Source organism: Vidua chalybeata, chromosome 10 (assembly GCF_026979565.1).
Source record: "Vidua chalybeata isolate OUT-0048 chromosome 10, bVidCha1 merged haplotype, whole genome shotgun sequence".
NCBI classification, from domain to species: Eukaryota; Metazoa; Chordata; class Aves; order Passeriformes; family Viduidae; genus Vidua; species Vidua chalybeata.
The window spans coordinates 4,993,984-5,065,198 of NC_071539.1; the positions used below are offsets into that span (position 1 = coordinate 4,993,984).

The 71,215-nt window shown below is 41.2% G+C and overlaps 2 protein-coding genes and 1 long non-coding RNA gene across 8 annotated transcripts in view; 1 reads left to right on the forward strand and 2 right to left on the reverse strand.

Moving 5' to 3' along the window:
* The window catches only part of NCEH1 (neutral cholesterol ester hydrolase 1), a 19,007-nt gene extending 15,644 nt beyond the window's left edge, over positions 1-3,363 (reverse strand). The window contains exon 1 of the mRNA XM_053951956.1: positions 3,168-3,363. Coding sequence (XP_053807931.1) covers positions 3,168-3,305 — 138 coding nt within the window. The 5' untranslated portion in view covers positions 3,306-3,363. The remainder of the gene's footprint in view (positions 1-3,167) is intronic.
* A 3,836-nt stretch (positions 3,364-7,199) lies between these two features.
* On the forward strand, positions 7,200-34,449 carry ECT2 (epithelial cell transforming 2). Of its 4 annotated transcripts, none has more exons than XM_053952099.1 (25): positions 7,200-7,895; positions 10,235-10,392; positions 11,392-11,474; positions 11,576-11,668; positions 12,585-12,767; positions 13,306-13,395; positions 14,318-14,425; positions 15,524-15,597; positions 15,721-15,851; positions 15,989-16,104; positions 16,263-16,325; positions 16,707-16,929; positions 18,439-18,575; positions 19,324-19,443; positions 20,450-20,518; positions 21,453-21,563; positions 22,508-22,604; positions 23,305-23,386; positions 24,306-24,384; positions 24,571-24,690; positions 25,953-26,091; positions 27,042-27,196; positions 29,087-29,194; positions 29,801-29,944; positions 33,098-34,449. In XM_053952099.1, exons 2-25 carry the CDS (start codon positions 10,263-10,265, stop codon positions 33,185-33,187), a joined length of 2,745 nt encoding a protein of 914 aa, XP_053808074.1. In that variant the 5' UTR covers positions 7,200-7,895; positions 10,235-10,262; the 3' UTR covers positions 33,188-34,449. The 4 variants fall into 4 exon arrangements, with proteins under 4 accessions (XP_053808074.1, XP_053808075.1, XP_053808076.1 ...); XM_053952100.1 differs by having other exon boundaries at positions 11,395-11,474; XM_053952101.1 differs by lacking the exon at positions 11,576-11,668.
* Positions 34,450-69,185: 34,736 nt separating this feature from the next.
* Positions 69,186-71,215, reverse strand: part of LOC128793108 (uncharacterized) — an 18,724-nt gene continuing 16,694 nt past the window's right edge. Inside the window, exons 3-4 of one of the 3 annotated variants that reach the window (XR_008432661.1) lie at positions 70,872-71,005; positions 69,186-69,305 (exon numbers count right to left, since the gene is read on the reverse strand). This is a non-coding gene — a long non-coding RNA (uncharacterized LOC128793108). Of the gene's footprint in view, positions 69,311-70,871; positions 71,006-71,215 lie in introns of all 3 variants that reach the window. The other 2 variants (XR_008432660.1, XR_008432659.1) reach the window with 2 other exon arrangements.

Genomic DNA, 71,215 nt, shown 5'->3' on the forward strand with positions numbered 1-71,215 from the left:
AATTATGAAACGTTGCTCTAGACACTTCAAAATAGACATCAACTGAAAAAGTTACTATGGTTAAATCTATGGCTCAATCCCGTAATTAACTTTATGTGGCTTCCCAAATTTCATTGAAGCTGAGTTCCAATGTACCTATATATATATATATATATGTATATGTATGTATACAAGTTTTTAATTGCTAATCTCAAATTGTGTTGTATTAGTTTTATGTAAAAATGTTACCATGCCCCATTTTGAGACATGTGATGGGCAAATTACCCTTTCTTAGGTAAGTATTTTCACATCAATTCATTAATATCATTAAAGTCTCAGTTTCTCTGTTTTCTTTCCAGAGCAGCACAGGGCATTAGAGAGGGCACAGGAACAAGGCTCTGAAAAGTCATCTCAGTTTTCAGCTCCTTCAGTGGAATTTTTGTGACCTCAGAGAAGCACTCCAGCTCTTCCTACCTCTGTTCCCCCCAGTTTAAGACTTAAACTGATATTTTAGCAGTATCAGTTCCCTTTTGTAGTATGTTTTGAAACCTACTTAAAGAAACTGCCCTATAAACATTACACACCACCTGATTATACTTGGAACGTTTGTTGGAGTCTCACACTGAGCCAGGACACTGACTCAGTCCCAAGCTTGTAAAAAAATTTATAGCTACCTGGGACAAAACTCTACATGCAAATGTAAAAACCTTATCATTACTACACTGGAAGCCAGTGACAGCCCTACTGTGTTGTATTCACAGCGATTATTAATGCACTGAGCAAACAAACACATTATCCCTAACAAGAAATGGTCACAATCATCAGAGTCTTGACAAATCAATTTCAAAATAAGCAAAAGACAATTAATTTATTTGAAGCATGTGAAGTTTGTGGGGAAAAAATACATTTCAGAGATTTTAAAATTAGAAAGGTATTTCTGTTGGCTATCAGACCTATAAAGCAAAGTAATAAACAGCAAGTTAAAATACATTCAGAAGTGGGTGAAAGTTCAACAGTCTCACTGAGAGAAATGTTAAACCATTTGGCCTTGAAATAGCTGATAGACAAAGAAAGAGGAAGCTAACCTCTAGAAAAGGACATACACTTTATTTTATATATATATTTATATATACACACACAAAAGCTGCCTAACAAAGTAAATGCACAAGCTTAACTTTTACAATCCTACCTTTGATTCACAAGAGTTCCTTCCTAATGACAGCCATTTATTCCCAACTGTGCTGCCTCAGTGTTAAAAAGACTTCTGAACACTTGGAAAGCACCTTCTCTTTCTCTCCAGAAACCAATGACCCAAGGCTCACCTGTTGTGTGACTGGGGTACCTCTAACAACTCACCTCCTTCATGCTTCTGGGTAAAACTCACTTGTCCCTTTGGTTTGCAAGAGATGTTACAGAAACTGTTACTTGCTTAGTAGTTTTTCTCACTATTGAAGTTTTTATTTCTAAGGCCAGAGATGTAAACAACTAAGAAATGACCACTCTCCCCCAACAAAGTCTTCCCTGTCCCAGAGAGTGGGGCAGATGTGGGCACCTCAGCCCTGCCACCAGCCTGCTCCAGCTGGCACCCACCAGGCTTTGTCCTGCCAGCTCCTCCTGGGATTATGACCTCTAGAATATCACAAAAGAGATATTCCTCAGCCTCCAAGCTAGAGGCACCAGAATCCATCTACAACCCAACATATCACATAAACAAACTGGCTGTGTAGCTGAGGCAGCAGCAATGTACATATATATAGCCACAGTCATACCATTTTCTAAAGTTAGGTCTCCTTGAGCCAGGGGTTCTGGCCTTGATTCAGGTGTTCCTGGACAAACCATGACACTGTGTTTTGCAGGCAGCATGCTGTGTAGGCACCATGGCCCTTCTGTCCCTACTTACCAATGAATTTGGGCAAGCTGAGCACCTGCAGTTCAGTCACTTGAGTTAAAAACATGAAGCAAGTGAACGTCAGGCCATAGATTTTACTGCAGAATTTAAGCCATTGTATTGCATAATTTTCCTACCATACAGGAGGACATACAAGTGACCAGGTTTTATCTGTACAGTGAACAGGTTTTATCATTTCATCCTAGAGGCATGCTTTGATTCAGCTATACAACTGGACCTTAAGATGTCCCAGGGGATCGGATAAGCGATCCATTTAGTCCCGGCCTCTGCCTCCAAAGGTGACAACCAGAGAAGCTATTCAGGCAGAATATACAAGTTTGGTCACTGTGTGTGATCCACTGTCCTCTACCCACTACCCACCATTACTGCATTAAGAACGTAGCAGGTAATTCCCACCTAGTCAATGTATGAGCCCTCTGTCCACTAACTCATTTAATCCCTTTTTGAAGGGGTCATCATCTGCTCAAAGTACAAGCTTTTGCACATTCCAAAACAATTCAGTAAACTGAAATTAAAATCAAAACAACTTTCAATTTTCACATACGCCGGTGCCTTACATCAGTCCTATCCGTGACTGATCAGTCCTTGTGAAAGACTGGATACGGTGAGAAGAAAACAAACTTCACAGCTAAAGCCATTATCAGAAATTTTGCCATCTCTGTTCTCTTTCATGTCAGCATAAAAACACTGGCAGAAAATAAGGGAGAAATCATCAAGTGACAACTGCTTTGTGGCAAAAAGCTAGCAGAGAGTTCTATTTAGTAATAAGACTCCAAATCAAGACAGTTTAATATTTGAAAAAGCTTTATATGTCTTCTTTCCCTAAGGCACAGGGATCAGATTAAAACCCACTAATTCTTTTTTCCTGACCAAGAGCCGGCAAGTCGCACACCAGACCGAGCCGCGCGCGGTGAGGCTGTGCCGGGAGCCCCGGGCAGCGCTGGCAGCCGGCGGTTCCGAGCGGACGGACGGACACGGGCGACACCCGGGGCTGTGGCCGCGGAGCCAGCGCCTTACGCAGGGACAAGAGCCCGCTTCTCCTCCTGCATGAGGGACCGGCCGCAGCTCCGGCCCGCCGCACACGCGATGTCACCGAGCCGGGCACTCCCCGCTCGGCTCCAGCCACAAGGCAGCTCCGGGGGGCCGGGCTGTGCGGCGGCCGCTCCCGCTGCGCGGATGCCCCGGGCCGGCACCGTTATCGCGCTTCCGACCGCCTCCGGTACCGGTGCGGGGGTTGTCCGCCCGCCTCCCCAGAGCCGGGGTGCCGGGGCCGCCTTACCGTCTGCTGCACCGCCCGGAAGGTGGCATCCAGCAGCATCAGCTTCCAGGGGTCGGACACGGCGCCGGGCAGCGGCAGGTACACATAGTAGGCGGACAGGGCGGCCAGCGCCGGCAGCAGCACCCAGGCGGCCCGCATCGCCTCCTCCGCGCCGTGTGCGGCCGCCTCGCCGCGCTCCCCGCGGGGCGCGCACCGCCCCCGGGCCGGCCTCCCCCGGAGGAAGTCCCGGCGCTTCCTCCAGGGCCGCCGGCCGTGTGCCCGGCCCGAGCCGAGCCCAGAGCCCGCCCGGCGCCGCCCCACCCGGGCCCGCCCGCCCCGCGGCCGGGCGTGCTCGGCGACCGCCGCCCCGGGGTCTGCCCGGGCCGGGCGCGGGCCCCCGGGGGAAGGGGCTGTGCAGGCACACGAGGCGTGGGAAGACGGAGCTGCTCCATCGCGCTCTCGGCCAACAAAGGCATTCACATCTGCAGTGCTGCCTGCTGGCACCCCGTACCCACTGCTGACACCCCGTACCCACTGCTAACACCCCGTACCCACTCTTGACTCCCTGTACCCACTGCTAACACCCCGTGTACCCACTCCTGACACCCCGTACCCACTCTTGACTCCCTGTACCCACTGCTGACACCCCGTACCCACTCTTGACTCCCTGTACCCACTGCTGGCACCTTGTACCCATTGCTGGCACCCCATACCCACTGCTGGCATCTTGTACCCGCTGCTGGCACCCCGTACCCACTGCTGGCACCCTGTACCCATTGCTGGCACCCTGTGCCTACACCTGACCCCTGTACCCACACCCAAATGCTTTGCCCACCTCTGAGTGGTTCTGTGGGGGCTGACCTGGCAGCAGCCAGCCCGACCCACAAGCAAACCCCACCAGTTTCACGGTCATAGAATGGTTTGTGTTGCAAGGACCTTAAAGACCATCTCATTCCAAACTCCCTGCCATGGACAGGGACACCTTCCACTAGACCAAGTTACTCCAAGCCCTGTCAGAGCTGGCCTTGATTTTCATATTTAGGGTTTTAGCAGCAGCACACCTGCGTGGTGGCAGCTCTGCCAGCAGAAAGATTATTTGTTTAAGCTACGTAAAGATTGTTTGTTTAAGGTAAGGTAAGTGTAATTTTGTTTTGGACTGGGAGTTTATTGTGGTTTTCATTTTTTTCCCATGGGTCAGTAACAAATTTTGGTTTAACACAGGAATATTTCTTGTACCTAAGACAAGAAAAGGAATTTAAATACATTTTTTAAATCAAACACTAAAGAGTCCAGCCTTTACACAAGTCATTACTTAGTCACAGTCCTATCGTCAGCAAATTAAAATATTTATTTAAATAGCCAGATTCACGTACATTATTAATCCAGTGCAGGAAAAAAAAAAAAAAAGAATGAGCACCAAACTTAACACTGACAATAATTAAAAATTAATTCATAATACTAAAAATTCACATAGAAATATAAATAGAGTCCTGGAAAGCACAACTTTCCTTTAAAGGTTGACATGAAAACGTAATATAAGAAAAATATGTTTCTACAAACTAAAAGGTCATCTTTTAGTCAAGCTTTCCTGGAGCTGAAGTACCACCTCGCTGATTCTAAAGGTTACAGAAGAATGTTTCTGGAATGAGCGAGAAAGTCAGGCCCTCAAGCATCTCTAACCTTTTTTAGTAAGAACAGCAGATGGGTTTTCTGTGGTTTTCACAGTCCATTTGGGTAGACTACAGAAGGGAAGAAACAAGCTTTGCCAAGGAAGCAGCACAGGGTAAGTCCCCGAGGTCTCCAGATTTTTATGCGAAGTTGTGTCTTTCTGTATTATTTTGTGCTCACACCTTCTCCTTCACCTTGTGCCCTGCTCCTCTGCCTCCCTTGCTTTGCGTACCCCGTTCCTTTGCTTTCCCAAGCTCCTGCCCCTAAAACCCACACTCAGCATCCTGAGTGTAATAATTGGTGTAATAATCTCTTCCAACAAAACTCATTGTTCCCAAACCTTCAGCAAAACTGAGCCTCACTCTTCTCTCAGCTATTTATCTCCTCAAAGTAGGGATAAAAAGGTTGGATGGGATTTTTTCTGAGGTTTCTCATGCTCCCACTGACCCCCTACATACATCTGGTGCTTAATCTCTCCCCTTCCTCATATTTTGAAAACTGCTGCTCTGGCTAAATCGAATCAATGTCTCTTTGAGGAATCTGTTGTCTTCTAGGTGCTTAAAAATAAGTCAGTTGATTGAAAGAAAAAAAAAAAAACAAACCAAAAACAAACCCAAACCAACAACAAACCACTGTGGTTTAAAAAACCCTTTGTCTAAAAAAATGTAAAAGAGAGAAGTGAACCCCCAGGATGCTTGCAAGACATCATGGGGCTGGCAGTTTACCTATAAACTCACACCCTGAAGCCAAGGAAGAGGTGCTGGACCCCAAATTCCTGGGACAACACAGGGCACCAAGGTCTCCTTGGGCCTCCTGGGGTTCCATCAGCTTTTCCAGTGTGGCCTCCTTGTTTTTTTGCCACAGGTATGAGATCCCTGCTCTCAGGCAGACGGCGTGTCAGGATTTATTTAATGATTTAATCTCCTGAAACTTTCTCCCTGTGGGTGTCACTGCTTGAAGAAAGTATTTAACTATAAAATAAATGTTATTCTCTTGGGTTACTGATGCCTACTTAACTGGAAGGAAGGGCAGGTTTCAGCTGCATGTTACATTTTACAGAACACAAAATAATGGGTGTTTCTATTTCAGAGCCTTTTATAAGAAAAGCACTTTGATGTTTAAATGTCAGACATATGAAGAATAGTAATTATTTTGTCATCAGTCCTGTACTAATCTTTAGTGAGGATAAATGCACATGGTTAAAAAAGCCCAACAACTTAGCCATGTTTCTTAAGTGATTAATACCTAAAATTTGTCTATGTTCTGTTCCTGGGACCCCAGGTTCACCAGAATAACTAAACTGCTTTATTAGTTTGTAATTCTGGATTTTCAAGTATATTGTAAAAATGGCTAAACAAGTAACTCCCAATTGCACAGGGACTCTCTATTTATGTACTGTACCTCTATTTATTTATTTATGTATTTGGGTATTGATTATATTATTTTTTTAAACCTTTAACCAAGAAGTGATGGATCTTATTACCTCTTAATCCGCTGTGCAAATAAATATGGTTCTCCTGTCTTGGCAAGCACAACATTTTATACAGACTTTATTTATTCTTTTGAAGATCTTGACGTTAAATGAAAATTAATTTCCAGAAAAATTAATATTGACTTCTGTACTGCAGAACTTATCGCAAACCTAGGAGAAGCCTGGCCCCTGGTTCCAGGTGTGGGGGAAACTGGGCTGAAAAGAACTTTTTAAAGCGTGTGCAGTGGAAAATCCAGTGAAAGTTGGCCTGGCCTGGAACTGCAAAATGATGGCCCAAGTGGGTACTTGGAGGTGACAAAAGGACCTCAGCTAAGGGTGGATTTTGACTGTAAGTTGTGATTGAAATCAGTCAATGTAAAATAAAGACATTGTAGGGCTTGTGTAATTATTACACAATTACACAAGCCCTACAATGTGTAATAAGTGTCAACAATGAAATGACCTTCTTGTTTTCCAGGCTGTTATTCTGAAATCTTTTCCTCAGGAATATAGTCCTAATTTCTGTATACCTCATCAGCAAATCTATATCCACATAAACAACACCTGTTAGCATTTCCTATGTTTTTTCCTATTTTGTCTTTTCTTCCAAATCATAAAAAGTCAATGGGCTTTTACATTTGTTGGATCAGTCATGAAAAAGCCTGAACTGGAAAAAAATGTTGTATAAAAAAAAAAAAAGTGGACTATCTAAGAATTCAATTTGGCAGATAATAGAACATTCTAGAAATAGAAAATGTATCTCTCATCGTTTTTACATTGGGAGTTTACATTTGCAGTGAAACATTGTGCTAAATCACGTTCCAGGATGCTGAACTCCTAAGAATTCCTTTCTGTACCAGTAAGCTTTAGTACTGGGGAAAATTAAAAACAAAAGGACGGCTTAAGCATTTGGCATAATTAATTTATTTCGGGACTGCTGCCGTGGAGTCAGCTGGTTGATTTTCACCTTGACCAGTCGTATTTTCCCAGCAGCTCCTGTTTCCTACGAACTGATTATTCTGAAACTCAGTGCAGGAGAGGCACACCGATATCCTTTTTTCACTTATTAGCAGCATTAATGTTTTTGCGGTGACCACAGCGACTTTCTCCTGGTGCCCTGGGTTGGAGTGGAGGCCGGCTGGACACGGGGCCGTGAGGGGGCCGTGAGGGCAGCGCCCCTCCCGCCCCGCCCGCTCCATCCGGGTCTCTGGGCGCGGCCGTTGCGAGCGTTCAAACCCTGCGGCAGCCAATCAGCGCAGAGCGTGCCCTTCCCGGCAGCCAATCAGCGCAGAGTTCGTCCCCACCCCGGCCGCTCAGCAACCTGCGCTCCGTACCGCAACAAGCGCTGTGCGTCTGCCCAGGAAACAGCTCACAGCCAATGGGGGCTCGCTCCGCTTGAGTGGCAGGTGCAGCGACCAATCGGAGAGGGACAAGGGCGCAGGGCTGCCAAAAAGTAAGGGCAGGTGGGCGGGACATCTCGCGGCTGTGGCGAATGAGGGGGCGGCTTACAGAGGGGCGGCGGGGCCGGCAGCCAATGGGCGGCGGTGTGAGTGCGGCGGCTCGCTTTTTGAATTGGCGGCGGCCGCTGATGGCGGCGGGCGGCACCGGCGGTGAGGGGGCACCGGGCCGGGGGGGCACCGGGGGCGCGGAGCGGGGCCGGTGTGTCGGGCATCTGTGGGGCCTCCGGGCCCTGGCGCTGCCCCTGGGCTCCTCAGGCCGCCGGCCGTGTCATTGGGCAGGGCGGAGCCCCGGGCCCGGCCGCACCTGCTGGCTCGTGAGGCGACAGGCGGCGGCGGTCCCTCGCCCTGTCCTGTCCCGTCCCGTCCCCGGCCACCTCCCTGCAGAGGGCTCGGGGATCTTCCTGGGTGGTTCCTCGGGAGGGACATGGGAAGCGTGGGAGGTGTTTACTGTCCTTTCCTTGCTTTAACAAACATGTTTTGGTTTGTGGGTGGTTTGTGTCCTTCAGGCTTTCCACAAATTATTGGGAGGTAATTTCTGAGTGTGATGCTGTGGGGGCATTAGCTCTGCCTGTAGCGATGACGTTCTGATTTTTGCTCTTTATGTTCATGTCTGTGTGTGCTGTTTGTTCTCCTCTGTATCCTGCCACTTTCAGTCTGTAAGTTTAGTGGCAAATTTTGCTGTTATTAAAACAGGAAATATTTTTAAACACACCCAGGATGGCATCTCAGAAATAAATAAATTAGAAAAATCCATAAAGCAAATCAATACCCAGACCAAAGTCTGGGCTTCTTCAAAATGAAGTTCTTTGTGAGTTCATGTACATTTTACTTGGTATAATAATAACTGTACTGATGTCTCAGACTTCTAGGAAATAATCTCTAGGGTTTAAGTTTGGTTGTGCCTCTAACTGGAGGGCTTGTTTTCTTCTTAATTTACATTGTAATTGTCCTTGTGGTAATCATTATTAACAATGTGGTTTGAATCTGCCAAGATTATACTTTACTACTGTTACTATTGGTAACTGTAGAACCGTTCCTGGTGGTGACATTGTAACATTCTGTCCAGGTGATTCCCCAAAGACTCTTTTTGATTGAGGTCACTCTCTCCTCTTGCTCTGAGAAAAATGAGGTGGGTGACTGGGACTTAGGTCTAGGAAACTCAGCTTCATGGACATGCACAGCTGTGTGTGACCTGGAAATTGAAATTAAGTGGCAAGTCTGGTAGCTCAATACATCTAGAATTATGATAGATTTGTAGTGTTGATTTGTAAGGTGATTATTGCTCATCGCTGTATTAGGAACTTGTGTGTTATGAAGATTTGAATCCTTTCCACGAGTCCCTGATGTGATCTCTGGAAGATAAAGTCTTTTCTGTATTGCTGGTATGCCAAGGTGCCCATTGCTTTTTGTCTTGACTTTGCTGTGTAATGGGATGGTCATTACACAATTTGAAAAATAGTATGTGCTGTTCTCTAGGGGTTTTACTGCCTCAAGAGTCCTCTTTCAGACAATGCTGCACTGCAGTATTTAAGTAGCTGCTGTTTTAAGAGGGCACTTACAGTCACAAGAACAATTTCAGTTCAAGTGCTGCAAAGGGTTATTGTCGACAGCAGCTCAGCTGTAGTTGCTGCTCTGGGTAACTCCAGATCTCACTGTGCAAACATTGCAATCTGGGTGTGTGATGAATCACAGGAACTGCACCCTGCCTGCCTCGTGTGTGACAGACAATGGGCAGGTGTCTGAGAACCATCTTTGTGCTGCAGGATTTGGGTGGGTCGCTCCCAGAAAATGAGAGGGTTAAGGATTCTGCCTTTCCAGTAGGTGACAAGTCTGATGGGCAGGGAGAGCACAGATCCATTCTGTTTGAGAGGAGAGAGAAGGCCTCTTTATCTGATGATGAAAGGCTACTTCTACTCTATCATAGTTAATGCAGGACAGTAGACCAGACCATACAGCTAGACATATATGTGCATATCAACTTTGCAAAGACTCAATTTTTAAATTTTTCTAAGAGTAAATAGTCCTGGCTCTACTCTCTAGGTGCTTATTTCTAGCCAGTTCACCTGAAAAATCAGATTTTAGCAAGATGTTATGCTTAGCCTAATTCTTCTGCTAATGTTTCAGATCAACAATGCAAATTTTAGTCTCAATTGTAGCTTATAATAGTTTGTCACTGAAAGAAACAAGTGCTTTTAGTTTGGTGCTTTGTGGTTAAGGTTTTTAAAATGAGCACTTCAGTTCGTGCTTGCCTGTGCTCAGAGGTGAAGTTCCCTCTGTGCAGATGAATTACAGAACCATTTCTGTAACAGCTTTGTTGTCAGTCCTTTCTATCAGTTGTGTTCCTCTTGATGCTCTATCAGTGTGAGTGGGAGTTCAGTAAGAGCCTAAGTGTTTTGTTTTCTGAAGTCACTTCTGACAGCCTTGGTCATAGGACTCTTATGAATCAACTTTTTGCACCTGTAACTGAGCTTGGCCCCTCCACCTTCCAGCTGTTGAAGAAAGAAACAAAGCATAATCATGGCTGACAGCAGTACTCTGGTGTCTGAAACTGGGAGGAGCCTCTTGGCTGATTCTTCTGTTCTTGATTCAAAAATTATAGAAACTTCCAAAGAGAATGTATTCCGTGCAACTGTTCTGGATGTTGAAGGTAATGGGGGGAAGTTTATTTTAAGACTGCTTGGTTTTTGCAATGACTGATTACTTTGTTGGTATTTAGTAGTTTTGAAAAACCAAAAGTACTTTGAACTCCAGAATGAGCATAGAGTAGGGAAAAAGGTGTTCATCTGGGATCCTTTCATTAAGAAAGTTTGGTGTTACAGCCCAAATTGAATGACTATTCTGGCTGTTATACAGAAAGCTGTCAGTTCCATTTGATGTCTTTTCTGTGGAATAAATCACTCCAGGTGACATTTTGACACCAGTGTTTGGAAACAGCAGCTGCTCTGTGTGGACAGATAAATAGGTATAAGGTAGAGAGGTGAAGAGATTAATAGTCTTAAGCACAAAATTAATTCAAGAACAAATCTTGAAATTAAAGAACAATCACCAATGTTTTCCTCCAAGGTAGTAGCCAAAATCTGCTGGTGGTCTGTTGGTGTAAATGATGTGGAGGCAATGCTTGTTCTTCCTCCTAATATTTTGAAGGCTTATTAACACATGGAAAAAAAGAACAAGGCATCTAATTTCAGTTCTGATATTCCTGGTAACTGCTCAGTTACCAAGAAAGTAGTGAACCTTGTCAGCCAGGAACATTGAAACTAGAAAAGATACCAGCTGTCTATTTTCCAGCAGATCTTGGTATCTAATTTTGCTAGAAGCATTAAGCCTATATTTTTTTTGACTTTTCATTTGCTTGTTGTCTTTCCTCCTTCCTACCCCTTGATTTGTATTCTTGCTTTGACTGGTCATGAATTGCAGATTCTTGTTTCACTTCACACTTGAAAGTTTGGGCTCTAAGTCAATTTGATATGCCTTAAGTAAAGGACATTCTTCTTGAAGTAACATTTATTTTCAGGATTGCTCCTGATAAGGAATCTTGAAAGGCTACTTACTGTCTGCCTGTATTCTTCTATACATTATTGCTTGATTTAGACATGACATAGACTTTTCTGCTAAAATACAAATATTATCCTTGCTTCTCTCTAAGCAGAAGAAATGCCTCAAATAGAAACAAGAGTGGTTTTGGTTCAGGAAGCAGGGAAACGTGAGGAGCTTCTGGAAGCCTTGGAGGTATGTGGGCCTGAGATCAAACAGTCACTGGAAGGACATGTTACACCTTCAGACTTGTAGTAACCAATTTGCTTCTGTACTAAAGTTCTCCTCTTCCACAGACCATTAAGATAATGGAAGTACCTGTTATAAAGATAAAGGAAAGTAGCCCTGATAAATCAGAAGAAAAACTAATAAAAAGTATTATTCATATGGTATGTCATGCAATTCAGCACATGTAATTGCATGCAGCATGTTACACTTCTTCACTGGGACTGAAACGTGCACACACTTTAATTTGGATTAATTGGGCATAATGGTCGTAATATATGCTAATGATTCTGATGGTGTCACAGCTAATCAAAATTAGCACTTTTTACAAATATGGAGTAATACTTGTAGCTCTTATCTAGTGGTGTTTTCTAACAGGGGCATCACAGTATTGATGGGGACATCCAACTGCATGCTTGTGTTCAGTCACACATAAGTTTGTGCTATGAACTGGCTTTGTAATTGTCAATGGATTTCTCTTTCAACTGAAAGCTGCATTCAAACTTAAGTGCAAGAAATGCTTTTCCATTTCTTGATGTGAAAGACATAAGAGATAAAGTTTGGAACTAGTGTTTGAAAATGGAATGGACAAATTTTTTTAACCCCTTAAAAATACCAAGCAATGAACAAAACCTATTTCTGTTCTGTAGGTGTTGTGCAGCATGGAGCTTGCTGTTGCAAACTGGATGCTACTTTTTTAGTAGCATCCCACAGTACCCTAAGCTGTTCTGACAGTCTGAAATTTCATTTATTTTTTGAGCTTAGGGTGTTTTTTCTATCTAGCTCCTTCCAGTGCTACATTATCAGTGTGAACTGATATATAAACTGCTTAAGCAAACAGAATTCTGATTCTTCAAAAGCAGGAATTACTTTGACATTTAGTCTTAAAGCATCCAGCAGTTCATAGCTATTCTTATGCTAGAGAAGAGTGCATTGCATTCAGCTTTCACGAATCCTAACTCTGTTTCTGAAATATGAATCACGTTTTTCTAATGGTCCAAAATAAACATCAGTTGAATTTTACACTGGTGCAAGTGTGTTGCCTGAGTAATGCTTTCCCTTTCACCCCTGTGCCTCAAGGAAATTAAAATGCCCTACATAAAGACAGATTCGATAGAAGAGCTTGGAGATTCTGATTCCCCGGAATTTGAGACGATCTTTGTTGTGTCCGACTTCCAAGCTCCCATTTTTAGCAACCTCTGCAAGGCAGATTGCCGAGTCATCGGGCCGCCAGTCGTGCTGCGCTCTGCACAGAAAGGAGAGGTGTGTGCTTCCTGCTGCAGTCAGATGAGTAGTTCCCTGCTGTATGAGTTCTAGGAGTAAAATCTCTCTTGCTCTTCCAATCAGTTATAAACATTCCTAGCAAGAGAATTTTAAGAAAAGCAAGTTTCTAATGCTGTGGTAGAATATTGCACATAGTGAGAGGGTGCAGGCGGACAGTGGTAGGGCTACGACTGCTGCTGTAGTTGTGGGAGTTGTTGATCACCAATTGGGATTGTGCTGTTAGGAAAGGCAGCATAGAAATGATTCTGCAGTAATCACTTTATATTTCCAAAAGTTGTAATGTAGAGCAGATGGACTGGGGAGGAAATAAAAGGATGGAGTGCTACCTGTAGAACTCGGGGATGCTCTAGTTACTTTATCAGCAGGCCTGGAGCTGAGGTATAACTGAATACACAGACCTGGACTAGTGTCTGATGCATTTTTAATTCTAGAAATAACAGTAATGTATTAAAGGTAATGTGAAAACTTTAATGAGTGCAGTATGCTGTTGACTCATGAGCTTTCTTCTTGTCTTCAGCCTTTACCTTTCTCCTGCCGTCCACTGTATTGTGCAAGTATGTTGAACTTGGTACTGTGCTTTACAGGATTCAGAAAGAAAGATGAATTAGTAAGTAATTTATTCTTCTTTGGATTGGTAAAACCATGTTAAGTATATTTTCAAAATACTCTTCTGTTCCATCACCCATAGGGTTTAACCATGGCTCAGGCTTGTATGGGGAGAATAAATTGTTTGTTCTTTTGTTTTTTTGCAAGTCTAGAGGCAGTGATATTTGAGGATGGGAACAAAACTTAGTTAAAGTAATTTTATCTGTGTCATTTTTGGTCATTTTTTTGTTGAGTGACATTAAACTGCTCTAATTCAATAGGGCTTAAAGGTTTGTAAGTTGAGGCTTCAGATAATGTTTACCCAGTAGTGTCCTCTTTTTTTGTACAGGTGGTAGAATGGGCAAGTAAATCTTTGTAGCTTTGTTCAGAGCATTCACAGGCATGTTATCTTGTCATGATATTGTGCTATCAGGACTTTACTCTTTGTTTGATACTCTAGGACTTTGCTTTTTCATTTCAGTAGGCAGCTGCCATCTAATTTCCCTACTGGACACCTGGGAATCAACAATATGGCTCCATATCTTCATCTGAAAAACAAATCCAAACCAAAAGTCTTTGCCTGGTATTTGGGTTAGTTAGGTTTGATCTAGAATTGTCTATATCAGCAAGGAAAATGTCAAATCTAACATGTGGGAAAAGGAAGGCATTGTGTATGATGATCATGAGAGTACTGGTAGCTTGGATAATCTTCAGGCTACACAGCAAGGCGATACTAAATGTTGAAATAAAAATAAATCATAATAGCTCTTTTGATGTATAAGCTACATCTTCTGTCAATGTGAACAAGTTGTTTTAAGAATAGATCAGAGTATTTCTATTTCTAGACATTTAATGTAACCTTCTGTAACTTGCTTTGTAAACCACTTTTTGTACTGAACTCGCTCTTCAAAAGATACTGAAAACTTTTCATCTTCATTTTTCAGGTTAAGCTTGTGACCTTGGTTCATCATATGGGTGGAATTATTCGAAGGGACTTTAGCTCAAAAGTTACTCATCTGGTGGCAAACTCAACACATGGAGACAAATTCAGAGTATGTAAGCTTGAGTTGGTGTTTCATAGAAACCTTTGGAATTTGGCTTTTGTAGACTCTTTGTTCTTTATACTTCAGCTCAGAAGCTGCTTTTCTTTCCTGTACTAACAGCAATAACTTGTAATGGCTATTTCATCTCTGTCTGGCATGTTTTTGTCTCTGTGGGAGAGCTAAATAACATACATTTGAAATAGACAAGTATAGTAAATAACAAGATTCAAAATGGTTAAGTATTGATGCTATCAGTAGTAAAGACAGTGATGAAGAAATGCCTGCTTTTGTCTGTCCAAACAATAAACTTTGAGGTAACTTGTAAAAAACTTTAGTCCTTAATTGGTGCATATCATTTAAAAAATTATTTTAAACTTGTTGTGGGTGAGGATTCAAATATTCCTTTATGCATAAATAGACCTGAGTGTGCTTTTTTTTTTCTGATTCTAAAAGGGAATAATTTGGGACATTTGTGTTCAGTCTAGAAGAAAATAACAGATTATAGGTTTTTGTGCTGTTTAATATGACGTAGCAATGTCTATGCCCCTTGACTCTCCCTTGTTTGAATTGTTGGTAGGGTGTTGCATTTTTTTGCCCTGTTTGTCTTTATAATCTTGCAGTTGGAAGAGAAGTTCTACTTTCTGTTCAAACACTCCTTTCTACTGACTCAAAGGAGAAAATGTAGGAACACTGTACAATCTCTCAAGCAGTTATGGCAGTTACCTTTCAAATAGTTGCTTTCTCTTTGATAAAAGCAGGATGGGGTGTTTTTCTTCATACAAAGTATCAAAAGCAGAAAAAAGATCCCCTATTCCACTGGAACAGAGATGTGATTTTGTGTTTTTGTGAGTGATGAAGGGATGTCAGACTAACAAAATGGTGCACTTTTGAGGAAATGTCAAAATAGCTATTGATCTGATCTCCTAGTTACTGAATTCATACATTCTAACTCTGGGAAGCTGCAGTTGGATATGACTTTTGAAGGAATATATTCACTTTTTGCAGTATCTGTCTTGAAAAGTAAAAGGAAGGTTACGAATTTTTCTTGACGTGGGAAAGATTTAAATGGAAATATTTGGTACAACTTACACTTTTCCTGTTTTGTAGATTGCTGTAAGTCTTGGCATTCCTATTGTGAAAGCTGAGTGGATTTATAAGGCATGGGAGAAAAGGAATGAAATGTAGGTGTTTATTTTCATTCAGCCTTCATCTTGCATGCTGTTCACCTCAAATGTTGCGAGCTTCTGCTTAAATACTGACATAAGTCACTTAAGTGACTTTTTTGTGCATCTTCTTTCTTTCAGTGATTTCTGTGCAGCTGATGATGATTTTAGAAACCAGTTCAAGGTTCCTCCCTTTCAGGATTGCATGTTAAGTTTCCTGGGATTCTCTGATGATGAGAAAGCTAACATGGAAGAAATGACAGAAATGCAAGGTGATTGTTTATGAAAACCTGTGGGAAGAATGGGATGGAGTTTATAATGACAGGTGCCACAGATCTGTTAAGTGAGATACTGATTTCTAACAAGGATATTCTTTCCTGCTTATTTGCCTTTTATTTTTTTTATCTAGGAGGACACTTTTTACCAGTTGGTGATGAAAGGTGTACACACTTGGTGGTTGAAGAAAGTACAGTAAAAGATCTTCCATTTGAACCTTTGAAAAAACTTTATGTTGTAAAGCAAGAGGTTAGTGCTGAAAATTCTTTAGAGAATGCTGCTAATTTTATTCTGAAAAAAATCTTCCATGCCAACTATGTAACTATTATAGATTATTTTGAATATTTTTAACTTTGGGTGAATCTCTTTAATGTGTTTATAAAGTTTGTGTTCATTTTTTCCTTTAGTGGTTTTGGGGAAGCATTCAAATGGATGCCAGAGCTGGAGAGTCCATGTATTTATTTGAGAAGGTATGTTGAACACACACAATGCACAGCGTATTTTGGTGGTAACATTAGCATGCAACATACTGTATGTGGGGCCAGAGATCAGATATTTTAAAGCAACATTTAAGTTCCAGATAATCCATTATAAACTTTATGCATAGAATACTAATTTGGAATAGAAACTTTTTTTCTGCTTCCCAAAAGTTTTACTTTTAGTCAAACAAAACACCACTGTGGTTTCTATTTTAAAAAGAGGGGGTAAAAAGCTTCACCCGTTTTGCCTTGGCTTCTCTAAGAAGTTTCCTTCTGTCTTGTGTGTTGATCTCTGTGATTAACTAATCTCTGCACTGAGTTGAACTGGACACTGAGGATAAACCCCCTGAATGAAGTTTTCTTTCCCTGCAGTCGGAGAGTCCCGACTTCAAGAAGTCGGTGTCGCTGCTTTCCCTGAGCACTCCCAACAGCAACCGCAAACGGCGCCGCTTGAAAGAGACTCTGGCCCAGCTGACCAGGGAAACAGACATGTCCCCGTTCCCTCCTCGGAAACGCCCCTCAGCTGAACATTCCCTCTCTATTGGCTCCTTGCTGGATATTTCCAACACTCCAGAGTCAAGCACTGCCAATGGAGGTAGAGCTAAAACCTTCCATTCAGCCACACTTGGTGTTTAACAGCTCTCGCATGCAAGTGGAAATGGTGGTGGTAGGGAAATCTTGCAGGTTCTGCTACAGACTTGCAATGTAATTCCACTTTTCAAAGTGGGGAGGAAAAAATTGGAGTGAAGAGTTCAGACAGAGGCCAAGCTGCCTCTTGTGATCACAGGAAGTGTGTTCATATCTGAAGTAATAGATACAGAGATGATAAATAGGGAGTACAGTTGAGTGTTACTCCAAAATGTTTCAAATGCTCTGCTGGAAGTCTGTAGCAAATTAGCAGCATAGTCAACAGTAAATAATCTAAAATACTCTCCATAGGATACTTGGAAGAAAGAGGACAAAAATTCTTTTCTAGAGGAGTTAAAGGGAAAATTCCTGCAGGGCCCCCTCCTGGCTCTTTGAAATGTTTTGTTGAGGCAACACTGTTTTTTCCAGCAAACTCTTATGTCTAAAACTTCACAAGAATATAAATCATCAATTGGTTTTGAGTGAATGGACAGAGTTTTAAATATCTCTGCACATGGCTCTTGTGAAGAGAGGAACTGCAAAATTTTGGGTTAGTTAAAAGCCGATACCCCAAGTGTTTTTAAAAGATCTGGTTCCATCATCTAGAGGAGGTATCTGGAGCTGCTACTGCCTTAAAAAGGCAAACTCCAATCACATAAGAGCTCCCAATGAGGCACAACCTGTAAGTGATAATTCAGAAGGAATTCAGGAAAGATCAGCCTTCTTAGGTGATGCTAGTGCTCTTGTTACCCCTGGTAGCGAATTTTCTTCTAATCCAACAGCAGCAGTCAGTCTCAAAACGTGCTATTTTTGAAACAACTGGTAAGGTACTTACTTCATTGTTAGCTATGGCAATAAGGAGCTTTGATATAAAAAAAGACAGTATAGGTCTCTGAGATCCAATACATGAGCAAATATTTAAAACTCTTGAACTGTTCCAGGTCCACCTTGGCTTTAGCTTTAAGAGCAATTGCTTTCTTGAGCCTTTCCCCTTCCCCTTACGGGATGAAATATAAGTGTTGTGTGCTAGGGCTGATTTTAGTAAATGGTTTTGAGCTGTACACTTAATGCAAGGATGCTAGGCAGCTGAGAGCTAATTGTTTACATGGCAAAGTGGAAGTAGAAAAGCACTTTTGTACTAGAGTATAAATAAGTAATGTTCAGCACCTAATCCTTGCTTCCTGCTAAATAAGGAACTAATAAAATGGTCAAGTCATTGACCTGCCCATAAATGGCTTATTACTTTCAGTCTAATTTTGAGGAATAGTATATTACTATTGTTCTCTAAGTAGGCTATAATAGTGAGCCATTTTCTGGAAAGAGCCCTGATAGAATAGAATACAGCCTTTAAAAAAACCTCAAACTTATCTTCACTTAAAAATTCTGAAGTTTTTTCTCTTGTCTTTGAGAGTGAGCTTTTTTTGGGACTCCATTGTAATAAAGCTCTTATTTTCTTTTGGTAATATCTCTTCATCAGAAACGCCAAAATCCTGTGCAAGACCTTCCAAAAACTCAACTCCTCTTCCTCTCAAGCAGTCTGCAAGGTGGCAGGTTGCAAAGGAATTGTATCAGACAGAAAGTAACTATGTTGATATTCTGACAACAATTATTCAGGTAATAAATTATTTCAACAATGACATTATTATTATTACAACAATTATGACAACAATTATTCAGGTGGTTTTAAAGCCAGTCCAGGTCAATTGTCATAAGATATCCAATGTTTACATTAATTAATATTTTCAGTCTGTGATCTGCAGGCTTTTGAGGGCTTGGGTGCATCAAGGCTTCATAGGAAGATGACAATATAAACAGTCTCATGTAATTTTACTGACATATAAAACTACTCAGCAGTTACAGGTTAGAAAATACAATTTCTAATCTGGGATCTGTGGTGCTGTTTCAATATATATGGAAATTGGAAGTGTCAGGAAAATAGGATCTTCTTGACTAATATTTTAGATATTAGTGACTAGAAAGAGATGGCAGAGGGAAAAGTCTTTTTTTTTTTTTTTGAAATTATTCCAAGAAGAGCAGAATAGCGAACAACTTACAGGAAGAGCTTAATTTCTTGAAAGTTTATTTCTATTGCAGCTGATTATCTACTTAAAGAATGAGCCAAGATGTGTGTGAGTAGAAAGAGATGAGAGGGTGTTATGCTGTAGAGATGTATCAAACCAAGTGTTTGTATCTTCAAACCACTCTCCAAAACCTACCCTTGTTGAATGGAGACATCTCAAGATTGTGACTGGAGGAAGTTATGATCTAGAAGGAAAACACTGTTGCTTTCATAACTATATCTGACACAATGTTGGCATTTGGGAGGGCATAAATTAACTTTTTTCCCCTCTTAATTTGTCAGTTGTTTCAAGTTCCATTGGAGAAGGAAGGACAACTTGGGGGACCAATCCTTGCACAGGAAGAGATCAAGACCATATTTGGCAGCATTCCAGATATTCTTGATGTGCACACTAAAATCAAGGCAAGCTGCACTTTTTCCCCTGCAGGGGAAGCTTTCATAGCATCTTTGAATCTTTTCTGCATGTTTTCAATTGCATCTACTGGATAGGTATATACTCTTTCAAGTAGTGGCATCGGCCTATCTCTGGCAGCATTTCACTGTAGGCTTTTACAATAGAGAGACTTGCAGAGTACCTGCAACTTGATTTATTTGTACAGGTTTAGTTGTTTTTTTCCAGCCAGTGGGGTGCAGTCTAGTTAATCACACCAGCTATTGATGTGTGCCCACTGAGACAGATGAAAATAGAGCTGTGTGTCCGTGTGTCAAATCGGAGTCACCTGCAGCAGAGAGTTGCTTTGATGTTTTGTTGTTGTGTTTTCCTTCATCTTTGGTGCTATAAAGATATGAGCAGTGGCAGCAACAAACCAATATTAGTGATAAATCTTTTCACTTAAGGTGAATCCTGAACTGTCTTGTGCCCTCCTGTCCCTCTTATTATCTGATGGTGATTGAGCTTAATCCTTATCAAGCTCATATAGGCTTACAGGCTTGGTCTCACTTTCCTTGACACCCTGGTATAGCAAGTAAGTGGAATCTATCCTAGTTCTATTTCAATCCTGTCTTATAGACTTAAGTCCTAGGTAAGTTGTGCAGTCTTAATTAGAATTGGTTCAACTGTCTTCTGTGTATCCTTTCTCAGTATTCCTTTGGGATGTGTTGTGTATTGTGTTGGATGCAGCAGTGTCACCTTGCTGCAGAGCTGGCTAGTCCTGACATGCTGCCAGGCTGTACTTGCATTGATTTACAGCTATATATACATATTCAGTAAGCCAGAGAGCTCTTGTTTTCAGCCCTCAGTAGACTGGAGGGGCTGAATGTGAAATTGCACAGCTTTTAGGATTGCCTGTTTTGTCAGCATGAAAACACAGCTAATGATGTGTGTTTGGCAAAATAGTGATCCCGTTTAATAGCTTTATGCACTTTATGCTCAGCTTGTTTTCTCCCCTCATCCCTGCATGTATTCTAGGAAGACCTGGAAGATCTTATGATAAATTGGACTGAAAGCAAAAGTATTGGTGATATCATTCTCAAATATGTAAGTTCCTGTTTCTTTCTTTATGCTTACAACTATTATCTTGCCTTATGAACAATCCACTTCTAGGAGCTAGCAAACACAAGCAAAGCACTGCTGAGAAAGAGCACCAACTTGTATCATTGTCTTGTTTATTTAGCCTTTTCAGTTGAGTTAGGTGATACAATCCATGTCAAGTTTTAGTGTGTATGTCTGTTCACAGGTATGAAGGATTAAAACTACAAATAGCTACAGTTTGAGAACTGTAATTAGCAATGCTACAGACGCACTTTTTACTCAGACATTAAAAGCCACTTCCCAGGCCCTTAGCCATCTGCTGCCTCTGATCAATAGTAAAGAACTAAGAAAATAACTTTTCACAAACTTATGTTCTTCCTTCAAGACATGAAACATGTAAGTGAATAAAGAGTCCTGTGTAGAACAGGAAGGCTAAGTCTGGGACTGCAGAGTATTCTAACATAAATAGGCTGCTAGGTATCTTGTGATTTTGTTGATCTGATGATTTTGAGACAAACAGTGCTTGTCATTCAAAAAGTTTTTGGTCTAAGGTATTGCTTCTGGTGGTTTAAAAGGTGACTGCAGTAACTGGTGAAAATACCTGTCTGAAATTTCCAAAATTCTCACCAAAAGCCTCTTGCTAGGTGAGAACCTGCCTCCCACTCGAGCTGCTCAGCAGCTTCTAAGCTGCAAATATTGTCACATGTTTGCTTGATGCTGGTGAGAGCAGTCTGCGTTTAATCAGCAGCATCAAGCTGGGGCATCTGGCATGCAAAAATGTCTTAACTTGTTCTGAGAACATGTATGGGTTTGCAACACATTTTTTATTATTCTTTATTGCAATGTGCCTTTGAGCAGCTTTGTATGGCTCAGGGCATATGAACATATGTACAAGGATACATCATATGTAAAGCAGAGCCCTAACAGTTGTTTCTTTCAGTCAAAAGACTTGTTGAAAACATACCCTCCGTTTGTGAATTTCTTTGAAATGAGCAAGGAGACGATTACAAGATGTGAAAAGCAGAAGCCAAGGTTTCATGCCTTCCTAAAGGTAAATGTCTGCAGAAATAAGTCTATGAGTAGAACATGGGGACTGTTACCATGTTCTCCTGAATGCAGTAGATGGAAGAATGTGAAATTTTGAAAGCTTGAAGGAATGTGAACATCTCTTAGTGAGACAGAAATAGGAAGGATTTGAACTTCAATCCCTCAAGCTCATCATAAGACTCTTTCAGCAAAAGTCTGAGTTCCTCCTCTGTTAAACAGCTTTCAAGGTGGTTTGATTATATGCATTTGTTGCTGGAAAAAAGTTCCACCCAAATACATGTCTTCTCTTTTCTGAAAAGATAACTGGAGCTGCTACTTTGACTGGTCCCCTCCCTGTGAGACTTGTGTTTCTGAAACAGCTTTTAACTTTCCTTGGGCAGCTGTGAAGCTCCAGGGAGGCAGAATTTCTCAGCGTTCTTGTGACTAATGAATAGGAGCCTAACAGTGGAGATCTAACAGGAAGATGATCCTCAAAGAATGTTATCTGAATATGAGGCTTAAGACTCTTGATCTCTTCAGATGTGTGTGTACTGTTAATAGTGCAGTGTAGCTTTAACTCCTATAATCTAAATAATCAACTGTCAAACACTGGCAGTTTCAGCTCGTGTTTTCTGAGGGACTAGGAATTACATCCAGTATTAATATCTAAAATATGGGGAACAAATAAGAGAACAGGCCATCCCCAGTCCCACTCCACATTAGTCGCTGGAACAAGAGCTGAAGGGTTGATATAGACCCTTTAAAACTAGACATTCTGAGAATATAAATCGCTGTGTACTTTTGAATATAATGTGGTTTTTAACATGCTCTGTTAATGACTGTGGTAAACAATTCTCACACTTGTATAGCAATGCTGATTTCAAGGAAGGGAATTTTTCTCTGATCTTGTGCTTTTCTTGTGTATGTATGTAAAAAAAAAAAAAGTAAGCGTTATTTCCTTTTCCCCAGATAAATCAAGCTAAACCTGAATGTGGCCGCCAAAGCCTTGCTGAGCTCCTTATCCGTCCTGTTCAAAGGCTGCCCAGTGTTGCCCTACTACTAAATGGTAACCTAGTGATGTAATTCTATTAGTTTGTCTATGAAGGTGTTAAATCCACAAGATGTCTACCTTTTGTCATCATTAGAAACAGCTTTTCTCATCTAAAACAAGTCTGTTTATGTGAGTTAACCATAATTCCTGGCAGTCAGTGAGACCCACTACTGAAGAAAGCATAAATTCTGTCTAAATTCCACTTGTTCATACATTTGTATGCAGGATACAGATAGAGGAACAGTTTGCACTGACAATTCTGTCTCTTCAAACAAGAATATAATTGAGATTCAAATGAAACTAACATAAACTAGAGAGCAATTCATATTGACAAGGCTCACAGTTTCATGTGTTCCACCTGGTATCAACCACTTGCTATAATAATGCTTTTGTTAAAGATAATAAAAAATCCACATCATTCTTTGCTTCAGGTGGAAAAAGACTTCTGTGCTTGTCTCTGCACTTCAATTTATTTTTTTTAATAGTTTAAGGGTTTGGTTTCTGTATTGTATGTGTTTTTTTTTTTTTCTTAATGAGATGTCTGGACAGCTTCAGTTCAGCCTAGTTCCTCACTTAATCAGTGCTACTTGGACTCCCGGTTAGATCTGATGTCTTCAGTCAGCTTAACTCAGTTTAAATTTGAGTTTTTCATGTTTCTTTTCAGGCACTTGTAATATGTATAGAGTTTTTATTTATTTATTTTGTTTAATTGTAGATATTAAGAAACATACAGCAGAAGAGAACCCAGATAAAATAACTCTAGAGAGAGCCATTGAATCATTAAAGGAGGTGATGACGTAAGTCATGTTGATTCTATGGAACATACTGTTAAACATACTGCAGTTAGATCCCTCTGTTCCTCCTAAATTGTCAGTGTTATGTTGCCACAAGGAACAGTAAGTAAACATAACTGTAGGTGTTCTTCAGCCTCCTTTTGGCTGCTATTGTCACTTTGGAGTTCTGTGCCAGAGCTCTGAAGGAGTCTGTGATGTTCCCCAGCACTTGTACCTGAACCTCTGCTGACTCCCTGCTTCAGCAGGGCTGTCCCCACTCCTCTATTCTGTTTCAACTCTTATTTCTGTCTTCTCTCTGGAATGGAAGAGCTGGATTTTTGTATTTAAATCTTACTTCTATGCATTATATCTACTGAAAGGACAGACTTTTGGTGGGAGATAAGTTTTTCTTCTGGTCCTGTATTAGCTCTTCTTGGCACTGTGCCATGAGTTAATTAGCTGAAAGCTGAAGTTGTTTAGATTGTAAGTCTCACCTCTTTTGAAGTGTAGCGTATGTCTCCAGCAACAAGAACTCCTGCATTAATTGGATAAATGTTTGTCCAGTTTTAACAACAACTTTTAAATTGTAATTATTCTCGGATCTGCTGCTTGTTGAACTGCAGTCCTGATTTGGGGGAGACAAAATGCAAGCTGTAAAGAACTGAGTTGTCTCTGGTTCAAAATCTTGCAGGGCAGGGGAGGGGAATTCTGTTTTAACTGATTGGTGTGTCAAGTGCTGGTAACGTGACAAGAATAGTCTAGAGCTGAAGTTTCCTATGTGATTTCATGTGGTATTTGGTTATTTCTTCAGGCAAATGTGGCAAATGCTGCTGTGTAAATTAGCTCCCTGAATGTTTAGCTTTATTATTTTTGTATGTCTTAAATGCAGTGCATCCATTTACTGTTGCTTGGTATTGAAATTAATATAATATGCTTTCCTTAGACACATTAATGAAGACAAAAGAAAAACAGAGGCACAAAGGCAGTTCTTTGACGTTGTCTATGAAGTGGATGGATGTCCAGTAAGTAATTTCTCCAAAGTTGCAGATCTGTTAAATGACTGCAGTACTTTGTTCCCTTTGCAAAAATGTGTGAGGCTACAATGCAATGGTGCTGGTTTAAACAGATTGCCAGTGTTAAGCTGTAAGCAAGCAGTAATCCAGCCCTTGAACTAAATGCTTAATGAGCTTTTTGCTTTTGTCATTTAGGCCAATCTCCTGTCCTCCCACCGCAGCTTGGTGCAGCGTCTGGAAACTGTAGCACTTGGGGATGACCTCTGTGACAGGGGAGAGCAGGTCACGCTCTTTCTGTTCAATGATTGCCTAGAGGTAAGGTGACTATACCAGTGCATCTCATGAACTGAATTGTAAAAGGCTTGACACTACACATGAATATAAATAAGTAAAATTTAAGAACTTTTGAGGCAGCATTCTAAGTCACAGATTGCTGGTAGGTCAACACATACTGATGTTTCTTTTCCATTAACTACTGTATAATCCTCTCATGGCTGAGAGGTGTTAATGTAGCCTTTAATGTCTTGCAGCCAGAGTAAAAACATAAAAGCAGCTTAGTATGTTAAAAAAATGTTTATCTGAATAGCACTTTGAGTAGCACCAGTGGATGAAAAAGTGCTGGAGTCTTTGGCTTATCAGGTTGTTTGTCCTTTTAAAGTTTAGTTGTATATAATGGGAGTGAATAGTGGGCCTTGGTAGACCCAAGCCTAAGACCCTTGTTCTTAGGCTACCAAAAAACCAAAGTTGTAATAAATACCTTAAACTAAAAATTTGTTAGGAAGAACTAGAGGGGAAGAATAATCTAACTGGGTTTTGGAGACTAATGTGGAAAACTGAATTTATAAAGGACATTTTCATAAAGTACTTGTTGCTCTCTGCAGCAGTGAAGAACATTGTCTTCATAGAAAACCAACTCTAAAATAATTCAAAATTAATGCTGTCCTAAGCAGCACTTAGAGACAAAAGCCTGTTCTTGTGACTCATGGTGAACTCTCCCTATTGACACAGTTTCATCACTTCTTGTAAAGGAAGAAAAGGAAAAAAAAAAGCTTCTTGGCTTGTCTCTTGGACAAGAGACAAACAACAAGATGCATTACTTTAACACACAAGTACCTTACATGTTTTTATGCAAAGCCTGCTCAATGGCTGCATGCATAAGCAACAGCAAGGGATATTTCTAGGACATAACACACCACACCTTAAGTTGGTTCATGCATATAGATGTTGTCTTTTCTGTTTAAATCTAGATTATATTGTGGTAGATTTCAAAGGACCCTTATTTGTTATGCAGGGTAGAATTGAGATCTGTAATGTAAAATTACTTTCTCTTCAGGTATTTTTAAAAACGTTACTGTATTTTTCAGCTGAGTGTTTTGATGCCAAGTAACAAATATTGCTGGCCCACTTGGGCTGTAGGCAGTGAATAGTGAGATAAGTGAATTCCTTTAAGATTTATGTGGTAGAGTAGCAAGATTTTCTGTGCCTTCCTGGACAGTAAAAGGTAAAAAATATAGGAAGGAAAGGAAACAACGGCAAGAGAGCTTCCAACTGACCCTTTCTATTCTATTTAACTGCAGATTGCAAGGAAACGGCATAAAGTCATTGGAGCTTTCAGGAGTCCCCATGGCCACACAAGGCCTCCTGCATCTCTCAAGCATGTTGTTCTCATGCCTCTCTCTCAGATCAAGAAAGTCTTGGACATCAGGGAGACAGAAGGTCTGTGTGTTTTGAAGTGCTGTGGTAGTTAATTAAACTGTGTTTCAGAGTGTGAAGGAGGAAGCTCTGCTGTTGTGGGATGGAATGTTAAGGTGTATTTAATATAGGGTATGTTAGGTATGTGATTTTAGTAAAAGCTTCTGTTTGAATCTCTGTATGAGCTTGAGAATTCCTTGTACTGATGCTCTTTTGGCTTTTTGAGAATTGCTGCAGGATGCTGAATTTGGCAGAACTACTAGATGGCATTAGCATAAGCCAACCAATTGGCAGTGTGAAATAAACAGAGTTAAACACTCGACAGCTCTGGATTTACAAAATAAAAAGCAAACCTCATACTTCAGCCCAGAGCATTAGACTGGCCAGAGAAAAGTGCTGTTGGTGTGAAACCAAATTTTCTTCTAACTGGTGATAATAATGCTCAGGAGGAGCTGTGCATCTTAAAAGATGACTTTATCTCTATCTGCTTTGCCATACTGCTCCAGCCTTGATAGTGACTTATAAAGAATCTAGTCACACCAGTTTCCAGATTTCTATCCTGTCAAGTTTTGGTTGTTTCTCTGTAAGTGATGATATGCACATCATGTGTTCTGCTTTATGTACTCTGAAGCACCTGAACATAGAAACCCAATTAAGAAGAGAAACGGCCAAGAGGGTAGGTGAGGCTGACTGCTCTGCAGATTATTTGGTTGTTCAGCTATTGCCTGAACAGCTGATTGCAGCCTCTTGATGATGGCTGTGGACAGAACTCTGCTCTTGCAAGTGATACAAGAGATACTGTGTTAATAAAGATAAAATCATTGCACCAAAACATGCTGTCTGTAGCTCCAGCTCCTGGCAGACAGAGCTGGAGCTCAAAACTTCAGACCTTTCTGAAGTTTTCCTCCTGAATTAAATGAAAAAATAATTATTCTTTTTATTAACTTCTTGCTTTTTTCTTTAACAAAATGTAGATTGCCAGAAAGCTTTTGCCTTAGTTGTGAGGCCACCTACAGAACTCAACAACAAGCTGCTCAGTTTCCAGATGACAACTGAAGACCCTTGCAAGGAGGACTGGCTGAAGATGCTGTGTCGGCACGTGGCCAACACAATTTGTAAAGCAGATGCAGTAAGTACTCTGCAACCATGCTGCTGATTGAGACATTTCCCTCTTTTTTGCTTCAAGCACCTGAAGCTAAAGAAGTTAATATAGGACATGCTTGAGGTAAAGTAGAGCAGAAAACATTTGTGATAACATGCCTGTGAGTGTTAAAAGGTAGAAAAGGAAACAGCCTGGAAGTTAGTTTGTGCAGAAGCTAAGTGCTTAAAAATCAAAAATTATTTATAATTAATTTGTGATGGTGAAAGGGTATGATTCAACTCTGCACTGTAATTCTAACAAGAATTGTATTCAGCTTGCTTCTTTCACAGCTATCTTTGAATTTACAATCCCCGTGTTGTTGATCATTTGTGTTGGATTAACTCTGTTAGTTTGAGTTCTTTGCTCTACACTTTATCTGCACCATAATGCAAGAGACTTGAAGCATCTTCCTCCCATAGACAAAAATCTACAACCTTAAAACAAGGAAGTAAGAAAACCTGTGAAATAAAGGAGGCACTGGCCTTGTCACATTTCTAGAAATGCAGTGTGTGAGCTTTCTGTAGTCAGAAAACCACTAATTTGAGGAGTAGATCCTCTCCAATTAAAGCAAGAGGCTTTCAGCTGATGTTTTAATTATGTAAAAGTCTATGCATATCAGTCATCTCAATTTGCTGAAAATATGTGCAGTACATATAGCTGAAGCCATTTGGTGTAAACTAGAAATGCTTTATGCTCTGCAGTGTATTCTTACAGAACAATATTTGGTTGTGATTTTTAAAGGCATGCTTGTTACAGGAGAGGGCATTAAGTAATGAAAACAGCATCTTAGTTTTATTTTGTCTGTCTTGTGGTCTGGGGTCTTAGGAATAAGAGACTTGGGCTTTGTGGTTTCCCTTCCCTTTTAGTGAGTATGAAAAGTGCTGATGTGGAAGTGTTAACTTTCTTTAGTCTGTGTGTTGTCTGTCTTCATTATTTTGTGTAATGTATAACTTGTGTTTTTAATAGGAATTAAACCTTTGTGTAATAAATGCATCATTCTCTCTTGCCCCAAGACACTCAATCATATGCTGACAAATTGTAACCTACTTTGCTGAATCCCATTAGTTATAATTTCTGTACCAACTATATAATAATTCTTTCTTGCTTATTTAAATGTCCAGTTCAGCTTCAATTTAAGCGCTTTTGCCTGGTTATAGACTTCTAGAGCATCATGTGAATGGAGATAACATTGACTTTGCCACCTGGTGGCAGCAAAGGCTTTGGCTACTCTTCCTGAGGCCCTAGGAATGGCCATAAAGCTGCTGAGATTTTTTTTTTTAAATGTAAAATGTGTTTTCTCAAAATGCAGACAACAAACAGCAAAAAAAATCATGCCAGTAACTTCCCACTCCCATGTATGCTCCCTCTGTACCCCAGGTTTTGTAAGTAGGTAGCCAGAGATTGCTTTGCACATGCTGGAGTTTAAGAATGAGGCATGAAAAAACCTCAAAACTCGTGGCTATTCTGCAACATGTATTGCACTTAAGCTGAAAGTCTTTAGTCTTAACGTTTGACAGCTGGAGCTCTCAAGATTTCACTTCAGAAATGTGCTAGATGTGTCAGTGGAATAATGGAATGTTTATCTTGGAAGCTCCCTGGGGATGCTTCAGAGAGCTACTGCCTTTAATTTGGTCAGCCCTGGACTTGAAAGTGAATCAGACAAACTGAATGTGAAACTACTGATGAAGTGGTTTCAAACTGATTGCACCAGCTGTTGATCTAACAAAATGGCTTGAAAACACATAGCTGCTGGACTGTATAAAGAGTTAAATAGGGAATGTGGCAGTTAAACCCTCTAAATCTGACCTAATGGACTAGAAAATGATATTTTGGCAAGTGCTGATATTTGACCATTATTAAGACTATTCTTGTCTATAGGAAAATCTCATTTATGTTGCTGATCCTGATTCAGTTGAAGTAAATACTAAAGATATGGACAGTACTTTAAGCAGAGCATCCAGGGCAATAAAGAAAACATCAAAAAAGGTAAGATAGTGCTTTTTATTCAGAGAATTGTGCTGGGATTCCTCTTTCAGGTGGTTTGTAGTATTTACAGTAGTGACAGGAAAAACTTAATCGGAACTAAAGCTCTTAAATATAATCTCCTTAAAGAAAGAAGGTGAGGGGTGTTCAAGGTTTTGGAATATCTGTATATATAGTCTTAAGTATTACAGTCAGAAGTATTATGTAGTCGTTTTTGAGTCTGTTATGGAACTTATGCTGTTTAATACTTTGAGTCTTTTAAATACAATGGAAAATTGAGAAGCAACTTAAAGGAGAGGGGGCCTGACTCTGCAGGACTGAGGGATGTGGGGAAGCCTTGGTGACCAGACATTGCTTTGGCTTCTCTCTGAATCTCTGCCCTCCTCTCTCCCTCCTGTGTTGTCCTCATATTTGGACAGAATTAGAAGAGCAAGGATTATGGGAAGCCTTTAAGAGTCAGATCACTTTAGGTGGGGGTGTTTGGCTGGTTGTGATCCAACCACCACCACTTGATACACATCCTAGAGATTTTCAGAATGGTAGCCTGTATAGTAGCAGTGATTACAGCTTGGTTTTAGTCAGTGTTTAACCACTTGTCAAACTCCTTAGGTCACAAGAGCCTTTTCTTTCTCCAAAACACCCAAGCGAGCTCTCCGCAGGGCTCTGATGTCTCACAGTGCCACGGAAGGGCGGAGCCCCAGCTCGAACGAGAGTTACATCGGCAGCCGCCTGACCAGCTCCTCCTCCCTGGCGGTGAGTGAGCTGTGCCGCCAAGGAAGGCACCTTCTCGACATCACACTCCTTTCATGTCTGCTGCTGCTCTCACTTTAGCAATTCCGACATCACAGTGGGGAAAAAATATTTTTAACTGCATTTATAGGGATATTATTTTCAAGACCTGTTTAATAAGAAGCCTTCCTTGTTGAAAATGCAGAAAAATCTTGATGCACTAGAAACTGGGAGTTACCTTACACATTTAAGTAGAAAAACCCCACCAATCTCTTTTGCTTGGGATGCAATATGATTCATCTTCTGAGAGAGTGAGAAAGTTTCAGCACAAGTCTTATATTGGTTCATGCTTTTGGTTAGTATGGTGAATGTTTAAGTCAAAGTAGTGAGATGACAGACATCCTGTGAAACAAACTGGGAAGGAAACGTAGAGAAACATAGATGCTGCAGCCTGCAAGTTTCTAAACAGCAGGGGAATTATCTCCTCGTAAATGTTTAAGAAAATTGGGTAAAATAAAATAGTGTTCTATATATTTCAACTCTTCTGCTATGCCTGGCTGCCTGTTACAGCTTTCTCCTGCTCCATTAGGCCAAACTCAATTTCCTAATACAGTCTAGTAAAGCAGACTAGATTTGGAGGGATCTTTTCATCATCTTTGCTTTTTATTATAGTGTTTGAGTAAATTTGATGAGTAAACACCTACTTTCTAGTCTGTAGTGTATGGGACAGAAGGCCAAGAAAAGAGAATCCTGTTCATCTTTCTATTACTGACTGATGTGTCAGTACTTCAATATTGAGGTAATTCAGTATGTTTGAGTGGCCATTAAATTGTACAATATAAAGATATAGCCTTGCTCTCCCACATGAGAAAAATAGGAAGCAGTAAGGGAGGAAGTATCGCAGCAGACTCCATTGCTTTAGAGGAAATTTTTAAAAATCTACCAATGGGCATATAGCCTAGTTTTCTGTAGAGAGATTCTTTCCTTTTGTTATGATTATGGAAACAATTGTTTTTGCATTCTAATGGTCTTCATTTTGATACAGCACTGTATCTCATTTCTCATGAACTTGCAAGTCATGTACTTTTTTTTTTTGTGCATATCTACCTCAGACAAAAATATTTGTTTTCCACAAAATCTTAAACTTGCAAACCCATGTTTCACATTCTTCCCAGACCTCTTGCACTTGTGGTAATAAGCTGAAATAAGTTTATGTAAATAAGTTTGGCAGCAGATCATGTGTTGTGTTTTTTTAACCAATGCCACACACCACTGAACTTGCATAAAACCTTTTTGGCTCAATTATAAGGTTGAGGGGAAAAGAGGTTTGGATTCCAGCCCCTCAAGTTGGAATACCATGCAGTTGTTGATAGGAAACTAAAACTGCAGGAAACCTGAGTCCATTAAGAGTCAAAGCTGTTATTCAGACATATTGTTTTATTTAAATTAAATCTTGGCCTATGCTCATATAGGAGTTTTTTTGGTGCAGAAAAAAATATAGCATAAAAATATCAATAAAGCTTGGATGCTTGTTCTTTTTTTCCTTATTTGAACTAACTCTTAAACCCTTCCTAATTGTAGATTGCTTGTTCCTCTTCCACTTGCAGCCTGAGTGGATCTGCCAAATGTGCTGTTAATGTCCATCGCTCCAGTTCTGTTGATTGGAGCTCTCAAAGTTCCAAGCCTCGACCTGGCTCTCCAAATACTCATCTTTCAAATGCTGTAGAAACAAAAGCTTCTTCCAGCTTGGAGAGCTTAAATGGTCATGCCTTGGAGAGACCATGTGCTTTCCCTGTTATTAGTGCCACTTGTGCTGATGCTGGAGATGATAACCAGCGTGACGCTGGGAAATTCTGTGCATCAGATCCTGACTGAAGTGAGCAAGAAGTCCTGAGTTCTGTAAGCTAAGAGAGCGTGGTACAGCTCTAATGCACAAAGGGCTTCAAATGGTGCTGGGTTCTTCTTTAATGTTCTCTAATGCACAGGATTGGACTCAGCAATCACATGTGGTTCTGGGTGCAAACTGATCTTTTCACAAACTTTTAAATGTAATTTTTTGGAGTTTTTTTTTTATAGTTGATGTACAGTTGAATTCCTCACTGTTTCATGTCCAAATGACCATGTAACTCACTGGCCAGAGTTCTGAGAACTTTAATGACTTGGTTGCAAGGAAGTCTTGAGCAGCTCATTTTACCTGTGGTTTTAGCTTTTAATTCTCTATCTGGTATAAAATACTCGAGTCTAATAAGAGCTGATCTATAAAGAGGAGTTTAGGGTTAAATTTTCAGATATTGCCAATGACTGCAAATGGAGGACATGCCATAATCAAGCATAGGGCTTGTTCATAGTGAAGTGTGTATTCCCTTAGTTGCCCAAAATATCCCTATTTAAAAGATTCTCGAAGCATGTAGGTGCACAAGCTGCCCAACTACCGTGACCTGTTGATGTGCTGAGAAGCTTGGCTGGCTGTTTAAGAGCAACAGAGGATTGCTTGTGCAAGTATCTTGAGGTCTAATGTGAAAAGAATATAAAATCTCAGCTAATCCAAAGAGGTTTACTTTTAGTGCTACATATTGATGTGTTGGTTTCACAGTAATTAAGTCTCAGAAGCAGCTTATTCTCCAAGCATCAGAAAAGTCAGCTTCTTGCCTAGTGTGTGCCCATCCAGGCACAGCTAAAGCAAGCTCTGACAAATCATTGGGATGTCTGTTGCCTCCTGCAGCCAAGGAGACATGTGTTCAGCATCTCATTTGGGGCTCAGAGCTGATGATAATACAGAAAGTTGTAGGATTGGAGGGGGAGCTCTGTTTCTCTAAGAGATTATCATAGTGTATCTTGCCTTCATTTTGGAGGGAGATTGTTATGGCAAAAAGTGATGCAAGATGTATACTAATACTTGTTAACAGTTACTCTTCAAAAACATGTTCTTGCATTCCAAATCTCTCAAGGCTGGTAACAAGGAAAAAAAAATCTCTCTTCTGCAGTTTTAAAAATGTGTTAAGTTTCCTGTTCAAACTCTAGAAATGCTGAATCATTAATTTCAAAAGCTGCCAATCTTCGAGGTCTTCTTCACTCACACATTCCTTGTATGATATGTGAAGGTTGAGAAATGACTGCTACACGATTGAGATTGGCTCATAAATGATCAATAACTTTTTTTTTTGTTGTGTCCAACAGGGTGTTCCTTCTCCTTCCTTGGTCAGCCTTCCCTCGATCTTTGAAAGGAGGAGTCACACATTAAGCCGATCAACAACCCACTTGATATGAGGCAGGTGGGGAAGACTCTGCTCTGTGGGAGTGACTGACAGGCAGGTGGCTGGGCAGTGACCTGTGACTGACATTAATGGTACCTTAGTCATTAGCACTTAGCAATGATTAGCAAAATGTTAGATGACACTAAGTTAATCACAAGGGGGTTTAGTTGTGTTGAAGCAGACCAGCCAATCAGTGGAATAAGTAACTTGGCCTTCATTGAAACACAGTATTCCCTTGTACACATTTATTTCCTTACCAGCATAACTGAAACATTTTCTTCTATGGAAACTGTCCCCTCCAGGCAATAAACTGGTTTGTTAGATCTTGAAATGAAGATGATGATCACATAATTTACTGTAGTTTGGATAACTATTATGCTTGCCTAACTTCATCTACTGGCAGAGCACTCTAATATTAGAATTGTGGATTTCTTAAATGGAGATACATTATGAAGTACCTGACCTTTCAAGTATGACAGTTAACCTGTTGTACAGCTGCTTATTCCAGATATTTTATAAATGTAGTTATTTATAATTAAATAGAATTGAGTTTTGTGATTATGATCTCCTGCAGCCTCACTGTATACACAGTGGTATGAGGAGCTTTGACCATCAAAAATGATCAATTGAATTATTTGTCTTGCTTTGAAGTGGAAGTCTGAGGAAAAGAATTACACTCCTCTTTAGTAGGGTTGTTGAAAAACCAAACCCCCAAACATTCCCCATACTTGGTTAACAAATCATTATTTAATGCATGGGATTATTGGTGTGACATTGGAACTTCAGGGTCCAATTTTGGCGTGTCAAATTTCAGTGTACAACTCCTAAGGCTTTTAGGCTTTCTCATGTATTTATGTCTTCCTTTAAAACTATGTTCACTTCTGTCATCTCTGAACAGTTTGTACCCTGCAATATACTCTCACAAACTATCTGAATATGTAAAATTTCTGCATTTCATTAACAGTTCAACTGTTGGTATTAGCAGGAGTTCACAACTTCTGGTTTCTTTTTAACCACCTGTGTTTTGTCTTGTATCTATATGTAACTAGTGATGCTTTTGAATGTGTCAGACTGCACTGTTTTTTATATCTCTTTTTGCGAATCTGAGCAATGTAAATAAACTGTTTAAAATAACACTGCTTCTGGCTTTGGTAAACAAGCTTTTATGAAAGTTTACTTTTTTATGTGGGAAAAAAAAAGCATTGTTGGGCTCCAGCCTACAACTGTACGCTGATTATCTATGTAGTTATTCCTAATAAAGTATACCACTTGATAGGCCTGAATCTTTTTTTCTATTTCTTAATATATTCATGAATCTCCCCTGGATCTACGTGTCCAGTCCATGGTTTGTGTTTTTTTTTTTTTCGTTGTCCATTCAGAATGAGCATCTGAGCTGAATGTGCACTGATGCTTCTATCATAAAGTGGCTCTAGAAAAGAAACTATTCAATAAATACTATGTTAAAAATCCAACAACAGTTCTTGGTTTCTGGTTTTTTGGGGTTTTTTTTGTTATTTTTGCAAGGGCATCTTCAACCTGATAACTTGTGTGCAAACTTACAGCACTTTCAGGCTGTCATAGTGCTGAGTCCTGCTCTTCAGTTGTTGCACATTGTGATGGAGGAGCCAGTTCTGCCCAGACTTGCTGACTCCTGGAGAAGGAGGAAGGCTATACCAGCTTCTGGTGTGACTTTATCCACTCTTACATTGTAGATGCTTTATCTCAGCCTGTTATGTCAAGTTTCAGCAAGAGCTGCTTCTACTATGAAAAAATAAGTGGACTGTTAACAAATGTTATGGTCTGCTCAGTATTTCTCTCGATGGAGTGGGAAGGGAATGGGAGTGTGTTTTACAGCTGAAACACAGCAGCAAAATCTTGAGTAAGATGACAGAACAGGTTGGGAGGTGGAAATGAACTTGCTGAGTTAAAAAGGTGATCCAGAGTAACAGAAACAAGTCAAAATAAGGAATTTTTACAAAATTTTTCAGAATTTTTTATATTTCCAGTGTTAGATGTACTTGTATCATTGGAATAAGTACATAATTTTGGAGGGTATTTTGGCTGGTGTTCTTTGAAATCTGAAGTGAGACTGCTTCCCCAAACCAGAATTTTAAACAATGTTACTTTTACCATCTCACCCCATGGGACGTGACTTACTGAGTAGCATTAAGGATCTGGTTTTGTACAACACCTAGCCTCAGCCAGGATACAGACTATTCACATCTCCTGAATAATTTTTTAAACTTCAAATTTGGACAGTTTAGTAGAATTCAGTATAATTTTCTAAGTCTTTCTGTTGAGATTTCTGAACTGTAAAACTATAAGATCTGTTCTGCAACTCTTAAGGAAAAAATACTGGGATAAAAAGGACATTCCTTTCTAACATCTCTGCTACAGCATCAACACATGTTCAACATACAGAGTTTTGTCATTCAGAAAAACTGGAATTCTGAAGAGGAGTTCAAAAGATGGTCTTTGTTTAAAACACAACCTTTTCTTGTGGGCTGTACAAAAACAGCTTAGTGAGCTGCTCTCAGTGCTACAAGAATCCTCTTAACCGGTGCTCTAAATTGGTAATTGAAGGACAGCTGCCAAAGAAAAAGGTCTTCTTTTAGGTGGGTGTTTGGTGGTGTGATGTTTAAGGAAGCAAGAGCTTGTTTGTTGCTTAAAAAAAATTAGAAGAGCCCCAAGAAGAGACTGGAGGAAGTCTGGAACAGAGGTTGGAGCCTAGAATTCATAAATGTACACTCACAAACTATTAAAGCATTAATGGCCTAACATGGTTAATCTTTTATAGGTTCTTGTTCAAAGGGAAAAGGTAGACATCTAACAGCTGCTCGAGAGCACCGGCTTCCAAATTTGTGGTAGATTCAACAGGACAGCTTGACCTGTGCTTTGCAGAGAAGTAGTTGCTGTTTCAAACGCAGGAGCTGCAAACTCCTCTGCGAGGTGGATGTTTACAGCCCCTGAAAGCCAGTCCTCAGAGACAAAGAGGGGCAGCTAGAATGTTCTTTAAAAACACAAAAGCTGTTGAAAGCTGAAAATGCTGGCTGAGGGTGAAGGCAAGCTGGTGCCACATTCTTTGCCTTGGGACCTGTTTTAAGTGCAGAGCCAGAAACCTGCCGGCTCCCAGCAGTAAGGAAAGCTGAAATGGAAACAGGAGCACCATGAAAACAAACTAATTAAACATGTAGTGAAATAGATGTCACTTTGTCAGATGTTAGGCAAACAACAGCAATTTTTTGTTAAGAACATTACCACTAGTGAGGGCAGAATTTTCAGCTGGCACAGGATATCCTGTCAGCCTCTATACAAATGCAATCAGGCCTTTGTATACTTAATTTAGGCAGTTAGAAGTGCAATTACCACCCTACCTGCAAATTGTAATTAGTTTAAGCTCTGTTGATGCCTTTATCAGCTGATCCATACACTGACACTGACTTCAAGAACAGCCTGACTATTGTGGGAGCTACCCTCTGTTTTTGAAGTAAGCTATTATATATAAAAATATGTATGTGTTTGTGTATTTAGATAAACAAAAGGTTCTTACAAATGTATATGAAGCAGCCTTTTATTTTTACCCCCTGTAGGGAAGCCTAGTGCATGTACTTTATATGAGTGAAATTAAGGAATTAAACTTCTGATATTTATACTGACATGGGAAAAAAGAGGAGAATGTCTACACCTCATTCCCCCTCTTCCCCCCAGCTCCTCAATTTCTTTAAGGGCTGAAGAAGAAGAGGCTCTTGGCCTAATGCTGGAGTACCCAGTTTTGCTGCTCAGTCTCAGGAGTGCTGTAGAGCCCATCCTGGCTTGGGGAAAGTAAAATCTTGCACCTACCAAAGCCCAGGAGCAGGCTGTGTTCTGCTGCTCCTGCTCAGGTTTCTTTGGCAGCTCTGAAGATCAGGCAAAGGAGGACTTTTTACACTTCTCTCACCCCCTTCTCCATCCAAAATGCAACAACCTGGTAAGCAGGCTATCAATTTATTAATGGAGTCTTTAAAATGGAGTTGAGTGGAATATAAACAGTAATACTTGAGCTCATGGAGATTTTGAGTTGTGTACCGTTAACAAAGGTAATGCTTATTAATGTTTATTGGTGAGTGCATGGACATGCCAACTGCCTCTTGTAAATACTCAACTTGTGTCTTCACCCAAACCATCAGTGATGCAGTGGTTGTGCTGGATTGTGAACTCCTACACACTTTGCGCTGCTCTCTGATGGCATTTCAGTGGTTTCTCCAATGTTTCAGCCTGGAGGGAATATAAATATAAGCATAAATGGTTTTGAAAGTGTGCCTTTTTTCTGTATTTCAATGGCTCATGCATTAGGGTTGGTATGGCTGACAAATCAGCACTGATTGCTAATTAAAAAGTGGAATATATTAAGGAGTTTCACACTTCCACTTCTGCCTCCGATTGAAACCCTGGCTGTATAAGTGTGTGCTGGGGAAGCTCTAATGGATGCAGTCTAATTACTTGCCATTTTTGCTTTGCCTTAACAGTTCATGAATTACAGTAACTCTGAGTAACAGATCACTGCTGATTACTAATTAAATGGCAGAATTTGGTTTTATGCACCTCCAGCTATTACCCCCACAAAAAGTGACATTCCATGTCTTAACAAAAAAAGCATTTTCTCTCCTTGTTTGTTGATGTGTGAAAGCTGATGTTATTTATCCTCCCTTTGGAAAATACAAGTTCTTTGGGCACATTTAACAATAGCAGTTGATAAATATATTTCAAAAGTAAAGTTGCTGCTATGCTGCAATAAACGAGGCTTTGGGGAGAAAGTGTTCAAGGCAGCTGTGCTGGTTTTGGCTGGGGTAGGGTTAATTCTTTTCACAGTAGCTGATGTGTTACTGTGCTTTGGATTTGTGCTGGGAGCACTGTGGATAACTCAGGGATGTTTTGGTTATGGCTGAGCAGGGCTTACACTGAGCCCACAGAGCCAAGGCCTTTTCTGCTCTTCACCTTCACCCCACCAGTGAGAGGGGGGCACAAGGATTTGGGAGGGGACAGAGCCAGGCCAGCTGACCCCAATGACCCAAGGGATATTCCAGTCTATGTGATGTCGTGCTCAGCATAAAACTGAGGAAGAAGAAGGAAGTGGGAATGTTCAGAGCAATGGCTTTTGTCTTCCCAAGTCACCGTTGTGTGTGATGGAAAGTCACTGTTACAGCTTTCCTGGGGATGGCTGAACACCTGCCCGCCCATGGGAAGTGGGGAATGAATTCCTTGTTTGGCTTTGCTTGTGTGCATGGCTTTTCCTTCCCTTACTAAACTGTCTTCATCTCAGCCCACAAGTTTTCACACTTTTGCTCTTCTGATTCGCTCTCCCTCCCACCTGGGAGAGCAAGCGACTGCGTGGGGCTGAGTTCAACCACGACAGCAGCACAAGGACTCCGTGGTTCCTGCCACTCCCATTCCCTTATGGATCACATCAGCCCTCCTTAAATGAGCACACAGAACAAAGAGAGTTTTAATCCTTTATCTGCAGGGAGGGACGATTCATTCACTGCCACAGTGACTCCCCACGTCACTCAGACAGTTGAACAAATGCAGGAATGGATTGATTTCCTTTCTCTTTATTTTCCTTTTCTATTCAACATACCCCGAATTTAATCTGATTCTTGACAAGATCAGTACTCTCCTAACTTGTGATATGTTTTAATTTGTGATAGTGATCTGTAGAGATCAGCTGTTGAGGTTGGCTTCTCATGATGGTATCTGTCTGCTGCTGAATGGCAATGGGTAGAGTAATGGAGAGCCTGTAAATGGCATAACTGTTATAACTCTTGCTGAATGCCCAAAAATATTCAGTTTTATCCCAGACATAGAATTAGAACTCATTAAAATTGCCACCTGTCTTTTAAAATCCAAGACATTGTTGCCTGACAAACTTTTCTTTCACCTTTTACAGAAATACAGCAAAACTTTTTTCTTAAAAAAAAAAAAAAAAGACTGCTCTTCTGAAAAGAAATTATGCTTCTCTAATATCTTTCAGTTTGTGAGCAGGCCCCTAAGCATGTGAATATTTCAATATGCAGTTTATAGAAATCCATCAGAGATAGTGCTCAAGAGCAAGGGTCAAAAGGAATGGTATGATACTTGAGATCCCATATATCAAAAAGCACAGTGTAAAAATCCTTGGCATATAGGTGATCTTAATGGTCCCTTCTGGACTTAAAATGTATTACAGAGAGAAAATATCAAGTCATTTTTATAATTTAAAGCTTTATCTTTTCCTTGTTAGTAATTTTTCCTGTCTGAATATCATTGTTCACCTTAAGCAAAATAGAGAATATATTATTAGTGGAGGGTAATAAAAAGGACTCTGTGTTATTGCGGTCACTACCCGTAATAAATGTAAAATTTGGTCTTCCAAAGGGTGTCAAAAAGGTCCTTTTCTCTTTGCTTCCATCTAAAGTATTTTGTAGCATTGTTGGCAATAGTAACTCGGAGCAACACATTTCTACAAAGACAAGAATATGGCAGTGTCTGAAAAACAAACTATCCCAGGTCATCATAAACAAACTACTGGAGTGTTGGTTAGAGAACCTTTCCGAGCAAAAGAAGCTCATGTGCAATTGTGAAATTAGGACTTTTGACTACAAGGCTTCAGAAAACAGTTTCTGATACTTACCTGTAACTCTGTGTCATTCATAATGGTTTTATGTTTCAAGAAAAAAAGATATTGGGAGATCTTAAAATGTGTAGCTATCCAGAGAAATGGGGCAGTTGCTTTCAACGGGCATTTTCACTGACCCACTGTGCCTCACATTCTCCATGTGCTTGAATATGTGAGCTCTACCTGTCCTCATAGTCTTGATGAGTACTGAGATGAAATTTTCTGCAGCTCACAGCCCACGGGATGTAAAAATCCCAGCATTTGCTCTCTGTGAGTAGGAAATCACTGGAATAACAGCTTGAGTAGTTCGCGTAGCAAGAGAGACCTTTGAAAGAAGGCTGTGGTTTGGAGCTGCTCTGCCATTACTCTCCCCAGTTTTCCTTTGCTCAAGAATGGCCAGCTTCAGAGAAAAGGTTCACCACTTTAATTGAATATTCTCCATATTGAGAGGAGTAAAAATAAACATTCTTCTCGGTTTATTCACGCATACGCTGGAATCATCCAAGTGCGATATCTGAGAGGAGCTACATGATTAAGATCTGAAATGAGAACAAAGTTCATCTTGTGTGAATTCTTGTTTCTTCCCTGCAGACTTTGAAAGAGGAAAGAGATTGCAGAATCTTAATACCCATTGAAGCTCAAGAAAGCCAAGGCTGTGAGCTCCTGCATTAACCTTTTTAGCATTCTGCTGGCTAATTGTCTGTCCATTCCACCTTTTCGTCCCAGGTTAATGGGGTGGTTAACAGGGGAGGACAGGAACAGTTGGCCAATCACACCACAAAGCAAACTGAAAAGGTCAGAGCCATGTGCTGTAATATTCATGGACTGTGCCTTGCTGAGGCATCTCAGATTTCACGTCTTCTCATGATGAATTACAACAAGAACAAGAAACGGCCCAACATGAAATTGGCTCTTGTGGCAATAATTGTAGTTCAAATGGAGAAATGTACAACTGTGGCCTGCTGCTGTTCTGGTTCTTGAGATTGAGGGGGTGTGATCACATCTAGCCACTGAGTGAGCAGCAGGTTACATTTGTATGGCCCCTTGGCTGGGTGGTAAGTTTAATACCATGTATCCTGATTCTTCTAATTTCAGGCATGGACTTTGTTCTAGAAATACTGTGTGGTGCCTAATATCCCTCTTATATCTTCTGTGTCTATAAACTCATGACTAGCTTATAGATATCTTTATATCAGACTCTTTTTCTGTTATGTGATATTTTGTTTTGAAGTATTAGTGTGCTAACTCCCAAGAGGCCCTCAGGAGTGGACCATTAGCCAGTCCTTTTTCTCAAGACTTTGCAATCTGTAGAGTCAAATTTGAAGGAAAACTTGATGTAACCATTATATTTTCCTTCATCTTGGATGTGAATCAGAAGGAGATACTTGCACTGTGCCTGAGGTGCTTCAAATTGAGTGCAGTCCCTCTCAGTGACCCCACAGAGCTCAGCCACAAGCAGAGCACTGCTTTCATCCACTGCCAGTGGATCTCTTTACTACATGTCCTTGTTCAGTCCCTACAATTGGATGTCACGAGTTCTCCTCATCTTGCTCCTCTGGTGTTGTGTCTCATGCAATACTTTAGGGGTAGACCGACTTGGAATCATAACTTTGTATCTTTCAAGTGCTTTTACCACACCCCTTTGACAGGAGAGACTTCCCAAACAGTGGAATATCTTTTTTAAGAGCAAGCACTGCCTGGTCTACCTTCTCCAAGTTGTAATTGGTGTTGTAACCCAAGAGTATACCACACCTAGCACCTGGAGGAGTTCACTTTGCTTGTGTCTCTTGCAGGGAAGAGTTACAAGGCAGTCTTAGAGGAAAGGACTACCTATACCTTTTCTTTTCCTGCCCTTTCTAAAAACTGGTAATAGTGTTCTTGGCTTTTCATTGAGTGGGTGCCATCGAGTTGCCAGGGGGCAGTGAACCTGACTGTCAACAAATAAATCATTTCTGTGACAAAAAAAAATCTGTGATGAAGGGAAACAAGCCCCCATCATTCATGTGGGAACAGGTCTTTGAAAGAGAAGTGACCTGAAAGTGGAACTTGTGGGAAGTGGTCTCAGATGTGTCCTTGTGCATGGGACTAAAATAGCCACAGAAACCACGGGCCAGGCTTTTTAATGTGCCCTTAGCAAAAAGATTAGCATGAGGAATCAAGCCCAGCTTGTAATAAAATTTTCTGAATGAGAGAGATTGTGGTTTATGTCTTCACCCCATAGAAATTGCTAGCTAAGTGGCCAGAGGATTGTTATAACCCAGTCTGCAGTTTATTAAAAAGGAAGCCTCATTGTCCAGCCAAAATGTAGTATATTAATGGAATAAAGAATTGCCTTTTTTTTTTTTTCACAACTTGAATAGTCCTGAGTAAAATCCTAGCACATTGGGGCCTGGGGGTCTGTGCATTACAGATGGGTATTTTTTTGAAAACAGCAATGCCCTTCTCCATGACAAGAGGCTTCTTTCATGTTTGCTTTGTGTTGTTTCCTGGCTGACCTCATCTCCTGACAACTGCTTTCGTCTGAGGCTCTCTGGGGGCTAAAGGGCACAGTAGCCAGGTGTCGGCCTAGATGTTTCTGACACCTTGCAGATTGATTTGGGCTATGGCCTCTCTCTCCCTCTCTAAGTGATGTATTGATCTGCTGTGTAAGACAGCTTTTCCGCCCTACTTGATATCTGAAAAGTGAAATGTCACATCTTGCCTCGGATCTGGGTCTCTCACAAAGCTTTGCCATGAGACTGGAACATTTCTCTGTGTGCTCAGGTCCACTTGGTCACGTTGCACGCACAACTGTTTTTTCTTGGCGATGCTGCTTTTTTCTTCCCAAGGATCACCTGCTTTCAGTGCACTTTATTTTTTTTTCCAACATTCCAGGTAAAAATACCTGATTTTCATTAAATATTGCAGAATTTTAAGCCAGCTTGAAACACATTAAGAGTATTTATTTAAGAGCCTCATGATTTACCAAAGTGTGTGCTGTGACTCGGTGATCCGTGGAGAGCAGTCTCTCTGATTTAGTGCATGTCTGCTCATCAAAGATGGATGATTGCCACTATGTGTCATAAAACTTCATCTGACAAAACCAACTCCATGGCAAAATAATGCCGTCTCCAAAGGGCAATAACTCTTCCTTTCTCTGTCCTACATATTTAAGGAGCTCTGATTTTTCTCAAAAAGATTTCTTTATTCTGTTAACAATGAACAAAGGACCATCAAATCTTTTGCCAGTGTTTCTTATTTTTCAGAAATTTTTTTTGAGAGCCTAGGAAGGCAGTCTTTAGCAGCTAAAGACTTGTAGACCTTAGACTGCTGTGATAAAGATAATGGGAATTAAATGGCTAAATACCTTTTGAGGTCATGGATTTTTAATTAAATCTTAGGGCTAGGGGCTAGATTTTTTTCCCCTTTTTTTCTATGCTTTTGTTTTAAAATCACCCTTGAATAAGAAAAAGCAGTGAACTGAATGCTGGTTTTATAAGGGTGAGGTTATTTTCTTGCAGAGTAAACACGGTGCGCCGAAAGGCACTGCCAGCCTTAGCAGAGCCTGTGAACTTCACCTGGGCAAGCATCACCTGCTCAGGTGACCTCTGGTGTGTTCCTGGCTGAGGATCCCTCTTTTCCATGCTGCTTGGGTGAGAAGCCAGCAGGGGTTTATAGTTTTGGATGCAGAATATTCTGACAGCAGGAAATTTTTTTGCCTGGGTGTTACTTACAATTTAAAGTGCAATACAATTGAATGCAATTGAAATTTAATAAAAATTAATGCAATTTAAATTTTAATTAATACAACTTAAAGTTAACTCAATTTAAAATAAGCCTTTCACAGACAGCTCAGACTAATGAGGTACAGGATAAAGTCTTGCTAAAGATAATCTATAGAAAGGGGAAGGATCATTAAGTAGAAAGATGACTTTTGTTGGCCTATCTACCCAATACCTATAAAATCTATAAATCTTCTCTTTGGCTCTATGGCTAAATGTTAGGGTCAGAAATGGACAGGTTTGGAGTCAAATTCATGTTTTCTATCTCAGCTGTTCTCATCCTTTTGTTCCTTAAGAAGTTATCTTCTGCTGTGTTTAAGTAGTTTTCGATTAGTCCAATATGTAATTACAAAGAAGTTGTGTCAGAAGAATGTCCCTTTCCCTCTATAAAAAAATCTTAAAAACTTTTGTGATCAGTTTATTTCAAAACTAATTGTCATTAGAAAGCAAAACCCATAGGGGCACCTCTCATACAATTGGCTGCTGTAGCAGAACCCAACTTCATAATTTTATTTTTTTCTCTCTTTCTATTTGGATTCAATGACTTTACTGCTGTGGAATAGATTCTTTCATTGAAATCTGTTCATTGAAACCAGGAATTTATCACAACTCTGCCTTTAAATGGCATTGAAAAACAGCCACTTTAAAAGGAAAGGATGATGAGGAAATTAATCTCAGGCAAGTTTTTCTTGATAAGGAAACAGAACAGAGCCTTCTGGCATTTATATGCCAAAAATCAACACATGGAGAAAAATGAGTATTCCACATTGCTGTGGCAAGAAACATTTTTCTATTAAATCAAAATGAAGTTCTGAATAAATATGTTTTCCCATGAATGTAATACACTAGAGAATACAGTAAAAGAATAATGACCTCAGTATCCCCCCCAAATAAAACAGTAATTAACTTAATAAAGAGCATATTCAGGTATTCATCTTCCTTGCAGAGGTGATTTCCAAAAAAAAAAAAAAAAAAAAAAAGGAATAATAGTACTGTGTACAGATATTCTGTAAACACCAAGCATTCATAACTTTCTGTCTCTCTCTCCCCCTCCCTTACCTTTATTCATTCCCTCCTTCAGCTTTGGCAACATGCAGTATTTCTGGAAGGCGAAGATGAGAATCATCTCCCTTCACACTGAGTTATACTCTAGACCCACACCCTATATAATGTGAGGATCTAAAGAATCAATCTTCCAATTGCATTTGAAGCTGAAATAATCTTGGGGAAAAAAAAAAAAAGTCTGAATTGATCATCCTGACACACGTCCAGTGGAGCGTTGTTTCTTTAGGCACAACCCAGAGCAGCTGACTGGGAATTAATCCGAGCGTGGTTTCCCATTGTGATTATTCATGTGTTGAGCTGTTACCAAAGGGCTCCTCAGCCCGAGCTGGAGCTGTGCCTGTGCTCTGGCTGTGCTTCGTGCTGGTGAGGGCTGTGAGTGTGTGAGAGAGGTCAAGGAAAGCAGGAATGTTTATGGACTACTCCACCTGCCCCATGGGCTGCTGAGGGCACCAGGAATGGCTCTGGGAGAGGAGCTCTGCCTGCTCCATGGAGCATTTCCAGGGGTCCAGCTGTGCTCAGCATCAAACATGTTGCTACAGGAAAAGAGCTTCTGTTGTGCTGTTGTGCTTGCTGGCCACTTGTGCCTGGGCTTCTGCTCCCTTGTTGCCAACAGATCCATTGGAACAGGAGCACAGAGAGTTGGGGCTCTGAGGAGCCTCAGGGGCTGGTTCTGCTGGGGTGTGCTCACCATGTAATCATGTGGGGGATTAGAGGAAGGAATTATTATGCCAGCCTCATTTCTAAGAAACTGAAAATAAAAGCTTAGGAAATCACTGATCTGGCCAAAAGCACATGGGAAGCCTCAGAAAGACTGAGTGCTTCCACTTAGTGCTGAGCTGCAGTCCAGGGGCTTAGCCACCTTACAAACAATTACCCCAAGACTTCTCCAAGAGATCAAATGAAAATATCTACCTAACTTTCTTCTGCAGTTAAAAGTCACTGCTTCTGTTTTGGGGGTAGTTTCTGCGTTTGGGTGAGCACAAAGAGTGAGAGGAAACAAAACAGGTCCTTAGTGATGGGTAGGGTGTGGGGTGAGGGCAATGGTGGCACCAGAACAGCAACAGGCTTTACAGCAGCTCCTTTAGGACCATCCATGAGCTCTGGCACCACTGGTAATGTCACCAGAAAGTCCCAGGGGAATGATGCTCCTACCTGGAGCTGTAGCTCGGCTGCTGTTGTCTGCTTTTCATATTGATAGAATACCTGTCAGCTCCAGCCCCCAAAATAAGTTCTAATATGGCATATCAGGGGTGGAAATAATAGTGGCTTACATAATTGCAATGTTACTGACACAGCTGATGAGCTGATGATGTTATTTGCACAGCAGTGATGACATTCAAACCTTTGCCGACTCACAATTACACGGTGCGTGCTGAGCCCGAACAGGATTTAAATTACCAGGGGAACACAATGAAAATACAGTCTCTTGACAAGATAAAGGTGGGGGGAGCGGTGGAGAATGGCTTAAAAATCTCTTTTTGGTGGCTGTGGCGTTCACTAGTGCTAATTCATGTCTTTTTACTTTGCACATTTCATTTTAAGAAAGTAAATTGGAAGCATTATGTTCTGCCTTTTTGCCTTGATTTAAAACCTGCCTGTGCCTGCTCCTCTGCTGCCTGGCTGTGGTGAGGCACCTTTGGGGCTCTCCCTGGGAAATGCAAATTTCTTGAATCAATAGCTTCACTCTTTTCTTTTCTTTTTTTTTTTTCTTCCCCCCTCCCAAGTAGAAGTTTAAATAAGAATACCTGTGGGTGGGAGTAGGTAGGACACCGTTTGTAGCCAGCCCAAACATGATGAGTGTTAGAACAGCAGCTGAAGGAAAATGGATTTTGGAAAAGATTTATTCCCAAGCAGAGCAATAACCGGCTGCAGACTGATGCTGAGACAGAATCCCAGGGATATATGGCTGAATCCTGCAGCTGCCTTCAGGCCAAAGCAGCACTGAACCCCTGGTGAAGAGCTCTGCTGGGCTTGGCTTACAGCACAGCATTCACTGCTGGTGCTAGCAGTGATTCACATGAGGCTCATTTTGGGCACAATCCCAGCCCACACAGAGACCAGTAACACCAGGTCAGTCCTTTGCACGATTTGGATTTGGATTATGGTGCTCACCTGTCGTGCCTTGGTCCCCAGGAGTGCCCACATGTGCCACAGGCAGTGCTGGGCAGGTGGGCAGGGGCATCACAGCCCATCTGCAGGGCTGTGCTCAGCTCTCTGTAGCTGAACTTGCTGCCTGACTTCCTCAGAGTGAAGTCCCTTCAATCCTCTCCTGAATGTACAAAACCACGCTTTTCCCAGCTGCTCTTCTGTGGCTTCATGGTCTCGTCCTCAAGTGCCTGGTGACCTGAGAACTTCTGAAGACTGGGTTTCACCCATTTATAATCTGCCGGAGCCTTCCCCCAGATTGGGGTGACTCCGGGTGGTGGTAAAGTCTCTCCTCCAACCCGTGCCTTCAAAGAAAGACTCAGTAGTCTTCAGTCATCTGGTCTCAAGGCAGTTTATTGCATGTTATCTCAAGGCACACAGACTCCCTGACATTGTCCCTGACTCCTTCTCCCTCTGCGTCTCTCTCTGCGTCTCTCTTTGTCTTCTTCTCTGTCTCCGTCTCTGTCCCTGTCTCTGTCTCTCGAGGGGCTGGTGCCATCTTTTATATCACACATTACGTATTAGGTGTTTATAGTTTTTCCCCAATGCCTATTACCTATGTTGAACAGTGACTTTCTACTCTAAACCAATCTGTGAGTGCCAGCACCACCAAGAACATGGGGAATAGGAAGAAGAAAGAAGGAGGACAGGGCACGCCCAAATCCCTCCATCTTAGAACCTCTGACCCCCATGTACAAAACTCAGACCCCTCTGTACAAGGCCTAGAACTCCCCTGTACAGCACTCAAAAATCCTACCTTTTACTTTGTGATTACTTCTATTATAATATCTAAACTTTTGTGATTTCTTGTTCTTCCTGCAAGGTTGGTAAATTGTTCCATGGGTCAAACTCAAGACCACAGGGGTTCCTGGCCGTCTGCCAGGGTCTCAGAGGCTTCTGCCCTGGGCCCGGAACATCCAAGAGTGTCTGAGGGACACCTTGGGTTCCGACAATAATCCTCTGCTGCTATGATGTCTTTCTTACAAGACAGTCTGAGTATTCTCCCACCCCACTTACAGCATTTCTACTTTGGATCAGTGTCTGCAGCTGTGGTCCATCTGGAGGCTCCTCAGTGCACAACTGCTCCATCTACTCAAGTTCCTCACATTTCTTCCTCATTAGCTCCTGATTTCAAGCTGCTCCTGACCCTATTTCTCTCACTGGATTTTTCTCTCTGTCTTTAGTCTGTCCTCTGTGATCAGCTGGAGGGAGCAGGAGAAGGAAATGAACAAAATGAAGATCAAATGGAAAGAGGAAAGAAATAAAAATAAAAGATGCCTTTTAAGCTAATTACATCTTTGCTCCACAGCACGTCCTGTAGGTGCTTTGGGATCAAGCCAAGCAGAGAAATGTAGGGGTCTGGGACAGAAATCTGAAAATTAACCGGGTCCTCAGGGTTTATTTTGTGCTCTTTATGTTAATATTGTATTTATTTTACACTGCCCCCAGATCATTTTTGTTTCAAATTGTTGCAGCAATCATATGTCATGGAAGATATCAACATTGGAAATTGTTGATTTGGGGAGGGGCAGAACAAAAATCAAGGGAATTAAAGCATCTGGGTCCCTGCAAGAGCACAGATAGGTGTATTGGTGTTTTCAACTCTCTGCCTTCAGTTTTACATCCATGAGGTATCTGGGGCCTAAGGCTTAGGGGAATTAGGAGAGACAGATCTCCAGGATGGTGGCTGAGTGAAAACGTGAATCAGGACAAGAAAAGCAAACTTGTCAGGCTCACCTGAAGGAAATTACACTATTTTTTTTAGGCCAGAGGAAAGCATGGGAAGGACAAGGCCTCTGTGTGTGCCCTTGGAACCAGAAGCTGCTGCGGCGATGGCACAGCCTTTGCTGTGCTGCCAAGGCATCAGCACAGACCTGCAGCACTGACAAGTCATGTCTCAAGGGTGTTTCTGCTCTTTTATTCTTGGGGAAAATCAGCTGAATGAGCAAGGTTGTGTCTGCCTCTCCTCAGTGCCACACATCAAGGCGTTTCTATTCCGATGGAGTGAGAAGGTGAAAAGCATAATTAGTGCACCAGAAGTAGCTGGATGGACTGTAAGTCAATTAGTCTGCTCTGAATCTCAGTTCTGAGTTTGCTGGGAGAAGAAAATGATCTGTGTTCTGTGTGGATACTGAGCTGATCAGCTCATTCTTCACTGAAATGGTTTTCCATGGGTCTCTAAGGCTGGGCAGAGTCTGTAAATACTTCTGGTTTTGGTAGATGTCTAATGCAGTTTCTGTCTGCAGTGAAAACAAGGGGCTCTTTGGGTAACAGGCACAGCATTAGCTGGAGGGATGAACTGCAGAGGGTCTTATCAGGTGAGACAAAATGTGGTGTCCCTTTGGCTTAGGGTTTGATTTGAACCTACAGGTGTTCTTGAAAATGGCATCCTATAGATCCATACACAGATAAGGATCACACAGGCCCTGTTTGGAGCATATGAAAAGAATTCTGATCCTGCCCTTTTGTACCTGCTGGCCAGTGATGGATAAGGGGGAGTGCCTGGCTGCTGTGAGTGCAGAGCCCTGCTCTCTGGATGCCATCCTGATTGATTTGCTTGTGCCGTGCAGGGAGGTGGAGGCAGCACTTGCTGGCTGCAGCTGAATTACAATCATGGCAAGATTTCACTGTAAGGGACTCTGGAGGTCACCTGCACCAGCCTCCTCTTCAAAGCGGGGCTTGGTGGGGACTTTATTCTCCATTTCTGAAAAACTCACTGCATTTCTGGTGACACCCCTATCAGCCCCTTCTGAAATTTCCTGGGTGCACGTGGTTGTGCCCTGGAACGCCCCAATGCCAGTACATCCTTCCCCTTCCTGGGCATTCCTCGGGATAAGACATCCCACAGATGGTTCCTAACCCCGTGACAGGCACTGACTGCAACAGGGGAGTGCTGTGAGACCATCCATCATCCCACTGCTTTTGTCCAACTCCTGATGGGCCACAGATGTCACAGGACTTGTCAACCTTTGCTGTGAGGGGCCCTTCCAAGGAACAGATGTCTGTGTTGCTGACTGTCCAAAGGAAGCTTTCATCCAAAAATGAGGGAGCTGTTCTCGTCACAAGCTGGCTCGAAAGCACATACAACTTTTAACAGACCAACGTGAATTTATTTGAGTACAAATGCATAATATCAGTTTTAGAGTGTGCTAAAGAGTTTGAAATAAAATGAGAAAGAGGCAGAATCCAATAAGGAAAAACTCCTCTAGGGAAATAACTTCGTTTAGAACAAAATTTACTTGGATAAGCAGCAAGCAGACCCTGTAAATTGTTATATCATTAAAGCGTGTCTCGCATGGCTGCATGTGTATGCATCCTCTGTGGTGTGGTGCCTGAACATCCAAACTTCCCAAATCCCTACACAACTCTGAGGAGTCATGCTCAAGGAAGAGACAGGTGTTTTTGAAGGTGTCTGCAGGAGCTATAAATAACAGGTAATGGCAAAAAGGGTCTTCTGGCATACAGGCTCTATTTTTATTACTTGGGAGCTTTAAGTAATAGAAGGCAAATGAGCTGCTCTCAAACGTGAAACACCCCTCTGTGTTTTCCTTTGTCTCCCATAGGTACTTGCTAAAGCACTCCTTGGAGTGACTATAACCAAAGGAGCAGTACTTGAAGGGTCTCTGACTAAGTAGGGATGGCTACACAGGGTGTGGAGGAACAGCTGGAGAAAAGCTACTGATATTTCAATGAAGATTAAATCCCAATCTATACCCTCCATTAAAGTCAATTAGAACAGAGGTTGCTAAGTACTAGAGGGAAAATAAACTCCTGATTTACTGTTTGTGTGCTAAGTGAAGCACATTTGTTCTGTTATGGTTGCTTTCCAAGGGAGGAGTTCTGCCCAGGATCTGAGCTGCCCTGGGCAGGGCAAAGCCACTTCCCTGTTTTGGTTTGAGCACCCAGGTCTCACCTTGGAGCTGCTGCTGGAAGTGTTCATAGCTCAGATGCAGATCCCAAAGATCAATCTGCTGTCCCTCATGCTCCATTCCTGTACTTCCCCACGCCTCGTTTGCATGCACAGCCTTGCTCTAAAGAGGGAATTCTGACAGACAGCTCTGGTGTGCCTTCCCACTGTGCAGGGATGAGCTCAGTGAAACATGGAAAACCAGTGTTTGCCTGGAGGTCCTTAGCACAGCCCAAAGCCCCAGTGCTAAAAGCAGATGGTGGAAAGAGTCTTTGTTGATGAAGAAAGGAAAAAAAATAACATTGATCCTGCTAATGAATTACACTCAATAACTACCTTAGAACTCAGACAATCCTTTAGTACTTCAGAAGCTCTCCTGAACACCCTGTCCAGCACAGTGTTTACTATCAGCAGCCTTGTTGACTCACACCATTTCTCAGAGCAGTAGCAATTCCTGTTAACAAGTGTTTATAGGGCTGGAGACCTTCTGTGGTTGAGGGCAGCAGGTGAGCACACTGCCCGTTTATAACTGACAGCACCATTAGCAAGGGCTGGGGAAATGTTTACCTAAATCCTTATGTTGGGACTGGCAATGCCCAGAATTGCCTGTGATTTAACTGCCAGGCAGCTAGAAGCACCTACATTATTCCAGCTTTAGGACACTGACTGCCTAGTTGCCAGATTTGCTGCTATTTAAAATGATTCCAGTGACTTATCACACCTTAGAGCTTGGTGGAATAGACCAAAGGCCTTCTCAGCACAAAACTCCTTCCTGACAGCATTGGCAGTGTTCTGTTGGAGCTGTCATAGCCCAAGCATTATGAATATAGATGATATGTGTAATTAGACTGATTGATTTAGCTGGGAAAAAACTGTGCTTTTATGTACAGAAATTTCATTTCCTTCTGGTGTGGAGCAGAAAACTTAAAACTTCCCATGTCTCCTTCAGACCTGAATAAAACCTTGTGTGCTCCTAAGTTCCCTGTTAGCAGCCACAGCTGCTGTTTTTACATGGCAGAGCTGTTTGGTGTCTGACCACACAGCAGCTCAGCTTTATGTGGGACACTGGTGTCTGGAGGGTGGGAAATGGGCAGGATGAAATTGCTTCTTCCAGAGTAGCCAAGGACCATGTAGGCATCTTGCTGGGGCCTCTTTTCTTCTCTTGCATGCAAGGCAAAAAGAACCAGAGACTCACTGGGGCAGACATTGATTTTTGGGAACAGGAGTATTGATAACAGCTGAAATCCCACTGTTACCTCTCTCTTACTCAGAAAATTCTGTGAATGCTGTTGTGCTTTAGTTGTCCCTGTGCTGGGGCTGAATTTATTAATGGAACTCTTTGGTTGCCTACAATTCTTTTATATCACCTGAGATTCTGGGGGGCAAATCTCATTTTCTGCTCATGTACTATCCCCACTCCCTCTGCTTGATCTAAAAACTTCACTCAGCATGAGGTTAGAACCTCTGCCACAGTTATTTTTTTTCTCTCTTGAGGCTGTTGCTGATTCAAAGTTAATCCTTTCCAGAATGTCTCAATGTTTACTGTAATCTTGATATGAAGCCACTCTTCAGTCAACTCCAAGGAAAATTCTTGCATTTTAACCTGGTTGCTCTGCTCGTGGTTTCCTTCACTCCTAGTCTACCTGAATGGGTGCCACTAACATTGTTTTTCTTTTGCATTTGCACTTTTCTGACTTCATTGCACATTAGACATCTACTCCTGTTTCAAAAAACATAATTTTCCTACCCTTTCCCACCCTTTGCTTTCCCTTTTCACAGTGAATCCACACTCATAAAACACTTGGCTGCACCACAGCCCCAGAATGGAATAAACCAGGAACTGTTTTCCTTCTATTAATTTAGGAATATCCAAGTTTGAGTCAAGAAAGTGCACTAGAACTCAGTGACTTCTGAAGCCTGTGTGCAGCTCCCAGTGGCTGTGGCGTGGGTTTGAACGACTTTATCAGGTGTTACAAAGTCATATCCATCAAAAGCTGCTGGAGTAGCCAGCAAATCCTATTCAGCAGCATGTCCACTTCCCATCAACATCCCATGAATCTCCCTCCTTGCTCCTTTGGCTGACTGAGAGCCCAGCAAGTCTGTGGCCCTTTTCCATGGTTTGATTTTCAATTAAGAGCTAATGTCAGTGGAAGAGCACAGTTCATCAGACAGTGTTGTTGCAGAAGGCAGAGATGTGGTGAGCAGAGGTCAACTGCTCAAAATCTACGTGCCTGGCTAAAATATTGTATAATATGTTAGGCTAATTTTACTTCATTTTATATTCACATATATTAGTGCAGCTTTTGTTATATTCTTATCCTTATGTAAGTTACATCTGTTCTTTTATTCACTCATCCATGTTTGCTCTGCTTTCAGATTTATGAAACAGGCATTCCACTGAGCTCAGCAAATGATGGGCATAATAACTTATCTAAATTGCAAAGTATGTGATGCCCTTGAGGTAAACTCAGTTGTGAAGGTTTTATGAAGTGTCTCACATGTGGAAGTGGAGGAAAGTGTTTATTTGCCAACTCCTGTCTCTCCTTTGGCTGTTCAAATGATGTTAAGAGGATCCTGTGAAACTGCTACAAAAGCCTAGGGGCTAAATGGAGAGGAGAAGTAGAGCTGCATTATTATCATGGTAGAGAAAGAAGAGCCATCCTGGCACTTCCACTTACACGGCTCTTCCCTCTTTGGATGTCAAAAGTTTCTGCTTGGCAGGCTCTAAAGTATCTATTTATTTAATGAAATGCCTCTCACTGTAACAATATTGTGAGGCTTTATTAATGAATTTATGGTTATGAGATAGGAAAGTAATCTCTTTCTTCTTTCTTTTTTTTTCTCCTACAACACTGCAGAGGGGCAAAGGCTCTGTAGAGGAAAGAGGGGGCTGTTTTCTTTAGCTGAGATACTCTAACCCCCTCTGCCTACCTGTGGCTGCTGTAAAGTCCTTCACTGACCCTGCAGAGTCAAGATTCCTTGTGTTATTCAGGGCCAAGCTTTACTGCCAGTCCCAGCACTGATGTGCACATCAGATGTCACCAAAGAAGCTCACCAACAACAGCCAGATCTGGCTATCTGGGAAGTGTCCCCCTCTGCTTTATTCTCAGTGTCTGGAGTTTTGTGGGACAGAGCTGAGTTATCATCCTAATTTCCCTCAATATCTCTTGGACTTTCCTGTTCATTACTGCTGAGCCTCATGCATCAGAGATCATCACTTAAACCACTGGGCTAAATAAGTCTTGGTAAAATAATAAATTCAACTATAATTTGAATTAAGAAGAGAATTTACACTTTAAAATCCAGTAAGCAAAAATACATTTCCACCTGTCTTAAGCCCCTTTTAGAAAGAGGGTTTGATTCTCTTTTCCTTAATGTTTCCTATTGACAACTTTAGATGGGGCTCCCATGCATAAGGGGGAGCTTCAGAGAGGTTCATTCTCATGCAATGCTGAAGTTGTGATATTTAAATACCCTCAAGGCTGAATTTATAACACATTTTGGACAGAGCCAGTAACCAAAAAAATAGTCCTAAGCCTTAGTATGTTGCTTCAAATCCTCTGTGAGCCCAGTGGTCTGGCCACAAGCAAGTTGAGTTTGGGAATTTCTGACAGCTATGAAAAGAAGGAAGTGGGTAAATTTGTCTTAGGAATGTTCGTATTCCTGAAGTAGGCTGTGACACAGTCCATTAATGCTGGAAAGGTTTGAGAGTGTCTGTTTTCCCCATTTGCTGGTCAAATTTTATCCAGGGGACTCTGAGCAAAAGTATCAAGGTCAAATTTTATCCAGGGGCCTGTGAGCAAAAATACCTAGAACGTGGGTAAAGGCTCTGTGGGAGGATGTTTCTTACTCTCCCAAGGTAATCTGGGCTTTCCTAGGTCAGCTCTCCTCGTGGCTGCAGTCACAGCCTGGGAATACTGAGAGAAGCACCTTCCATGCACTGATGTTCTCTTTTTTCCAGCTAATTATGAAGTAATCTTTCATTTCTTGGTGTTTAGGCTCACAAAATAATTAGCCCATTTGATAAATTAGTTGGCTTAAAAATGTAAATCTGTCAGTGAATTGGATGAGCAGTGCAGCACCCAATACACTTGAAGCTACATATCTATTGCTACTTTGTCAGTCCTGTAAATTCAAAATCATTCAGATTAATTCCAAACTAATTTCATAAACCCTCCACTATGACAAGAGGAAAAGTGTTAGGGTGTCAGGCTTTGTGCCCTTTGATGTCAGATTTCAGCCTGAATGAATTTTTTATGGCTGACTCTAGAATATAAAACCCTGAAAACAATGGTTTGTAATGGCAATTCTGACAGACCCTTTAACCATTTGGAAAACAGGCACTGCTATAACCCTGCTGCATTAGAGAAAACTGTTGAGTGCTTTCATTAGGTGCAACAGCTGTTTCTATTGCAAAAGCCAAACTTCACTGGTGGGAGCATAGCTATCAGCTTTCCAGAGCTTTGCATTTATAGCTGATTGTATAAACTCCTTTATGTTCTGTTTTTTGCTTTCCAATATATGTAAATTAATTCAATAGCAAAAATACAAATAACTACCTTGAAACTAGATGTGTGTGAAGGTTCTTTGTAGGCTCCTACAATCAGTGTCATGTGATGAGTGAGCTGAGAAATTCTGAACTTTTGGAAATGGTTCTAGCTTTAGTGATGTGGTAATCCACACCACAGAAATTCGTAATCACCAGATTTAATCCTCCTCCTTGGTAATGTGTTAGAGATCTTTAACCTAATGTAGCATTCTTAATTAGAGCTGATTTTAAAAACAACAACCACAAACCACCAAAAAATCCAACAAACTCCTCTCCCCCGAGCTCCCTGAGTGTTCTCCTGTCTCTTCTATTTAAACAGAATTTTTTCCTAAGAACATGCTGAATATGCTGAAATGCATTTTTTTAGAAAAAAGTAAAGTTGATGATGCTTTTCATTTCTTTGTTCTGACATAATACAGAAAAATATTTTAGTATTATGAAACAAACAGTGAGTTCTGCCTGGAACAAGATGCCTCAAATCAAATAGTTATGTGAGTTGTCAGAAATTAAATGCAAACATATGCTCAGAATGCAAACGAATTTTGAAGCACCAAATTTTGTAATGGCAGGGAGCAGGTTTTAATGCATTCAGTAAATTTCAATCCCAAACACTGAGCTATGCACAGATTTATGTGGCATAATATGGGATACCAGGCCGTTTGTAGATGTTAGCTTGATTTTTGTTAAAATTATACTGAAAGCAAAAGTATCCAGAGATATATAAAGGATGTACATACATACAGACAAATACACCAGAGAAAATACTTTGTTTTACTGAATTTGCAGTGAGATATTAGTGACTCTGTGTTAAAAAATATAGGAATAAACAGCATTTTAAAGAACCTTTAATAAATATTTAGCTATCTCTGTTCAATCCATTCCCAACAGCCTCTGACCCGTGGTCATTCAGAGTTGTGAAAATCAGGCTGGTTATTCAAACACCTGACTGTGGGTTAAAACACTGACTTTTGAAAAAACTTTGGAAACCTGTCTTTGATATTTAAATCTACTGTGTAAAATGGGAAGGTTAAGTATTAGAGCAGGTACAGGGAATAGGCTATTTGCAGCTATGGCATTTACACTCATCTAGAGAACAATGTTTATTATGTAAGGCAAGAAAATATATATAATTGTGTAAGTATATATAATTTATATAATGTGCAGCATTCGTGTTGCAAAAGATTCTCATGATCTGTAGGCAGGTGTGAGAAATTTAGTGACTATCCTGGTGCAATGTCAAAAAATAGGAATATTTGTCCTTTGTTTTGCCTCACAAGCTTTTGAAAGAGATGAAACCCAGTCTGTCTATAATTTGGGGCATTTAAGATTTGATTAGTTTCTGAAAACATTCTGTTCTTGGAAAACTTTATTAAAAGCCACTGATCTGACAGCTAACTGAGGCAATACACACCTACTCAGTCTTTCTCTAAGGAGAGATAGATGTCTTCTGTAATTGTAATTCAAATAACTTAGGAATATAATGAATATAATCACATTGAAAACACCTTGACCCTCACGCCTGTGGTGTCTTTCAGACATCTCTGTCTTGTTTGCTTGTCCTGGGTACAGATTCTGTGCAGGCAGGGTTTGGGGTTTTCAGTGCCTTACCTGTGATCTGTCTGCAAACCCCAAGCCCCAAAGAAGGGCAATTTCAAGTCCTGCCAGTGCAGAAATCCAAACCCTCTATTCCCCAGCCTGTCATTGCGTCCACAATGCAGAGTGGGAGTGCATCCCTCTGGGATCTGAGCAAGCACCATTAATAACAATTTCCCTCTCTGGTGACGTGTTGCTGTCCTTTTCCTCACAAGGGGCTGAATGTCTGTGGTGCTGAATGCCCAGAGCTGTGATTTGCTCTGGTTTGAGAGACTTTGTAAAAATGTAAGATACTCCTCCTGCAGCCCAGCCCGACCTATTGCTCATTCTGCCAGGTCAGACTCGTCTGTACTGAGAAGCAGCACAAGGCTCCCTCCATTTCACAAATCCTTTCAGAATTAAATTGACCAGTTGCTGTGCAGAGACTCCAGAAAAGCATTTACATGTCTTTTACCTCTCACATCACCAAAGCCTCATTTGAGCTCCACTAAGAGACCTAATTTGCAGGGCTGAATTTCATTCCCTAAGAACTTCCCCCCCCCACATCCAATTAGCACACTACCACATGTGACAAAGATAGAAGAGAATTCTAATTATCAGCCAGAAAGAAGCTATTCAGGTTGGGTTTTTTGTCTTTTTGTTTTCATGTGTTAGACAGCCCCATGAGACTGTTAGCATGGGCAAAGTTCAACCTTAGGGGCTAAATCAAGTAATAAACATGTATTTGTGGCCAGTGCCTGAGCACTAACAGAGTTCAAGGGGTGCAGTCAGGTTTCAAATAGCACTTACATTTTTTTTTAACCTTTCAAATAGATACGACTCAGGTGGAATTTTACTCCCCAAGGAGCAATATACTCTCCTGCCCTTTGCTGCTGCTTTTTACCTTCTCAATTTTAGTCCACACATGTTCGTCACTTCTTCCTTCAAGGATGTCCATGGCATCAGCCATTAGTGACTGCAGCTGTGGTACCGAGATAAAAATTATCAGTGTGGAATTCACACAGAAATAACTTCTCTAAATACACAGATTAAAACCTAATTAAAAAATCATTTGTACGCTGATGATTTTATTACTCATCTTTCACACAATGAGCACTGCCACCTCATCTTTGCTTCAGCCATTACACTGTATTATTGTGGGTATAAAATACTTCACAATGGGAAAAAATCCTCTGGAAAATTTGTACTTAAGCCTATACATTTTAATGCAGTAAATGTTTATATTTAGTAAAGGAAGGCTTGGGTTGTAAAGAATAAAGGCTCCATATTTTATTCTTTAGCCGTCTGAGATATTCTGTGTCATACATGAATGCTTTTTAGCATTTTCTCCCAAGGCTAATGTATCATCATTTAAAGCAGCATGTAAAACCTTACAAGAGGACAACAATAAAGCTGAGATGCTTTTACTGTAGCTGGAAGTATCTAGCTCATTTTCCCTGCTTTTACTGTCCTTTTCCTTTGGCAAATCCTTCCTTCTCCCCATCATTCAGCGTAACAGAGCATAAAACCAAGGCTGACAATTTCTAGTGTAAACTATAAAAATAAGCTGAGGAAAATATTTGGTAATCTGTCCTTAGTGTTAGAAGGGATGCTAAAATTCCAGTTAGCTGCAGCAGTGCCTGACTCCAATACTCTTCCAGGTTAGTCACAGCATTGCCTCACCCTGCACCTTTCCCAAACACCTGGAAATGTTTCAGCAGCTCTTAGTTCAGTGAGACACAAGGCTCAGATCCTTGAGCAGACTCCTGTGTGCAGCCATCAGCATCAATATTTTGGGAGAAACTGGTATTTAATTCCTATCACATTGCTGTGCTCTAGTAGGTCTATTCCAAAATGTTTATTTGCTTAAAGAGAATGCAAGCAATTCTCTTGCAAACAATGCAATAGTTTTTGGAATCTCTTCCTTAATTCATTACTCATTACGAGGAATTGGACAATATAAGCACTAGAATTTATGGAGAAGTTGTCTTTTCCCTTAAGAAATTGTCTCTTCCATCTGTACCTAGACAAGCAGCAGTCTAATATGAGAACATAGGTGGTGAAACTTAAAACATCAGCATTTAGGCACAGCTGTACAAGATAAAATAATGCTGCCCTGAGATTCAAGAAGCAGATCTGCATTTCCTCCAGTTACCCTACATGTTCAGGTATTTGAAGCTGAAATTATTTGTCTGTCTCCCAGCACTAGATAAAGGATACAGTAATCTTCTTTTGAATCCCTAAAGAAATTTGTTGTGCTCGATCTCAGCCCGTTTTCCCTGTGCTTGTGCAGCCATTAAGTTGAATATTGGTGGTCCAAACATTTTATGAAATCTTTTGGGTTATTTTAAGTTGTGCATCAGCGCTGATGAAAAAAAACCCCAAACAAATCTATAAATTTCTGCCTCTGACTTCAAGAGTCAACCTGTCAGAAATCTTCTATCACAACACTTTTATGACATATAATCTCCTTTTGTGAATCCAGAATAGACAGAGCCCAAAGATTAAGGGTATTAAGGGCAGAATGGGCAAAGCACAGATCCTGCATCAAACCAGGCAGCAGAGGAACAGGTCAGGGAAGGGGAGGATGTTTCCAGTGCTTTCCTTGGAGTAATTCACCTGAAGAACTGGCTGGGCAGCTCCCACTGGGACCGGGACCAGGACATTGGTCTGTCACCCCTAAGGGGCTGCTCTGACAGCCCAACCAGGCTCCAAATTTCACTGCTCTGGCAACAAGTTAAAACAAGGAAGTCTTTCCAATTAGTTTCACTGATATTGGTACATGCTGGTGGAAAATGCCCAGTGTATGCTGTGGTTTTAATTTTTATCACCCAAAGTGTTTCAGCAGCTCTACTGGCAGATAAAATGTGCACCTACAAAAGTGGGCAGTTGGCAAACCATAGTAATTCTCCCAAAGCTGATCTTTTTTGGAAACCCCTCCCCCCAAAGAGAAATGTGTCTTTAAAAAAAAAATTTCCTAATTTGATTTTATATGAAAATAGATTTTTTCTTTTTTACAGCCTTTCATCTTGATTTATGATGTACAAATATGGTGACATTGAAATCATAAACCTTGGAAAGATTTTCTTCAGGGTTTTTCCTCCACTTATATTAATTGTTCAGGCTTACTGAAATCACAGCATCTTTGTTTTCCCAGAGTCTGTGAAAAAATACTGACTTTAAAAGGCCTCAGTTGAGGTTCCCTGTGCCATATCTTAGGACCTTATTTATTTAGTTACAGGAAGACATTTACACAGAAGAGTTTATAACTGAAATGCCTTTGGGATCCTTGTGAGTTGTACTATTATAAATTCAGTGTCTTTTAAACTTTAAACAACTTATTCAGTATGTGATAATAAACATTTGGCATCTTTAGCCCTTTCTAACTCACACAATTTAACTGCCTTCCTTAGTCATAAAGTCTTATCTCAGTTTTACCAGTGTAAAGTCAGAATGACCTCAGAGGAATTATTTTAAATTTTTATTAGTCCAATGCTCGATTAGAACTTGGCCAGCTCAATTTTCTTCAAGGAAAAGAAATGAATTCTCTCAGAAATGTTGGTGAAGAGTGAGAATCACAGGGGGCCAGCGTGGGTGCTGTGGCTCTGACCCCAGGTGTGGCAGCACATTTCTCTCTCTCTCAGGGTTTTTCATAGAGGTGCACAGAGAGAAAGAAAGAGAAAACAATTTCTATTTCTGCTCCCTGTTTTTCCTATGTGGAATGTGCTTGGAGAATTGTTTACCTGGGGTGGTTGCTTGATTGGATTCTGGTGAGGATTGTTTGAGTCTAGTGGCCAATCCAACCCACGTGTGGCTGGACTCTGGGGAACAGGGTCACGAGTTGTTAGTAGATATGTTAGTTAGAGAAAGGAGCATGTAGTTTTAGTATCTTCCTTCATATAGTATATTAATGTATTTTAGCATAGTTATAATAAAGAAATCATTCAGCCTTCTGAAATGGAGTTGGGCATCATCATTTGTTCCCATTGGGTTCACCTGCATTTTACAATACCCAGGGACACAGGGGCTGCCTCTGGAGTGGTCACTGAGAGATGCTGAATCACACCAGGGCAGCCCAGTCCTGCAGATGGTTCATCCTGTGCGGACCCCAGTGAGGTGAGGGGGGGACAGGAGGACGAGCAGGCGAGGTTCTCTCTCTGCCCCTTTCCCTGGATGATTCAGGAGTGCAGACCCAGCCGTGGGCAGCGATGCTCTGCGCTCAGTGCAGCTGGGATGTGCTGGGGAACCGGCCCCTGCTGGCATGGGAGAAGCCTGTGCCATGTGGGCTGGTGTCACCAGGGAAGATAAAGCCCATTAATCACTCCCTGGTGAAGTTATTCTGCAAGTTTTTGCCTGCAGTCTTGTGCCTTCACACTGTGGTGTCTTAACTTTACTGAAATATTCCAGTTATAAGGCAAACGAGTCTCCATTTGCACACAGAGAATAAAGATATATTTTACAGCTGGGTGGCAGAACAAAGAAAAATAAATGAATTCTGAATTAATGCAGTGTAGCTGGTAGAGATTTTCTGTCTTTATGCTTGTAAAAAAGCATTTTTACCTTGTGCTCAGTAAACAAAAAATACATGTTTCATTGAAAGATTTAAAGCTTGTCACTTAAATGCCCCAGCACGGACCTTTGTCCTGCCCAGTCCTACCCTTAAGAGACTGAAAACCTGTCTTGGGTGGCCTAAAGCCTCCCCAAAAAGCTTTCCAGGGAGGTCAGGTTTATGATTACTACATGACAAGATACAGACAAGAGAATGAGAGCCTGTGCCCAACGTGCAATGTACTGAAAATATTGTGCCCTGGAGAAAAACCTATCACTGAAATATGTACCAATAACTCAAGACCCTTTAGTCAGCCTTGAAATGTGGGCCTGCTGAAGTTTAATACCAGAGAACTTGAATCAAAAGGAGAATGTCTTTTAATAACACAGTTTCTTTGCAATGTCGCTTCCCCTTATCTCGAGCCCAGACTTCAAAGTCTGGCAACAACCTCCTGCAGTTGCAGGCTGCTGCTTCTCTTCCCTAAAGCAAGCTGCTGTGAAGCTTTAATTCTGCAGAGCTTAGGAGCTTTGCAGGGCTGCAAACAAATGGCAAGGGACTGGCTTTGGGAAAACCAAGAGTTTTTAGTTGGATCATCAAAATTGGACTGTATTTAAATGCAAGAGCTGTGGAGGGACTTTTTCTTCTTTTCCCCTAGAATGAAATGCTTAAAATTTACATGTACCTGAGCTCCCTCTTTCCCCCTTCATAAAACCTGACAGCCTTGAGGAAGAATAATCATATGGTACTTTCTGATTGCAGCTTATTGATGTGGTACCAGGCCTTTAATGACTCCAGTCCCAGCCCTGCTGGCATCACTGCCCTCTTCTCACAAAGGAAAAACAAAGCATGGCAGGCACACAGGGTTATTCAGAGACAAGGAGCAAGTCATGGATGGAAGCAGAAAGGAAACCTTTCCTTTCCTCCTCTGCCCAGCTGTAGCTGGATTGGGCCTGTTTTGCAGCAGGTGGCTTCTGAGGTTAGATAACTTAAAGTAGCACAATCTGAATAATTGCAATCATTTTCCCAGACTGATTTGGGGAGGTTTGGGGGAAAAGAAGAGGTTTTAAAAATATGCCCACAGATGAGTCATGCTGGTTCTATAAAAGTCATCCTTGCAGGTGATCAGCACCTCCTCTGATAAAGCACTGAAGGACGATTTAAAAACTACTTTAGGGCTGCACATTGGAAAAATGAGTTACAGAGCACAGTGCAGTGCAGAGCTCTAGCCCAGCCCTTCCTTCCCTGGCTCCCTTCTTCTAAAGGCCAAAATAGGTGTTAGAAATACAACCTGACCAGTTCTGCACCCTCCCAAGTGGCTTCCTGTGGGCAGGGATGGTCGCCAGCTCAGCCATCACTTGACTCATCACTTGGGGCTGTTCCTCCTCCCTCTGCCAGCAGCCAAGGAGGTTGGTGAAATGGAACCTCTCCATCACACTGGACATGAGCTGTGCTGGCCCTGTTTTCCCAGAAAAAGCAGGGAGTTTACAGGAGAGTCACAGGAAAAAAATCTTGTCCTTTAAGTCCTCCACCTGGAGGCTTGTCAACCCCTATATTTGTGCTGGTAATGCTATAAGCAATATGATATCCAGCACCTTAAAGATAATGCTGCTGACAGTCTCTGAAGAGGGGGGGAAAAAGAAAAAAAATCATGCCACACTCTCTCTAGTAGAAAAATAAATATGCAGTCATAACATATGTGAAGGGGAGACAGCAGATAACAAACTTGAATGCAATTTTTTTATTTGTAAATGGCTTTTCCATAATCCCCTCTATTAAATATTACCTAACTTATATGGATTGCTTTGAAAGTTTCAGTGAAGAGGTTGAGGAATGCGTGCAGTGTGTCAGCTTACGGCTTGTTTGCAGACTAGGCAAATCCAGAGTTTTCAAATATATAACCTTGAGGGCCTAAAACCTGCAGAGGTGGTCTCTGATCCTCCAGGCAGCCAGGCACATGGTAAATTTTAAGTGTGTGAATACAGAAACTCAGCCAAGTGCTTGCATAAAATCTCAGCACCTGCTGAAGTGTTTGATGGATGGCAGCCTTGCCACCATATTTTCAGAAGTATTCTGATGCCAAAAATGCAAATAAGCACCCTACTGAGATTTTCAAAAGCAATTTGGCCTAGATTCCCGACGAGATGGAGCCATTGCATATCTGAATGCTCAGCCCTTCAGAGTGAAATTTCCATTCATCTAATCAGGGTTTTGAATGCACTTAAGTGCCTGAAATTCCAAGAATTGGCATCAATTTTCAAAACCACTTCCAGTATTTTTAGCAGACCTTTGTTCTGGCAGCTCCATATGGTGGCACCCTGATGCTGCCATTTCCATGCACTTCAGGTAGGTGATTCTAGGTCCAATCATGAATTGAACACAGTGAAAGGAAAGTTTGGAATGACATTTATTTTTTTAACAAACTCTATCCTGTTTTTAAATCACCTCTCTTCACAAAGAATCTTCATCATTTGAAGATTAGCTCATCATTCATTACCAAGATCATCTTGATCTTGGTTTTGCAGAAATTTGCACTGGGCAACCATCAAGTGTTGTCATCAAGTGTGAACATGTTTCTTTTATCAAGGCTAAGAATTTAATAACAACTCTGATCTTGCTTTCAATACCTCTTACAGGAACAGTAATGGAAAAAAACCTCAGTTTTCTTTAACTTTAAAAAGCCACAAATAATCCTGGTACGGTTAATGTTACACCTTTTAATCTAATACCTAAGATAATTGTGAAACAGTATGAAATAAAAGGCTATGTGCTGGAGACCAGCACAGTAATGGAGCTGTAATCTGGGAGCTCCAGATGTGAGAGCAACTGGAAAAGAAAGAGCTGAGGCAGTGGACTGGTATTTCCATTAGCTAAAGGAGAGAATCAGGCAGTGCACAGGGAAAAGGAGCTCTGGTCAGCAGTTCTCTGGAGGCTTGCAGATAGCTCCATCAGCTGTGTTTGGAGAGGTTAATTGAAACCCGAGCATTGCAGAGCAGAGAAGCCAGCACGGTAGGAGATACCTCTTTTGAGAGAAGTGTGCTTTGATTAGTCTATTAATGAAAATGCCAAGAGCTTATTATTCTTCTCAATAAACATAATGCAGGGCTGAATTCCAAAGAGAGCAAACAACTGAAAAGGAAAGGAGAGATAAAAGACAATGATAGCAAAAGGACTATAATGTAAAAATAGGTACAAACGAGATAGTTACGCTTGCGATAATTCAGGTGTAAGGTCTGCAGTGTGTTTCAGTCAGAGCAGAAAAGACAGAAAGCCTGACTAGTTCTCAGATTGATTTTACTGGATGTGTCAGTGAGATATTTGGTGAAGCAAAGCTGTACAACAGCACATGACTTGAGGATCCTGGAGAGTCCTTCCAAACCCATCTTCCCATGAACTGTTAACCCAACTCTAAGAGGGGAGACTGGCACAACCTCCTTACAAACCACATTTATCACTTGAAGAGTTCTTTTCTGAATACCTGACCTGGTATTACTAGGAGATACCAGCAAGGAAAAAGTTTTCTGTGCTCTCTGATATGTGCAATTATAACTCTGACCCTATCTGTTTAACATGGTGCTGAAGCAAGGGAGAAAATGGAGCTCGGTCTCCACCCGGTCTCGGTCTCTGAAAGCCCCAGGCAGAACTGTGTGCATTAAAAGAAGGAGAAGCAATCAGTTAATGAGAAAGAAAGAGAGCTCTTATCAACACCAAATAGTCTCACGACATTTGAGATGCAGCAAATGGTTTTTGCCTGCTATTCTTGAAATCCGCCCAAACCCTTTTTGTGCAAGCGCTAAGAAATGAGTGTGTTGAGTCATCAGCTCGGAAAGCAGGTAACAATCCTCTTCTCATCATGCTGTGTCTGTTGGGGGCTTCTCCAGTGATTAAGAAAGTAAAGGCTAAAAGAAAACAATTTTTTCTCTGCTTGGCTCTTCAGAAAAATATAAGGACAGGCCACGTATCTCCAGGAAACAAATTTGGCATCTGAACCAGCACTCACTCTGTGGACACAGCAATGGTGTTTAAATTTAGAGTAGGCTGGAAATAAATAAATAAATAAATGACAAGTGGGTTTTTTTTTTTGTTTTTTTTTTTTAAGGGATTAGAGGAGATTGAACATTGTCAGAGGTGGTGTTTCAGTGACAATGAGAAATGCAGAAAGAGAAAGTAAATAACTGCTGCTGGCAGGAAGAAAATTTCCACAGGGAGCTGATCCGCATGATGAGAATTACATGAACTGTAGCAGAATTCAAGGGGCTACTAAGCTGCAGTAAAAAACATAATAAACTGACCTGGCAATCAGATGAAAGTGAAACCAGCCCAGGTAGCCACAGTGAAGGTTAAGCAAGCAGCAAACTTAAATGGAGGCTCAGTGGGAAAGAGGAATCAGGTAGCAGAGGAGCCCAAAATGCAGTATATGGAGTAAGAGTTGTATTCTGTTTAGAAATTCAGTAACATGTTCAGATAAGAAACAGGTAAATGATGATGCTGTTACTTTCTGGATGTATCTTACCCCTATTGACTAGTATTTCAAGGAGAATTTAAAAGAGAAAGTAAAAATAAGCAACTGATGGATTTTCTGTTGAGGACTTAATTCATAATGGGCAGCCTCTCAAGAGGGAGCATTCCCTAGAAAACTTCTTGCTGCACAAATTCCCTTTAAACTAAAACCAAGAAAGGTGTTTATTCCTGGAGGCATCTTTGAAGACCTTCCTCTCTGGGAAGAAAGAAGAGAAATAAGGTCCTGCTGCCCGAGGATCAGCCCTGTGACAACCTCCTTCCTCTGACCTTGGGATGAAAAAGCACCCCCACAAAGCAGATCAGCCTCTGCTGGATGGAGCTTACCTTGGCTCCTGCTAAACACCCAGCACTAACAGCCAGAACAAAGCTTTCCTTGCAGAAAGGAGCTGCAGAGCATGTGAGACGAGTGAATCATGTGTCCTTTCATCTATTGAGAACTTCGGCGTGATGCCCCCACCTTTTCCTTTTCTCTATATGCAGGAAAGGAATCATCCCTTCTGCCACTTCTATTTATAAATAAAGTTAAATTGCTGAGTGCTTAAAAAAAAAAAAAAAAAAAAAAAAGAAACAGGAAAGCAAAGTGTTTGGTCAGCCTGGATTTTAAGTGGGGTGTGTCATACCCAGCGCTAAGGGCATGTTTGAGTATCAGCTTAAAGAGCATCACTTTGCACAAGTCTGGAATGCCCCCCAGTAGTTCTTGTCTATTCTGAAGTCCTTTCAACTGTTTTTCAGCTCAAAAATCTGAATGAAGGTATGTTTTGCAAGCAGCTCTGTAGCACATTGCAATAATGAGCAGGAAAAATCCATCCTAATGTTTCTTCAATGCCCCTGGTATCCTTCATGAAGTGTGTGTGCTGAAACCTGTCTGTAGTAAATACTTCCCCTACACTTAAAAAATAGACAACCAAAGAGTGAGATCTGTAAATGTAAGCATCATGCTGTGAATCATGTGGTAGGTTTTGCTCACCTTTATAGTATGAGCAGTCTAATAAACCCCTCTGGCCACTCTTTCTCCTCTTAAGTAGCATCATGAGCCACCAGCGTGGGACTATGGCAAGAGAAAGGCAAACTTGGTGTGTATAAAGCAGCAGAAATTACCCCAGTGAAATCACTTAACAGAATAACTGCTTGTCAGTGCTGCCAGTCTTGGCTGGGGTATGAGAAGCTGCAGGTCTCACCAGCACACCTTTTAAGGCAAATGAAATAACCCTTGTGTCAGGGTATTTCTGGGTAGGTAGGCATTTCCCCACCAGCTGCAGATGAGGGGCAGACTGTGACATTCTTTCTCAAATTGCTTTACAATACCCAAATGTCCCCTTGATTTAAATGGAACTGGCTGTACTCTATGAGGAAGGGAGGGGGGGCAAGGGAAAATTCTCTGCTTTTTAAACCTCTAACTTCACATCATACCAACACTGGCGTGTGTGTATAAAGCACATAATTAACTCTAGGTTGTGTGGCTGCACAATTGAGGTGGCAGAATTGCCTTGAATATTAAGTGCTGCCATGGCTTAGTAAGATCTTCTTTAGCCCTGAAATATTTTTGCCAAAAAAAATCTGATCAGGACGAGAATTTGGATTGCACGTTTGCATCTTCAAATGAAAAAGAAGAGAGAAAGGACCATTGGTTCTATTAAAAAAACCCAAGATATTATTTTATCTTCTTAAAGTAAGTTGTAAATCTTAAGTCTGTAGCTTAAGTTTGTCTTGCAGGAGTTTTTAATTTCATTTGTGTGTGTCAGAAGTAAGATGGAGTCATATTTCTAGCTTAAAGAAAATTTTGGAATAGTTTTAAAGAAGCAGAATTGGCCAAGTCTGTCAGCACCATAGAGATGCTATCCCCAGCAGCTCTGTCTCTGTGTCTGTGTCTTTTTGTCCCTTTGTCTTTTGCTCTTTGGCTCTGCTTGAGCCATGTAGTCCTGTTCCTCCAAATTCATTTACAGAGGAGGATAATTTTGGAAAATACAAAAGACACCCTATTCCAAAGTTTCTTCTCTTCCTGCACATCTTTAGAGATGTACAACTGTGATAGAAGAACTTACCCTCTAAAAGCTTTGTGTCATACCCAAAGAGAGACTTGTGGACTCAATTATTCTTTTCAAATTGCAGTTTTACTGGGGCTTTTAGAAAGGCCAGGGGTTTTATTCTGTAGCCAGTACCCAAACCACTTTCTGTTTGCACTTGTAGCTTCCTGAAGTGCACTGAAGTGCAGTGCCCACAGCAGGAACAGATATTTCACTTCTCCAAAGATGCCACTTCTATCAGCCCACACATCAATAACTCGGGCTTTTGGTCGTCCAAAGCCAACAGCACAAGGCTTCAGGAGAGAACTGGAGAGAAGCAGCTGTGTTTCCTTGGGGATGTCTGACCCTTCTCCTGCCTCCCAGCCATGCAGACACTTTGTGAGCTCCCGTTTTGGAAAAGCACAGAGCACCTTTACCTCCCACCAACCCTGTGAGCTCAGGCACTCAGCGTTGTTTCAGCAGCTGCTCTCTGGAGCTCAAGGAGATAGAGCTTCCTCAAATATCCAGCTAATGTTCCTTCCTTGCTAGGGTTGCTAAGTAGCAGTTTTTGTCAACCTCTTATCTAAGAATATAAATCCTGTGATTTGCTAAGACACTCCTGACGAGAAAATGGCTCCGATTCCCTGAGCACAGAAACTCCAACCCGGTTATTGCTGGGGAGAAAGCATTAACATTAGCATTCACAATCTGGGGAGGAGGAGAGGCTTCTTCCTCATATTTTCAGGAGAATAATTTAAGAATTGCATTAAAACAGTCTAGTCTACATGCAAATTTGATTTTTGACCTTTTGTGCTAATCAACAGCCATGCTGCTAAAAAGCTGTGTACATTATTGCAGAAAGTATGGAGTAGAATTAACTAATATACATTGAATATGGCTGTAGCAGATTTGAAGGTTATTTCACATACTTCCCTACATAGGGATCAGGATCTGAATCATCAGAAATGCTTCAAGGAGCAATTATTAACTCTTGATGGAGATCCTGGTGGAATGTGTAATATACTATAGGTATTAAATACAGTGGTGGTTATGTGGACAAGGGATATGATACATTAGGCCATAAAGATTTGAGAAAATTGCATGTTAAATGATTTAAAATAAACTGGGTACTGTTAAATAATTAGGACTACTTTTAAAAAGTATCTAAACCCCATTTGATCTCAGCTCCTGGTGCAGTTCACGGGGTGTTTCTGGACATGGGAGGAGCATGTGCATCATGAAGTACTCACCTAAAAGCACAACATCATTCCCACACTGAGGATTCTGCCACCACACATCACACACCAAAAAGAGGTTTTTCTACTCACATTTATTCTGGTGCTTCTTATAAAATCCATGGCAATATTTCTCACCAGTTCTGTCCCCAGATTGTTTTGTTTCTTCTTCCATGGTAGGACTGAAAGGTGCCTTCTGATCTAGGAAATGAAATGAAAGTACTGTAGACTGTGTTTATCATGTTGACTTTCTTTAGAGGATCTGGAGGAGTGAGGAGGATGGGGAGACTTCTCTAGCCAAAGAGAAAAGGGCCCTGAGAAACTCCCCAACCCTCCTCATCCAGCAAGGATTGTGCAGATGACCCTTGAGCTATCCGAGCCTATAAGCAAGTTGGTGCACCTGAAAAGTGCACCTGACCTTTCCAAGTTTTTTCCTAATGTATTTGTTTCTGAAACCCACAGTCAGTGAGCACTGCTGGGCAGGCAGGCAGAGATTCAACCATGTCTGGCCATGTGTAAATTCCATGAGGATCTGGAATAGCAAAATGAAGATAATTTCCAGTGTCACATCTCAGCTGTGGGAGAAGGTACTTCTTGGTTTTGGGGGAAAAAAAAAGGGACTGAAATGGGTTCCAGAAATCTTGCCAGAACTAAAGAGACCAAACCAACCCACCCAGCTGTAACAGAGTTTCGAAAATCCAGTCTTTGCAACCTTTTGCATCAACAGCTTAAGTTTTGCTGATGCCTGAGATAAAACATGTTCTTCCCATCTATGTACTTTTCAGTGCTGATCATCCAAAGCATTAAGAACTCTGCCCTTCAGAACACATCACCCGGATCTTTTAGCTGCAAAAGTAGCCATTTTGTTGTTCCCTGAATTCGTGAGGTGTAATTTCCTACAGGTTTGTGCTTTTGCCATCAACAGCACCACCACAGTGCCAGGTTCCCTGCATGTCCTGTCTGATCTGCCCAGCTGGCACGTGTCAGCTGTGTCCCGAGCGTGTGAGTGCTGCTGTCACCCCGCTGAGTGTCACTGCATGGCTCTGCCCCGACCTCGGCAAGGACAGATGCTCAGAGCACTTGCACAAAGCACCTTTGTGTAGGGAGCTGGACCAGCTCTACCCTCCCTTCCCTTCCCCTGCAGAAAATAAACCTAGATTGAATGTCAGTGTCACTTCTCACAAAGGAGTGCTCTGTTTGCAGGGAGCTCTGCTTTTAAGATGCCAGGCTGTGTGGTCACAGTGACAAATGGAGAACCCCACTCAGCGCTCTCCAGACTTACCCTGACATAAATCAAAGCAAGTGGACCTGATATTTCCCTTGCAGCATATTCTGCTGCTGATGGATTCCCAATTTCGTGACAAACTGCATTGTACACTTGGATTTCGATGTGTATCTGCTCCTTTTCCTTGGCAATAGGAAAACTTTGAAACCAATTCAGACCTTACACTCCAGCAGAACTTGGACTAAAATTGGACAGATATTTGTTGCAGAATAGGAAGGGTATTTAAAATAACATGTTCGTGAGATGCCTGGTATTTCACACCCACTGATAGAATAGGATTTAACTTCTATTTTTAATTTCACCTATGAGAGATTCAGACCTGCAGGTTGAATGTTTAGTGGTACTACACTGACAAAGAACTAAACTTGTGGCTTGTGATGTTTTTTTAAAGATTTTAGATTTTTATTAGATCTGAAGAGATAAGTTGAGTAAACACTTCAGACTTGGCTGACTTCACCTAAAACTGTTCTGAGTTACCTCAGCATCACGTGAAGGAAAAGGAGCCGTATCTGCTCTTCCTGAGAGGGTTCTCAGGACAGTCCTGATATATATGGTTTTTTTCTTTGCCTTTGGTACCATTTAAATCTCAGAAATTTCAGTGATGCCAAAACCTGCACTCCAAAAAAAAATAAAATTGAAGAAATTCTTTTAACTGATAGATTTTTATTAAAAAGTATTTGAAAGCAGAACTGGCTCTAGTCTGTCTGCTTTAGAATTGACTAAACCTCTATAGGACTGGGATCTTTTAGCCCCATTTTTTTTTACTTTCTTCCTTTTTGTTATTGGAAAAGGACTAGTGAGAAAGCGACTGGTGACACTTT

Coding starts and splice junctions, on each gene's coding strand:
- ECT2 (XM_053952099.1), top strand. CDS start 10,263: ATGGCTGACAGCAGTACTCTGGTGTCTGAAACTGGGAGGAGCCTCTTG. Junction 13,396..14,317: donor TCAGAAAGAAAGATGAATTA/GTAAGTAATTTA, acceptor TTCATTTTTCAG/GTTAAGCTTGTGACCTTGGT. Junction 29,945..33,097: donor CCAGCTCCTCCTCCCTGGCG/GTGAGTGAGCTG, acceptor TGTGTCCAACAG/GGTGTTCCTTCTCCTTCCTT.